This window comes from Perognathus longimembris, chromosome 5, assembly GCF_023159225.1.
Source record: "Perognathus longimembris pacificus isolate PPM17 chromosome 5, ASM2315922v1, whole genome shotgun sequence".
NCBI lineage: Eukaryota > Metazoa > Chordata > Mammalia > Rodentia > Heteromyidae > Perognathus > Perognathus longimembris.
Window position 1 is genome coordinate 1,214,579 of NC_063165.1, and position 60,310 is coordinate 1,274,888.

Genomic DNA, 60,310 nt, shown 5'->3' on the forward strand with positions numbered 1-60,310 from the left:
GGCAGGGAAAGGGCGGAGGAAATGGCTTGGAGAGGCAGGGGAAGGGCGGGGGGGGGTGGTAAGTAGCCTGCCAAGACGAGTTCACCTGGGTGGTCAATGCCAGCAAGCGCTGCCCTCTGTTGCTGAGCTGTTGTCACGAGTTCTAAGAAGCACATGTTAATTCTGCAATGAAATGCGAAGCGGCCCTGTGAATACAGATGTCAGAGAGTGCCCAGCACGGCAGGGACCAATGTCCTCCTAACCAGACGCCCAGCCTGCGGGACACAGCCAGCCAGGGCACAGGCCGCTGCCCCCAAGGGCCTCCTGGGGGGCTGGGTGTCGTACCCCACCACTAGAGGGACTTCCCCGAGACCCCCAAAGGCCGCACACGCACCAGGAGCTTCCCGACAGGCTCACAACCCCAAGCCCCACCCGTGGTCTCCAAACTCAGGCCTACAAACTCCAGACACCCACAGTCCCCAAGCCCAGACCCCCACCCCCGCCGCCTCCCTGACTCGAGGGCCGCTGCTCCGCACCCCCTTCCCCGCTGCCTCCTCACCCCTGGCCCCACCCCAAAGTGTGGCGTCTGTCATCAGAAAGCGCGGCATGCACTCCTCCCCACCCACGTCCTCACAAACCAGGGGGGTCGCCCCACCCCTGGCAGGCTCAGGTTCCCACCGACTGCCGGTCAGGGGTCCCCCGAGAAAACCAAAGCTCTGAAGAGGAGGATCGACTGTAGGCTGGAAGCTCACGTCTGAGTTCCTTGAGCCTAACACCCACCAAGCAAATGGAGAGACATCTTTAACTTGATGCAGAACACGTGCTGCTCCGCGTCCAGACCCAGAGCGGGGGGGGGGGGGTGCGGCCTCCCAGGAGATGTGGGGCTCTGCGGCCAGCCGCGTCTGCGAGGATGCCTCCCGGCCCCCTCTCCCGGCGTCAGAGCCCACGGCCACGCTCCCCTCCCCTCCCGGCCCCCTCTCCCGGCGTCAGAGCCCACGGCCACGCTCCCCTCCCCTCCCGCCCACTCTCCCGGCATCAGAGCCCACGGCCACGCTCCCCTCCCCTCCCGCCCACTCTCCCGGCATCAGAGCCCACGGCCACGCACGCACGCGCACCAAATACCAGGGGGAATTCCTGCAGGCTGGCAGCCAGCCAGCCAGCGACCCCACGCCCCGCCCCACCCCACGGCACAGACCAGAGCTGTCCACAGGCATCCTGCCCGCCTGGGCACCACAAGGCCAGCCCACCCGAGGGCCCTCACGCCCAGCTCTTCCGTACCACCACTGCCACGGATTCTCCTCGCTCCGGTCCTCTCTCAGTCTCTGTTTCTGTCTCTGACACACACACCCCACAGCTTTGCCAGCATGGACAGAATTTGAAGCCCTTCCCTCAAGTCTCTAATCCAGGCCAAGGGGCTCTGGCTTGGGCAGCTGGGCTGCGGCCCTGCAAACAGGTCCCTAGGTCCGGAGGCACCCAGGGGGTCTTTGGCACCCTTTCCGTGAGAACAGGGCCCTGGGCACAGAGCCGCAGCAGGAGCTGTGGGCTGAGTGACCCCTTTGTGGTGGTCCCTTTCCCTCCTGTCCCTTCCCCCCAGAATTTCTTTTTTCTTCCTGCCTTTGGTGCTGTCCGGCCCCACCCCATCCCCAGTAAGCCCCAGGTGCCTCCAACATGCGCCCCAGGCCTCCACCAGCCAGCCAGGACTCTCAGATGGCCCCAGCTGGAAGGCTGGGGCAGAGGGGGCTTCAGGCACGGCTGACCCAGGAATTCCAGAAGCAAGAGGCCAGCTGGCCACTTCCAGCCCTCTGCCCAAGAGGCCCTCTGCATCCCGGGTCCCAGGCAGCCCAGGGGGCTCCATGTGGGCCGGGCTGCACAGATCTAGCCCTGGAGGCTGCAGAAGTCCTGCTCTGGCCAGCTTAGCCCCCCAGTGTTGGGGTCAGCTGTGCCTTTAAGAGGCCACAGCTGGCTTGGCCCGTCCCCTCTTGTGCCCTTAACAGGAAGAGAAGCCCCTGCTCCTGGGGCAAGCACATGTGCAATGGCGGGGGAACCCTAGGAACCCAATCCTTGGGGGGCTGGGCCTCCGCCCACAAGGGAAGTCCCCTGACATCACTTGATGGACAGCCCTCGTGGCCAACCTGTTCTCCCTCTCCTGTGCCTGCCTCTGGGGTATATCTATGCCTCCTCATTTGAATAAAATTAGAATCGTCCCAGAGACGGTCTCCAAGACCCCACGCGCCTGTGGCTTCCTTGGGCTGGCGGGCAAGGGGTTCTCGCGACCACACGTGAACCGAGGCTCACCCGGGGCCCCGCTCCCGCATCTAAACCCTACCGGCTGGGGGGACATGAGAGAGTGAGTATGGATCCCACACGGAAGAGATAGATAAGCCCAGGACCCCTCCCCACGCGGATGGGGAGGGACAGAACGGAGCCCGGCACCCCGCCACTTCTGCAGTGCGGGAGCTGTGGAGGAGCAGGCTCCCTGCCCATGGCACTGCGGGTGTCGCGTGTGGCGGTGGGCATGCTGTCCCCACGCTCGGGCTCCGCACTGCAGGCGTGTTCTTCCCCAGGTAGCTGAAGCAGGAACGCAGGCAGCCCCGTCCCCGTCCCCGGGTGGCCAGCCCGTCCGAAGACATTAACCCAAACTCTGGAAATGCACGACCAACAACGCGCATTTTCTGAATCACGAGACAGCGCCAGGGCGCCCTGCTCTGTCCCGCTGACCGCCGGTCGCCCCGGTCCCTCCTGTGCCCCCGGCCCCCGAGCGGCATCACGGCTAGGCAGCGCGTGGGACTCCGCGGAGAGCAGTCACGCGGCAAACGCTCGTCGCTCGTTCCACGCTGTGTCTAGTGACTGCTCTGGCTCTCCCTGCGCCCCGCTCAGCACGCAAGGGGAGGGGACTCCCAGCGCTGTGCCAGGTCTCCTCGCATTCCCACGCGTTGCGTTGCGTGCTCTCCTCAGGCCTCTGCTTCCCGTGGGCCTCCCCCACAGCCCCCGACTCCTCCACCCTGCGGTAGGGCTGCCAGGTGCAGTCAGGGGGGCCTCAGACCCTGCCCCAGCTTCTCACACTCCTCCTCGCTAACAGGACACAGTGAGGCCTGCTGGGTTCCCGTCATCATCACCGTCATGGTGGAAAAGGCCCTCCTGAGACACCGCAGGGGAGCACCCCCCCCCCCACAGGAGAGCTCACAGGAGATGCTGGGGACCGGGGGGGGGCAGGGGAGGGGGACGGACGGGGAGGTTGCTTTCCATTTTAAACTGAAACTTGAGCCAGGGATGGTGGCACAAACCTGTCATCCCAGCTCATCAGGAAGTGGCTGTCAGTAACATCACGATTTGATGCCAACTCAATCAAGTAGTTCACGAGAGCCCTCCCTGTGGCGGTCTGTCTGTCCGGCTCCCATGTGACCCCTTTCGCCCTCACGCGCGAGCTGCCTGACCAGCAGGTAGCAAGGCTGGAATGAGGGTCACGTGAAAGCCTCAAACCTGTGTGTGAACGGGAAGACACTCTTCCTCCCCTTTGACTCACTGAGAACAAAGGCGCGAGACACGTGGGCTCCTTCGGGGAGCTTCTTCCAAAGTTCTTCAACCAGGGGAGGGGTTTATATAACAGTAATGGTGGCAGGAAGGGGAGGGCCTAACTGGGTATTAGTGATTGGCTAATGAACTGTCCATCACGGTGATGTCACGGAATTCCCCGCAGAGGCCCGGCCACGGCCCCCCAAGAACTGGCTTCCCGGCACCATGGTGGCACACATGCCTGCAGCCAAGAGGCGGGGGCTGGTTTGGCTTCTCTTCCGGCAGAACCTGGAAGGAGGTGGGACGGGCCAGCAGCCAGCTGCCCCAGTTCTTAAAGGTATAGCCATTCCCTACACTTCCCAACTCAGCAAACAAGTCAGGTATGGGGGTTCACACCTATATTACCAGCAGCAAAATCCATGAGGACCCTCCCTGAAAAATGGCTAAAGCCAAAAGGGCTGGTGATGTGGCTCAAGTGGGAGTGAATCTACCTAGTGAGCACAATGCCCCACGTTCAAACCCAAGTACTGCCCAAAACAATGATATAAAAATGAATAAACTGAGACTGGAAAGGTGAGCGTGCTCAGGACTGAGGCCACCAGCCCCAGGGGGACAGCAGCACCGCACCTGCTGGTGGCTCAGGGCCTGCTGGGCCTCTGTGTCCTTGCTGTAGGACAGTGGTGTGGTCAGTGTGGCTGTCCTGAGGGGGCCTGCAGGCTGCCCGGGGCCCGAGGGGCCTGGGACGTCCACTTTCAGGCACACACCACACGCGCAGGTGGGAAGGGTGAAATGGGGCGGGGGGGGGGGGTTGGTGGAGGCAGGCCTTCCCAGCATCTGGGCAGCAGAGAGAAGGTGGGTGAGGAGAGAGGGAGAGGGAGCCAGGGCACTATGGAGAGAGGGAGGCGTGAGCATGCAGCAGAAATACAGCCCTAAACTCCCCCAGGAACAATCAGCTGGTCTTCCCCCACCCAGGAGGAACAATCGGCCGGTCGCCCCCCCCCCCCCCAGCTCCTGCGGCCCCCAGCCTGGATGGCGAGTGAACCTGTCTACAAAACTGCAGAAGGAACTGTTTCCCAGGTCATCCCGTGAGGCCAACACACCCGGACACAAAAGTCCGACAGAAGAAAGGAAACAGGCGAGCCAGGCGCGGGGCTCACGCGCGTAATCCCTGCTCCTCCAGGGGCTGAGGTCTGAGGCTCGCGGCTCAAAGCCAGCCAGGGCAGGAAAGTCATGAGACTCTCATCGCCAGCAAACTACTCAGAAAAAGCCGGAAGTGGCGCTGTGGCTCAAGTGGTAGAGCCCTAGCCATGGACACAGAGAGGTTCAGGAACAGAGCCCAGGCCCTGAGTTCAAGCCCTAGGATCAGTCAAGAAAAAAAAATAGTGTAACTGCACCATGACGTACAAGGAAAGATAATGTGTCAGTATCACTTCCTGGTTTTCCCCACTCCAGGGGCGACTGACAGAGCAAAAAGGAAAACAAGCCTCTGTGTCACCAGTCGTGGGAAGCGCACTTGACAAAAGACAGTGTCCATTCCGACAGACTCTCAGCAAGGGCGGGGGAAGGGAACCGTTCCTCTGACAGAGGCCGGGCCGCAGTGGGCCCACCAGGGAGGCCGGGGCCTGCCCCCAGCCAGCCAGGACAGGGCGCCTGCCCTCCCGCCCTTCCCCCCACTGCCCCCCCGCCTCCCTCCCCCCCCCCCGCCTGAGCTGCAGGCTCAGGCCAGGGCAGCCACAGAGGAGGAAGGAATGGAAAGCCCTTCTGCACTTGCAGCAGACCAGTCGTCCCCCGTGGAAATGCCGATGGAACTTCTGAGGAAAAACAAGCCAGCGGCCTGCTGCAGCTAGTGAGGACCCAGATCAGCACACGCAAGCGAGCGGGTCCAAGGCAGCCTGCCTGGCATGTGTGAGGCCTGGCTCTGCCCCTGCTGGAATGAGCTGCCCCGAGGGTGAGCAGCTGGGCTCCGAGCGCCCCGAGGGTGAGCAGCTGGGCTCCGAGCGCCCCGAGGGTGAGCAGCTCCGCTCCGAGCGCCCCGAGGGTGAGCAGCTGGGCTCCGAGCGCCCCGAGGGTGAGCAGCTGGGCTCCGAGCGCCCCGAGGGTGAGCAGCTGGGCTCCGAGCGCCCCGAGGGTGAGCAGCTGGGCTCCGAGCGCCCCGAGGGTGAGCAGCTGGGCTCCGAGCGCCCCGAGGGTGAGCAGCTGGGCTCCGAGCGCCCCGAGGGTGAGCAGCTGGGCTCCGAGCGCCCCGAGGGTGAGCAGCTCAGCTCCGAGCGCCCCGAGGGTGAGCAGCTGGACTCCGAGCGCCCCGAGGGTGAGCAGCTGGGCTCCGAGCGCCCCGAGGGTGAGCAGCTCAGCTCAGCTCCGAGCGCCCCGAGGGTGAGCAGCTCAGCTCCGAGCGCCCCGAGGGTGAGCAGCTGGACTCCGCGCGCCCCAGGGTGAGCAGCTGGGCTCCGAGCGCCCCGAGGGTGAGCAGCTGGACTCCGAGCGCCCCGAGGGTGAGCAGCTCGGCTCCGAGCGCCCCGAGGGTGAGCAGCTGGACTCCGAGCGCCCCGAGGGTGAGCAGCTCTGCTCCGAGCGCCCCGAGGGTGAGCAGCTGGGCTCCGAGCGCCCCGAGGGTGAGCAGCTCAGCTCTGCTCCGAGCGCCCCGAGGGTGAGCAGCTGGACTCCGAGCGCCCCGAGGGTGAGCAGCTGGACTCCGAGCGCCCCGAGGGTGAGCAGCTGGACTCCGCGCGCCCCAGGGTGAGCAGCTGGGCTCCGAGCGCCCCGAGGGTGAGCAGCTGGACTCCGAGCGCCCCGAGGGTGAGCAGCTCAGCTCGGCTCCGAGCGCCCCGAGGGTGAGCAGCTCTGCTCCGAGCGCCCCGAGGGTGAGCAGCTGGACTCCGAGCGCCCCGAGGGTGAGCAGCTGGACTCCGAGCGCCCCGAGGGTGAGCAGCTCAGCTCTGCTCCGAGCGCCCCGAGGGTGAGCAGCTGGACTCCGAGCGCCCTGAGGGTGAGCAGCTCAGCTCTGCTCCGAGCGCCCCGAGGGTGAGCAGCTCAGCTCTGCTCCGAGCGCCCCGAGGGTGAGCAGCTGGACTCCGAGCGCCCCGAGGGTGAGCAGCTCAGCTCAGCTCCGAGCGCCCCGAGGGTGAGCAGCTGGGCTCCGAGCGCCCCGAGGGTGAGCAGCTCAGCTCTGCTCCGAGCGCCCCGAGGGTGAGCAGCTGGACTCCGAGCGCCCCGAGGGTGAGCAGCTGGACTCCGAGCGCCCCGAGGGTGAGCAGCTGGACTCCGCGCGCCCCAGGGTGAGCAGCTGGGCTCCGAGCGCCCCGAGGGTGAGCAGCTGGACTCCGAGCGCCCCGAGGGTGAGCAGCTCAGCTCGGCTCCGAGCGCCCCGAGGGTGAGCAGCTCTGCTCCGAGCGCCCCGAGGGTGAGCAGCTGGACTCCGAGCGCCCCGAGGGTGAGCAGCTGGACTCCGAGCGCCCCGAGGGTGAGCAGCTCAGCTCTGCTCCGAGCGCCCCGAGGGTGAGCAGCTGGACTCCGAGCGCCCTGAGGGTGAGCAGCTCAGCTCTGCTCCGAGCGCCCCGAGGGTGAGCAGCTCAGCTCTGCTCCGAGCGCCCCGAGGGTGAGCAGCTCTGCTCCGAGCGCCCCGAGGGTGAGCAGCTCTGCTCCGAGCGCCCCGAGGGTGAGCAGCTGGACTCCGCGCGCCCCGAGGGTGAGCAGCTGGGCTCTGTGCGCCCCGAGGGTGAGCAGCTCCGCTCCGAGCGCCTGCAGGCTGACTCGCACTGTGGGAGACGGGCCGGCATGGCGGCCGCTGGACTGGGCAAGCGTGGGAGCCTGAGACGCAGCGCTGGGCACGGAGTGGGAGGGCCCTGGGGCCGACCGGCGCCCTGCCCCCACTCTGGTATGACATTGTGCCAACCGGCGGCCAGCCCCCTCTGACTGACATGCCCCCGGATAGAAGCCTCTGGGCCAAAGACCTGTGGTCCCGGGTTCCAGTTCACACAGAACGGGGCTGAGAGCCACACGGAAACCAAAAGAACTCACCGAGTCACCACCCCACCCCATCAGCTCAGGACCACCCCCATGGACGCAGACTTGCCTTCTCTAGAACATTATATAAAGAGGATAGGTTTATACAGACATGGCCTGGCGAGCCTGGCTTCCTTCACCTAGAAAAATGCAGTACGTTGCTGGGCATGCTAGTGCATGCCTGTAATCCCCGTTCTAAGGAGGCTGAGGCACAAGGCTGTATGGGCTACGTAGGTCAGCCTGGGCTACGGAGTGAGACCCACGCTCAAAATGAGAGAAGTCATGCGGCCTGCTGCAGCTTCTCTCCTCCAGTGCCCTCCGGCCAGAGGGCAGGCAGCCTCAGTGTCCCGGGGCCGTGACAAGAAACCACACACCTTGGCTACAAACAACCAGAGCATGTGCTCCCACAGACCGGGGGCCGCAGGTCTCCATCCACATCCGTGGATGTGACCGGAGGCGAGGGCAGGGTTTGGACACCGGTGCCTGGCGCTGAATCTCCCAGGCTGGGCCAGAGCTCCCGGTCACGCCTGGCCTGGGTGGGGGCCATCTTTCTCTGCCTCTCCCAAAGGGACACTGTGGCAGGAGCTCAGTCCCTTTGCCCCCAGTAGCCCAGAACAGACGCCTAATTTTAGGATCTTGAACATATCAGCATCTGCGTTCATAGAAGGCGGATTCACACTTTGCCTTGCTGTGAATAGCTTTGGGGACTTGGAGCCGTGCGTGTGCGTGTGTGTGTGTGCGTGTGTTTCAGCATGGTACCAGGCAGAGCTTCTGTACTTCTAGGTAGATTACATCTGCTAAGCAGGGAGACGCTGGCTGTTAAGCCTGGCGGTGGGACGCCCTCCCTGCCTTCTCAGCGGTCCGTGGAGCGCCCTGGGGGCGATGACCTCACGGAGCAGTGACTCATCGTGGCTTCCCCAGCTCTGGCCGTGCTGCTCCCTGGCTTCGTGACTGCCATCCGGGGTGTGTGTGCTCACAGCTCCGTGGGCTTCCACAGTGCCGTTAGGCCTGGGTTATGAACATTTCTACTTGGTATCATGGCTGTGTCTGGGGAAGACTGTGGGGCCAGGCTGTCTGGATCACAAGCGTGGACGTGACTCCCCACAAGTTTCTGGGGGAAAATCGCAGTGAGCATGGGCCTGGACCCCCGGTGTGGCTCACAGTTGAGGACCCACGCGCTAAGAGGAGGCCGGTGAGGGTCACGAGGGTCACCAGGGTCCCCTCCGCAGGCCAGGGGGGCACAGGGCATGAAGTCTGCTGAGGTAGAAGGGCCGTGTGGCCGCCTGGGGCCGGGGGAGGGGGCCATGAGAAGGGCCTCACCGAGAGCCCTCTGGACTCCCCAGGTGGGCAGAGAGGACCCTGCCCGAGCTCGGGCTCTGACCGTCACTACAGGCCTCCTGGGGACGCAGGGCCAGTGCAGGGCCCTGGCAGAGTCCTGGGGGCCTCCCGCCCTGCTGGGCAGCATGGCACTGCGCTGACCTCTCCTCCATGGGGTTTTGCCAGCTCACTCACCCAGATGCCACAGAGGCAGGGCCCAAGGGGAGGGAAGGGTCCCCCTGGCCACGCCCACACCGGCCACCCAAGCCCACCACAGGGCCCTCAGCCTCCGGTTCCAGACCACGGAGAGCAAGATATGCTGACCCTGGGGGCGGGAAACGGCACCCCGGCCCCAGGTCCCCAGGACTTCACTGTGGGCAGAGTCCCAGGACGCAGCTCCACCTACACCTGCTCAGAGCACAGCTTTACCGTTAGTGTAGCAAAACCCTAGTGGCTGGGGGGGTTATGGAGCTAAGAGGTTTACTACGGCTCATTCCAGGTCAAAGGGCAGTGTCCTGTGACCCTGGCAGGGTCCAGGGGGGACCGAGGAACCCGGAGGTGTGTCCAGGGCCTTGGGAGTGACGTCTCGGCGCCCTGCAGACGGGCGCGGGGCTGCACAGCGCCCTGCAGGGAGGGCACAGGCAGCTGGCAGCCCACAGCCAGCCCACGTCACCGCGCACCTCCGTGGCTGTGGCTCTGGGTGGCAGCCGGCTCGTGGCAGGCAGGCCAGCCCTCCAGCTCCTCTGTCCCCAAGGCCATGTGGACACTTGAACGGGACCGGAAGTGCACCGGGGATGTACAAGGAGCCCTGAGCCTGGTGCGGGGGGGGGGGGGTGCTGAGCCCCCACGGGCACGGGCCACGGCTGTCAGGGCGCGGGGTGCGGGGTGCACCGTGGACACGCAGAGGCCCCCTGCGGAGTGCAGACAGTGCCGGCCCAGCCTCCTGGGATGTGACACACCCCAGTGGAGACACACGCACATTCCTCCAGGTGTGGACCGCAGAGACAGAACCAGGATGCTACCACAGGCTAAGTGTGTTTTACAGCGCCTGTGATTTGTGATGGCGCTGGCTTGGCTTCCCCCGCCCCAGTGACTGCCTCTCCATCTCGGGCCCCGGGGGCAGCCAAGGCTCCCAGCAGCCGCTCGGGGGCCCCTCGACCGGCCGATTCCAGGAGAGATGGGTTCCGCCCGCAGCAGGACCACCCCAGCAGTGGGCCCTGCCCTGAGGACACCCCAGGGCTTCTGGTAAGTGGCCTTGTCATTTTCATTTCATTCTAGGAATGCGTTTTCTCCAGTGTCTTCAACGACTACTGATCATTCAACCCTGTTTTGTTCCACCTCCACGGGTGTCCAGGAACCATTTCGGTGTTCTCCTATCTGTTAAGCTTTGCTTTGTGGTCTGAAGTGTGGTCTGATTTGGAGACACTTCGAGTCTGTCAGGCGGTGCAGGAGAGAGCAACCGCTGGCCTCGGGCAGAGCTCCGTCTCCAGGAAATCCTCCCGTGACTTGGTACAGGCCGCTGGCCTCCACGCTGCCCTCCACAGCCCCGGCTCCTGGCTGCTTCCATTGCCAGCGTGTCCACACCCAGCCCCGTCCCCCCACAGGGCCAACACGGGGCAGGTGTCTCCAGACCCGGAGTTGTGATTATTTGCCATTTTCAAGCAACAGGCCCCATCTCAAGACGGTGCCTGGCTGCGGCACCCTGAGCTCTTCTTACACGGTGGACTTCCCTAAAGCTGCCACCAGAAAGGAGGCTCTGGACTGGACGCTTGGGGGCCCCGGGGTGTCCTCAGCAGCCACGGCAGCGTCAATAGCTCCGTGCGTGTCTGGGTCTCTCCTAGGGAGACGGCCCACGGCCCACTCTTCCTGACTGACTCCCTCTGGTCCCACGGGGAAGGTTCTCGCCGCCGCCACCCCGTCCCCCAGCCGCGCGGGTCGGTGTCTGGACACGCAGCGTCCCTCGCTTGTCCTTCTACAGCCTGTGGCTGGCGGCCGGTGTACTCCGCCTCCCCTCGATCACAGTGAGGTCATCCGGTGACCCGCGTTCCGGCTCTCCCGGAAGCGTCTGGGCTGGCGTCCCGTCTGGGGCTGGCCCAGTCCTCAGGGTGCTGTAGTCAGAGTCCCCGGGGCGCTGCTCATTTCCAGTGTTCCTCCCACTGCTGCGTAACCAACTGTCCATTTATAGCACAAGCATGGCTAGAGAGCTCCTCACCACCTCACCGCACCGGAAAAGCGCCTACTGCGCGCCCACCGCCCACTCCACCACACCAGCTGAGCACCTACTGCGTGCCCACCGCCCACTCCACCGCACCGGCCGAGCGCCTACTGCGCGCCCACCGCCCACTCCACTGCACCGGCCGAGCGCCTACTGCGCGCCCACCACCCACTCCACCGCACCGGCCGAGCGCCTACTGCGCGCCCACCGCCCACTCCACCACACAGGCCAAGTGCCTACTGCGTGCCCACCACCCACTCCACCGCACCAGCTGAGCGCCTACTGCGTGCCCACCGCCCACTCCACCGCACCGGCCGAGCGCCTACTGCGCGCCCACCACCCACTCCACCGCACCGGCCGAGCGCCTACTGTGCGCCCACCGCCCACTCCACCACACCAGCCGAGCGCCTACTGCGTGCCCACCACCCACTCCACCACACCAGCTGAGCGCCTACTGCGTGCCCACCGCCCACTCCACCACACCAGCTGAGCGCCTACTGCGCGCCCACCGCCCACTCCACTGCACCGGCCGAGCGCCTACTGCGCGCCCACCACCCACTCCACCGCACCAGCCGAGCGCCTACTGCGCGCCCACCGCCCACTCCACCGCACCAGCTGAGCGCCTACTGCGCGCCCACCGCCCACTCCACCGCACCAGCTGAGCGCCTACTGCGCGCCCACCGCCCACTCCACCGCACCGGCCGAGCGCCTACTGCGCGCCCACCGCCCACTCCACCGCACCAGCTGAGCGCCTACTGCGTGCCCACCGCCCACTCCACCACACAGGCCAAGTGCCTACTGTGCGCCCACCGCCCACTCCACCGCACCGGCCGAGCGCCTACTGCGCGCCCACCGCCCACTCCACCGCACCAGCTGAGCGCCTACTGTGCGCCCACCACCCACTCCACCACACCGGCCGAGCACCTACTGCGCGCCCACCGCCCACTCCACCGCACCAGCTGAGCGCCTACTGCGCGCCCACCACCCACTCCACCGCACCAGCTGAGCGCCTACTGCGCGCCCACTGCCCACTCCACCACACTGGCTGAGCACCTACTGCGCGCCCACCGCCCACTCCACCGCACCAGCTGAGCGCCTACTGCGTGCCCACCACCCACTCCACCACACCAGACAAGCACCTACTGCGCACCCACCACCCACTCCACTGCTCCAGCTGAGCGCCTACTGTGCGCCCACCGCCCACTCCACCGGCCGAGTGCCTACTGTGCGCACACCACAGCTCATGGCTATGAAAACCCAGAGCCTGTACCCTAGCTACCGCTGAGCTGGCAAAGAAGGAATCGCGGCCAGTGGCCCCAGGGGCTGAGCCTGGCGTGCCGTCTCACAGAGATGGAGTTCTCACACTGCCGGCCTCATGTGCTGATGGCACCTTCTCCTGGCAGGGGTGGGGGGGCCGTCTCAGGGAACCCCGGCTAGGGCTGGGCAGAGCATGGCTGGGGAGGATTGCTGCACCTGCCCGGTGGCGCGCTGACTGAAGGGGGGTTGAGAAGCGAGGATTTCCCCATGTACAGTAAAGCAGGGCCCTGAGCAGCGCTGAAAGGCATCACTGCCCCCTGGAGACAGGGACGGGGCCTCCCCTCTCCCCCTCCCCCCCTCCCCCCATCGTCCCAACCGCAGGAGGAGCCTCAGCTTGACAGCAGTGCCCCAGGTGGTTCACGGGGCGCAGGGAAAACACTCTCGCGTGAAGCCCAGCAAAAGGAGAAAGAATGCACGGTGCAGCCGAGGAGCCCCGTGCCTTGGGGGGACCCCAGAAACCCACAGCCCTGCCCCGCAGCGTGCAGAAGGGGGGTGCCACCCTCGCGGCCAGCGGGGACCCCAGAAATCCACAGCCCTGCCCCGCAGCGTGCAGAAGGGGAGTGCCACCCTTCATGCACAGCCAGCGGGGACCCCAGAAACCCACAGCCTTGCCCCGCAGCGTGCAGAAGGGGGGTGCCACCCCTCATGCATGGCCAGCGGGGACCCCAGAAACCCACAGCCCTGCCCCGCGGCGTGCAGAAGGGGGGTGCCACCCTCGCGGCCAGCGGGGAAGACCACGGGACGCGTGACTTTCTCCACAGGTGCCACAAGGAGCTCAGTAGCATTTAACATCTCTCGTTCATAGAAACGGCGTGCCACAGTGCGTCTCAGTCCCGTTCTGACGGGGCGCGCCTGAGAGCACGGGCCTACGCCGCGTCTGGCAGGGAGCTTGGGTTCTGTGAAGCGCTCACCCGCACACTCGCGTGCTCACGTGCACGTGCACGCACACACAGGCACACGTGCACGCCCCATGCCGGCCTGAGGTTAGTGCCCGGGGTGTTTACCCTCGCTGCTCAGCCTGGGCACTTTAGGGCAGCCTTTGTAGAGGTTTCTCTGAGGTCTGGAAATCCTGCCCCTGCACCCCAAGCAAGGCTCACTGCGCTGGGCAAGTCCTCGCACCCAGGACCGGCAGCCCGCACGCAGTCCTCACTTCTGGCAGACTGGGGGGGGGGGCCTCGAGGACCATGGGCTGCGTTTCTCCTCAGCAGCAGCTGCAGTGACAACGGTGACCCTGAGCCTGGCGGGCTGATGTAGCCCCTCGCAGGCGGCTCTACCAGGCCCCGGCGGGTCTGCCCAGCTGTCTGGCTGCTGCCTGCCCCTCCTGCCAGGTCTTCTGCCCTGAACGTAATCCCACGCAGCACAGCCCAGGGACGGAGGACCGAATTTCCTGGAAAAGCCCTCCATTCCACGCAGGGTGGGGGCCGGGCCCGCAGGTCCTACGGGCATCAGAGGCGAGCCCTCTGTGGTCCCTGGAGCTTGTGCACAGGTCTCCCGTGGCATCGGCAGCTGGGACCCGGGGGGCAGCGGGGCAGAGCCTGCCCCACAGCTCAGCCCACAGGAGAGCGGGCACAAGGTGGCCACAGTATCTCCCCCGCTGTGGCTCCTGCCCCAGGCCAGAAAGACGATGGCAGGGCCCAGGGCCGGGAGGTCAGCCAGCCTCCCGCGGGTGGGTCCTAAGTGTGGTCCACTCAAGACTGGCTCAGGGACGGAGACTTCTCCCTACTCCAGGGGCTCCGGGAGCCACACCACAGAGCTGGCCACGGGAGGCAAGGGGCAATGGGCAGAGGGAGGTTTCTGTCCGGCCTAAGTGTGCCCAGGAGGCCACCGCTGCCCCCCAGCGGCAGGCCGCCTCCCCAGGAGAGCTGTCGTGGAAACAGGCGAGTGTCTGATCCGTGTCGGCTGTGTCCTCGCTCCTGCAGGCAGCAGGGCAGGCGCCCCTGGCAGGCCTGGAAGTCATGGACAGGCCAGCTGCCTGCTGCCCCAAGCCCTTGGGCCCCTTCCCCTTCCCTTTCCCCTGGGAAACTCAACCCAGGCCCCAGCCCTCCACAGCTCTGAGGCCCTTGATCGACCCGCTGGTCTCTTGCCTTGGGACCTGTGCCTGTGGCCTCCTTGTATCTGAGGACCACGACCCCTGCCCTGGCCAAGGAGGCGTAGGCGGACATGGCTGGGGGTTTCCTGTCCCCCTCGACATTAGCCCTCTGCCCGTTTTCTGCCGGGAGTGTGGACGTGCGGGCTGGAGTCCAGCAGGGGCATTTCAGCACACAGCGAGTGCACGACGCACAATGCCCCCCAGACCTTGCCTCGAGGGGAGGCCCCCGCACCCTGAACCCGAGCCTCGCGGCACGGGATCCGCAGCAAGCGGCTCGCAGCAGCCTCCGTCGCCTCCTCAGGGTTGTGGGTGGACGGTGCGCAGGCTGATGTGCCGTTCCTAACAGACGGAGACCCCGGAGGGAAGGGCCCAGGCCCCAGCTCCCCTGCCACCGGCCCTCTTGCCCTCCCCCAGCCCCCCTCCCCCCAGGGCCCAGAGTCCTGCCAACTCAGCGGGCTGGGCTTCCTCCGTCTGCACGCGGCAGGACTGACACTGAGTACGCGGACGGAGCGGGGGTTGGGCGGGAGAAGGCATACTTGCGGGAATGGGGAAAGCGTTGGGCAGGCTGGCAGGATCCAATCAGCCACAGCGTCTGTAGACTGGGAAGAAACACCGGGGTTCAGAAAGCAAATGCTCACTTTCTGAGTAACGTTCTATCAAAACACTTAAAATTCTCTTTCCATCTTTTAGGCTTTAAGATCTTTAATCTTAAACTGTAGATAAGTCTATATCAGTACCAGAAGCGTAATTATCACTTCAGCTAATACAGCCTTAGCATCTTTGGGAGAAAAGATGCAATGAGTTCTACAGTAAGGTACAGATAGGGTCTTGGTCAGGAGCCAGGGTCTCAGGCCTTGGGGCCCGGGAACACGGCTTCAAAGGAGATGGCGGGGGTCCAGCCCCCACTATCTCCAGCAGCCAGCCGGCTCCCCGACATCCTGAAGTACAGGCCGATAGCGGCTCTGGAACCCGGACACAGGGCGGTGGCCCAGAACCCTCCAGGGGCTGAGCCTTCCTTGCCCACAGCGGCTGGGCTGCTCCTAAAGCCCCGGGAAGACAAGGCCTGAAAGGCGGCCAGCACCTCCCTTCAGAGCGATGCTATCACCGCATGAGAAGCATTCCAGAAGCAACACGCCTGGTGTTTGCTCAACACTTGGCTCCCGAGCAGCACAGAAGCCCGTGGGCGCCTCTGCCTGGGCCTGACCCCAGCCTGGAAGCCCGGCCCGCCCCACCTCCTCCCACAGCCGAGGGAGAGTCTCGTGCTCTAACTCAGCCTGGACGGGACACGCATGGCGATGCGTGACGCCAGCACCAACCCTCCCGGCATGGCCCGCCCGGGCAGCGGGCAGCCAGTCCACTCCGCACCGACACCCAGGGGTGCGGGTCCTGCCTGCACACCTCCCACTCCTGCCAAGGGAGCGCCTGGGCAGACGGAGGCTGGGACAGAGCCCGCAGGCCAGCCTCATTCATTCATAGCACCGCTGTCCCTCTGGTGGGAGAGAAGCAACGGTGGCACACACCATCGGCACTGAAAATGCCAGTGAGGGCGGAGCAGAACGCCGAGAGTGACCCCGAGGCCAGCCCCGAGAGGGCTGCCCTGGCCTGTCCATGGCTGAGCCCCGCCTCCCAGCCTCAGTTCCTTCCGGCTCCACGGAGGACGCTTCCTCAGCCTCCCTCCCCAGGCCTCCGGCTGCCTGTGACAGTTCCTCAGCCTCCCTGTCATCTCTCCGGCCACCCTCCCCCACACCAACGGAGCTCAACAGACCATACACCCACCCTCTATTCACCAGGAGGGGATAAGTCCTTCTACACCCGTCCCAAATGTTCCTGACCAGGTGTCTACTGAGGAGTAAGAGCAACCCTGGAAGGGAGACAATGAAGACACACTTAGCTATCATACAAAGCCAGGCACAGTAGCACCTGGATCTAATCCCAGCATTGAGAAGGCAGCCTAAGGTACAGCAAGGCTGTCTCACAAAACAAAACAAAAATTAAACCATTAGGTCACCTGGAGCAGGGTACCCCAAACCAGCGAAGGGTGTCCTCTAGGAGACACAGGGAGATCACGTGACAAGAGCCAGGGGGAGAAGGGGCTGGGCCACATCCAGGCCCAGGCCCTGGAGGGAAGGCCGACCTCTGGGGAAGCAGCTGTACCCACATTCCCCCCCGACCTCCCCGCCAGGTGCTCTTCTGGCCTGCATTTCTGGCAAATGAGCAGGGCTGATGCCGCCCAGGGGCCAGGCCCATCAGTAATTGGCCACACAGCTCCACTAAACTGCTGCACAGGCCAGGGACGCCGCCCCGGCAGGCCAATGCCTCGCTCAGGGCCGGGCACCGTGGTTCGTGCATCTGCGATCAAACGTCCGTGCGGACAAGCTCAGGAGAACAAGGAAGCGAGGCTTCCGAGCGTGTCTGCTCTGGGCTGGCGGCAGCGTGGGGCACTCTGGCAGGCGCCTGTGGGGAGCGAAGCTCACTTCATCCCACCGCACCCCTTCCAGGGCCCCTGCTCAGCGGGGCAGTGAGTGGCTCAGGCCTCTCACCCTAGCTACACTCCAGGCTGAAAGAGGATTGCAGCTCGAAGCCACCTGGGCCAGAAAGTTCATGAGGCTCTTATCTCCAACGAGCCACCCGAAAACGAGAAGGGGCGTTATGGCTCAAAGAGGCAGAGTGCTAACCTTGAGAAAAGAGCTCAGGAACAGGGCCCAGACCCGAGTTCAAGCCGCAGGGGAGGTGCAGCACCCACCGCACAGGGCACCCACCCCACCACGCCCTCCCGGGCTGGGCACTTGGGCCGGGAGGTGCTGCACCCATAGCACAGGACATCCACCCCACCACGCCAGGCACACTGCAAGTGCTCGTGCATTCGCTCCCCCGAATCACACGCATGTGGACTTGTGTGTGCAGGGCTGGGTGTGCCCAGCCGACACAGCCTCCACCCCCACGTGGGCGAGCTGGCCCTGCTGCGCCCCAGGGGGCTTTTATCTGCTGTTTACCCTTCCAATCAGGACCCAGGCGTGGGGCTCCAGGGCCCGCGCAGCATGAGAAACCAGTCAACGGCAGAACTGTTCCACTTGTTTATTGCCAAGTCACTCGCGTCGTTCTACAAAGACCAGAAACCAACCAACAAAACCCGCGTAGCGGTCCACGTGGAGCAGGGCCCTCGAACCCCAGCCCTGGGCGGCCTGTGCAGTTCCCCCAGCCCCCTCCTCCACCCCTAGAACTGCAGCCTTGGGCGGCCTGTGCAGTTCTCCCGGCTCCCCTCCTCCAGCCTCTAGAACCCCAGCCCTGGGTGGCCTGTGCAGTTCCCCCGGCCCCCTCCTCCACCCCTAGAACCCCAGCCCTGGGTGGCCTGTGCAGTTCCCCCGGCCCCCTCCTCCACCCCTAGAACCCCAGCCCTGGGCAGCCTGTGCATACAGCTGCTCTATCACCAGCACAGCCCTTGGGCTCTACAGAGAAGGATGAAGATGAAGTGCGCACCACCACTGCCTCCAGCCATGCTGGACTGCGCACCCCTAGAGAACTGCTTCTCTGTCCACAAGGGGCAAACTGTGCTCTTGCCTGGGCTGTATGTCCTGCGTGAGGTGAATCTGCACATGGAGGACATGGAGATGGGTGGCTGGCCCTTTTCTTGGGGGAGGGGTACAGCACAGCACATGGACGGGTGGCTGAGGACAGGAAACCCTGAGTGAGCCCCAGGGGCTGGGGGCACGGCCCCTCACCTCCACATCTGGATCATGGAGCTGAATGGCCAACCTCCCATCTCCCAACCCAAGTGCCTGCTAATAACTGGACAAGCCACGAGGCTCCCGGGCAGGCGTGCTCTGTGCGTCAGTGCAGGGCTGGCTGCTCTCCAGCCACAGGACCTCAAGGGGGTAGCAGCTGCGCCGAGGCTGGAGCTTTGAGAGAGGAGGCTGGTGGAGAGGGGACAAGGAGACGGGAGCGGCAGGGGTCACGCGGGTGCCCCGGTGGGACAGCCGCTGCTGGATGGAAGCAATTCCTGCAGGCAGGGCTGCAGGTGGTGGCACACTTCCTTCCCAAACAGGCTGGGAACCTCACTGAGGTCCTGGGAGGGTGTGGTTGCCCGCTCGAGGCCGGTGGCCCTTGATGGGCACCCGTTTTGTGGGGGAGCTGCCAAGATCTAACATGTCGACCGCCATCTCAGCTCTCTCCACCGTGGGTGTCAGGCCTAGGGGAATGAGCAACCATCCCAGCTCAGGTCAGGATGGAAAACCTAAGGGTGGCTCTGAAGCATAGGGGAAAACGTCCGTAAGGCACTTTATTACCGAGAGGCCCCGTGCTGGGCAAGGGGTGTCCACCAGGCTCAGAGAACAGTCAAGAGGAGCTGGCCTCTCTCCGGAGCTCGTGGCACACACACCACCTGGTCAGAGCTGGCTACCACCTTCCAGATGCATCTGCCGAGCTAGCTGCTGCCCAATGGCCAGCAGGGGGCTGGCTCTATAGGCCGGACTGGCCAGCAGCTCCCGAAACCGGATCCTTTCTTCTTCGCTGAAAGAGTGGGGACCAGAGGTGAGCAGATGGGAAGGACTGGGCACCCTAGAACAGTCAGTCAGCAACCCCATGCCCAGGAAGCTTCCACCAGAGGAGACCACCTGGTCTGGTGTCCCATGGGACTCGGCCGGGGGCCTTGGCGCTTGCAGCAGGAAGTGGGCCTAAGGCCACACCACCGCGCAGTCTGCATGGAGGAGCCTTGTGCCCCAGGCTGCAGCGGGGCCTGATGGGTTGCTGCGGAGGCAGGAGCAGAGAAACAAACGGGGACTGGCGACTGCCTGGTGCCTGCAGGTGGCTCAGCCTTACGTAAGAGGCACTTTCTCCCGGTGAGGACGAACAGATGCAGACAGGGGAGTGTGAGCAGCAGGGCTGTGGTGAAGGGAGACGCGGCCAGTGCCTGCTCTCAGAGAGGCTCACGGCCACAGGAGGGCCCTGCAGACAAAGAGATTCCGAGGGCGCTGAAAGTGGCCCAGGCGGGCGGGTGGGCAACCATGGCTGGCAAGGCCCAGGGGGTGAGCCTTGGCCCCGAGTGACCTTGGGAAGTCCTGACCACCCTGGCGGGCCGGGATATCCCTTCGTAACCTTGCTGGTCACCTCCTCAGGGGGCGCTGCCCTGGCCGGGCAGATCACAGGGGCTCTACTCTCAAAGGCAGTGGGAGAAAAACCTGTCCAAGCCACAATCCCGGAAGCTCTGGGCCTGACTCCGTACGCCAATCCTAACTTCTCTCCTGAAAAGAGGGCTGTGAGAACTGTGCCACCTCTGCAGTCCAAATGTAAGACGAGGGCCTAAGTACAGAGCCTCAGGAAGCCCTGGTGTCCGGGCAGGAGGTGGAGCCAGGGGCTCAGGAGGCTGGGGCTCAGGAGGGTGCAGCCCCGGGGCACAGGAGGTTGGGGCTCAGGAGGCTGGGGCTCAGGAGGGTGCAGCCCCGGGGCTCAGGAGGCTGGGGCTCAGGAGGCTGGGGCTCAGGAGGGTACAGCCCCGGGGCACAGGAGGCTGGGGCTCAGGAGGGTGCAGCCCCGGGGCTCAGGAGGCTGGGGCTCAGGAGGCTGGGGCTCAGGAGGGTGCAGCCCCGGGGCTCAGGAGGCTGGGGCTCAGGAGGGTGCAGCCCCGGGGCACAGGAGGTTGGGGCACAGGAGGCTGGGGCTCAGGAGGGTGCAGCCCCGGGGCTCAGGAGGCTGGGGCTCAGGAGGCTGGGGCTCAGGAGGCTGGGGCTCAGGAGGGTGCAGCCCCGGGGCTCAGGAGGCTGGGGCTCAGGAGGGTGCAGCCCCGGGGCTCAGGAGGCTGGGGCTCAGGAGGGTGCAGCCCAGGGGCACAGGAGGCTGGGGCTCAGGAGGCTGGGGCTCGGGAGGGTGCAGCCCCGGGGCACAGGAGGCTGGGGCTCAGGAGGCTGGGGCTCAGGAGGCTGGGGCTCGGGAGGGTGCAGCCCCGGGGCACAGGAGGTTGGGGCTCAGGAGGCTGGCAGCCCCGGGGCACAGGAGGCTGGGGCTCAGGAGGCTGGCAGCCCCGGGGCACAGGAGGCTGGGGCTCAGGAGGCTGGCAGCCCCGGGGCACAGGAGGCTGGGGCTCAGGAGGGTGCAGCCCCGGGGCTCAGGAGGCTGGGGCTCAGGAGGGTGCAGCCCAGGGGCACAGGAGGCTGGGGCTCAGGAGGCTGGGGCTCGGGAGGGTGCAGCCCCGGGGCACAGGAGGCTGGGGCTCAGGAGGCTGGGGCTCAGGAGGCTGGGGCTCGGGAGGGTGCAGCCCCGGGGCACAGGAGGTTGGGGCTCAGGAGGCTGGCAGCCCCGGGGCACAGGAGGCTGGGGCTCAGGAGGCTGGCAGCCCCGGGGCACAGGAGGCTGGGGCTCAGGAGGGTGCAGCCCCGGGGCACAGGAGGCTGGGGCTCGGGAGGGTGCAGCCCCGGGGCACAGGAGGCTGGGGCTCGGGAGGCTGGCAGCCCTGGGGCACAGGAGGCTGGGGCTCAGGAGGCTGGCAGCCCCGGGGCACAGGAGGCTGGGGCTCAGGAGGCTGGGGCACAGGAGGCTGGGGCTCAGGAGGGTGCAGCCCAGGGGCACAGGAGGCTGGGGCTCAGGAGGCTGGGGCTCGGGAGGGTGCAGCCCCGGGGCACAGGAGGCTGGGGCTCAGGAGGCTGGCAGCCCTGGGGCACAGGAGGCTGGGGCTCAGGAGGCTGGCAGCCCCGGGGCACAGGAGGCTGGGGCTCGGGAGGGTGCAGCCCCGGGGCACAGGAGGCTGGGGCTCAGGAGGCTGGCAGCCCTGGGGCACAGGAGGCTGGGGCTCAGGAGGCTGGGGCTCGGGAGGGTGCAGCCCCGGGGCACAGGAGGCTGGGGCTCGGGAGGGTGCAGCCCCGGGGCTCAGGAGGCTGGGGCTCAGGAGGGTGCAGCCCAGGGGCACAGGAGGCTGGGGCTCAGGAGGCTGGGGCTCGGGAGGGTGCAGCCCCGGGGCACAGGAGGCTGGGGCTCAGGAGGCTGGCAGCCCTGGGGCACAGGAGGCTGGGGCTCAGGAGGCTGGCAGCCCCGGGGCACAGGAGGCTGGGGCTCAGGAGGCTGGCAGCCCTGGGGCACAGGAGGCTGGGGCTCAGGAGGGTGCAGCCCAGGGGCACAGGAGGCTGGGGCTCAGGAGGCTGGGGCTCGGGAGGGTGCAGCCCCGGGGCACAGGAGGCTGGGGCTCAGGAGGCTGGCAGCCCTGGGGCACAGGAGGCTGGGGCTCAGGAGGCTGGCAGCCCCGGGGCACAGGAGGCTGGGGCTCGGGAGGGTGCAGCCCCGGGGCACAGGAGGCTGGGGCTCAGGAGGCTGGCAGCCCCGGGGCACAGGAGGCTGGGGCTCGGGAGGGTGCAGCCCCGGGGCACAGGAGGCTGGGGCTCAGGAGGCTGGGGCTCAGGAGGGTGCAGCCCCGGGGCACAGGAGGCTGGGGCTCAGGAGGCTGGCAGCCCCGGGGCACAGGAGGCTGGGGCTCAGGAGGCTGGCAGCCCTGGGGCACAGGAGGCTGGGGCTCGGGAGGGTGCAGCCCCGGGGCACAGGAGGCTGGGGCTCAGGAGGCTGGGGCTCAGGAGGGTGCAGCCCCGGGGCACAGGAGGCTGGGGCTCAGGAGGCTGGCAGCCCCGGGGCACAGGAGGCTGGGGCTCAGGAGGCTGGCAGCCCTGGGGCACAGGAGGCTGGGGCTCGGGAGGGTGCAGCCCAGGGGCACAGGAGGCTGGGGCTCAGGAGGCTGGGGCTCGGGAGGGTGCAGCCCCGGGGCACAGGAGGCTGGGGCTCAGGAGGCTGGCAGCCCAGGGAGGTGGAGCCTGGGGCTCAGCAGACAGAACACGGGGTGGCTAGGGTGACACTCACAGCAGTTTCTGTCTCTGTGCGGCACTCATGCGGCTGAGCTCGGCTGGCCTCGGCTTGCTGGGCACCCTGCTGAGAACGAGAAGGCCGAGTTAGCTGGACGCACACTTCACCCGAAAACCACGCCGTAGATGTGGCTCTCCCCTCCTCAGCAGCCTGTGGGGCTCCAGCACCACCAAGTCGGGCGCCCTGTGTGGCGTCTGCCCACCATGGCCTCTGGAGCTAACGAGTGGGGCACTCGCTCGCCCTGGGACTCATGTGTGGGAAGGGCCCACTTCCCACTCGCCCCCCACTGGAGTGGAGAATGGGCCAGCAGCTGGACAACCTGTTCAGGCCCCAGAGGCCCAGCTGCTGGGGCAGCGTCCATGCTGCAAGCACACAGTGCCACCTGCCCTGACGGCCACTGGCAGGGCCTGCCATCCTTGCGTCCCCGAGACATCAGGGTATGACCCTGCATGAGCAGCACACCTGCTGCCACGTGACCTTGAGGGCCCGGGAGCCCCACCTCACCCAGAGGACGCCTGTGCGCTGAGGGGCCCTCTAGGCTGGGGCGCTGCCTGACCACAGGGCCAGGGCATAGGTCTCCATGACTTGCTGGGGCCTCCAAACCCCTCGCCGGACCTGCCTGGGACAAGCAGACCTGGACCAAGTGCCAGGCAGTGTGGGTCGGGCCAGGGGCACCACAGCCAGCTGTCAGGAGAGATGGAAATGCGGGACTGGCTTTGCAGGCTCCTGTCCCGGGGAACAGCCGGCCTGACAAGACAGCCTTCCACCGTCCCACCAAGTCCGGGCAACACCTCTGTGAGACCGAGAGGCCTCGTCTCTGTCCTGTGTCCTCTACAGGCAGCTGTCTTCTCCAGTAGTGCTAAGGTGGCACGCTCTCCACATGGCCCCTTCGGAGACCCAGGACCCACCAGGGCGTGAGAACCACCGAGCGAGGTGGAGGGGCCACGTCCTTTAGGAGGATCCTGTGGGGGTGGGGGTCGCCCCTCTTGGCGGAACCACACTGGTTGTAGAATCAGGGACCACCAACTTCCCCCCCGCCCAGGGCTGCTCTCTGGCCCCAGGCCCCTCCACCTGTGTGGGTGAAGGTGCATGGGCTCAGCGGAGCTTCAGATCCCACGCACTGGAAACAGACACAGCCCACCCTGCGCGGGGAGCGGCCCACTTCCCGGAGAACCAAACCTTCTCCTGACTCCACCTCGGCCTGGGTGTGGTGTTGGGGGACTGCCTGTGGGACAGGGCAGGAAGGACAGCCACCTGCCACCTTAGGTGGCCCTTGGAGGGCTCAGATCCTGGACTTGCTATTGCTGGCCACTCCTCCGATCTGGAAGGGAGCAGGCTGCAGCGGTGGGAGCCAGGCAGAGAAATACATTGTAAGCGAGTGTAAAGTTAATAATGAACCGCCTAAGCTAGAAACAAACACGAAGAACCCTGGTAAGCGGAGCCTCAAGTGCCCCTCGGGCACGGCCCCTTCTGCCTCGCCACAAGGAGCCCTGCTCTGGAGAAGCGGGGAAGAGGCCGAGGTGAAGGGCCAGCGCCAGGTGAGAGGCACCTGGGCTTGCGCACCCAGGGGACTGACGTGGGAATGGGCAGTGTGGAGTGAGAGGGTCAAGGCAGAGCCGCCCACCCGGGAGCGACCCCAGCTGCAGCCCTCAGCTCTGCCAGGGGACCCGGTGCGTCTGCCTGTCTCCTCCCTCCCCTGGTTTTCACAGCGCCCTCTGCTGTACAAACCACCACCCTGGCTGTCCAGGAGGCGAGTCCTTCTAGAGAACTGTTAGAGACAGGCAGGAGCGACTGACTATGGGCCACACTCCCCAGTGTCGCCCTGTGCGACACTGGCAGCCCCAGACCTCGGTGTCCAAATAAGAAGTCTGGGCTCCTCTGAGAACCGGTGGGTTCCAGGACTGGCCAGGAGGGTCCCAAGGTAAGCCCAGAGCACCCACCGGCCTGGAAAGTGAGGAAGGAAGTGGCTCTTCAGAGCCATCTTGGAGCAACGGAAGGAGCTGCCAGGGGCCCATGCTGGAACAACTTCACCAGCAAAATAAAGCAGTGCTGGCGGACAGCCCAAAGCATCTTTAAATAAACATCACGACTCCACGCTGCATAAATGAACCACCGTAAATAAACAGAGCTCCCGCTCCAGCACGTCCCACACCACCTCTGCAGATGCGGTGGGTGGGCTGGAGGAAAGGTGGCCTCGCTCCCTCCCCGAGGTGGGGGCCTGCAGGGCCCTTTCCTTCCAGACAGCATGGGGGGGGGCATGGATGCTCCCGGGAGCCAGTGACGGGGCCTCCACTCGGTGTAGGGCAGCCTCCTCCGGAGGGCAAGGTGGCTGGCGCAATGTCGTGGAAATGGAACTTGGTCCCTGTGACATTACTCTTGCAACCCCTGCGTCCTCCAAGGAACACACTGGACACCCTTCCGTGAGGGAAGGCTGGGGCGGCACCTGACTGGGGTGGGCACCGTGGCTGGTGAACATAATCCCAGGAGAGTTAGCAAAACACCATCTCAAAGGCAAGTGGGGGGATCAACCTAACTAAAGATGTGAAGGACCTATTTAATGAAAACTATAAAAATCTAAAAAGGGAAATCAAAGAGGATACAAGGAGATGGAAAGACCTCCCATGCTCATGGGTAGGCAGATTCAATATAGTAAAAATGGCCATATTGCCCAAATTGTTATACAAATTCAATGCAATCCCCTTCAAAATCCTAGCTACATTCTTCACTGAAATAGAGAAAACAACCCATAAATTCATATTAACAGCAAAAGACCTACAATAGCCAAAGCAATTCTAGGCAAAAAAAGCAGTGCAGGAGGTATCACAATACCAGACTTCAAGCTCTATTATAGAGCCATCATAACAAAAACAGCCTGGTATTGGTATAAAAACAGATCGGAAGACCAATGGATTAGAATCGAAGACCCAGAAATAAAACCGCACTCTTATAGTCAGCTGATATTCGACAAAGGAGCTAAAGACATACAATGGAAAAAACATAGCCTCTTCAACTACTGGTGCTGGGAGAACTGGGCAGCCATATGTAGAAAACTCAAAGTAGACCCAAGCCTATCACCATGCACCAAGATCAACTCAAAATGGATCAAGGACCTCAACATCAGACCTGAATCCTTGAAACTACTGAAGGACAGAGTAGGAAAGGCGCTAGAACTTATAGGCACAGGAAGGAACTTCCTGAATAGAGTCCCAGGGGCACAACAGATAGGTGAGAGACTCGATAAATGGGACTACTACAAAATGACAAGTTTCTGCACAGCTAAAGACATAGCCACTAAGCTAGAAAGACAGCCAACCATATGGGAAAGGATCTTTACCAGCACAGCAACAGACAAAGGCCTAATATCTGTCATCTACCGAGAAATAAAAAAACTAAGCCCCTCCAAGCCCAGTAAACCAATTAGGAAATGGGCAAAGGAGCTAAAGAGAGACTTCACAAGAGAAGAGATGGCAAATGGCAAAGAAACATATGAGGAAATGTTCAACATCCCTGGCAGTAAAGGAAATGCAAATAAAAACAACCCTGAGATACCACCTCACCCCAGTTAGAATGGCCTCTACTCTGAACTCAGGCAAAAACAAATGCTGGAGGGGGTGCGGGGAAAGAGGAACCCTTCTCCATTGTTGGTGGGAGTGCAAATCAGTACAACCACTTTTGAGAACAGTATGGAGGTTCCTCAAAAAGCTCAACATAGACCTACCCTATAACCCAGCCATACCACTCCTAGGCATCTATCCTGAACAGCAAGTCCCAAGATATCAAAAAGACATCTGCACTTCCATGTTTATCGTTGCACAATTCACAATAGCCAAAATATGGAAACAACCCAGATGCCCCTCTACAGATGAATGGATCCAAAAAATATGGTACCTATACACAATGGAATACTACATAGTGATTAGAAATGGTAAAATATTGGTATTCGCAGGGAAATGGTCAGAACTTGAACAAATAATGTTGAGCGAGACAAGCCTAGAACACAGAGAACAAAGGGGCATGATCTCCTTGATATAAGACTGTTAAAGTGGGGGAGGGTGGGGGAGGGGCACAGACAGTAGAGACCAGGTCTGTGAAACCAAAAACTTCTTGTCAAATGGTATTTCCCACAGGATTGGGTCAGCGACCCAACACTATGTAACTAAAACCAAACAACTACTCAACTTATATATAAAGGTCAAAAATAGACCTCTCAGTGGATCACAATAGCTCAAAAGCTATGTATGTACGTTCATATAAGACAAGGATAAGCAAACTCTATTGTTGACGTTACATTTAAAGTCCTAGGTGGGGCTGGGGATATAGCCTAGTGGCAAGAGTGCCTGCCTCGGATACACGAGGCCCTAGGTTCGATTCCCCAGCACCACATATACAGAAAACGGCCAGAAGTGGCGCTGTGGCTCAAGTGGCAGAGTGCTAGCCTTGAGCGGGAAGAAGCCAGGGACAGTGCTCAGGCCCTGAGTCCAAGGCCCAGGACTGGCAAAAAAAAAAAAAAAAGTCCTAGGTGAATTTTCTTTGGCATAGGCCACGTGGCTACTGTATATGTTTTTGGTACACTGTGTAGTGTATATATGTCTACCTGATCTAGGGAAGGGAAAGAAAAACAGGGTGTAAGATACCACAAGAAATGTACACACTGCCCTACTATGTAACTGAACCCCTTTTGCACAACACTGTGTCAAAAAATTTTTTTAACTTGACAATTTTATTAAAAAAAAAAAAAGGCCAGCAGGGCGTGGCGGCACGTGTCTGCGGCCCCACCCCCTCCGTACAGAAGGGGACTGCTGTCGAAGCCAGCCTGCGAAAGCATGGGGCCTACCTGGAACCTAACTGTGCAAGCACGATGGTCTCGAGATGGGCCTAAGGTGGCAGAGCGCCAGTCTAGCCACCAACGGACCCCGAGTTCAAATACCAAGACTGTCAAAAAGAAAAAGCAGCAGCAGCAGCTACATTCAGAGAGGTACTGGGAGGATGGTGGTTCAAGGCCAGCCTGGGCAAAAAACTCTTCAAGATCCGCCCCCTCAACAAAAGCTGGGCACTGGGAACTGGGGTCCGCACCTGCCACCTCAGCTAGGAGGGAAGTGTGGGTAGGGGATCACCACCCGGCACGTCCTGAGCACACGCAGCACCTCCCCCAAGACAGGAAGGCCTGGAGGCGAGGCTCAGGTGGTACAGCACCTGCTAGCAAGCACGAGTCTGGGTTCAACCCCAAAACTAGCCAAAGTCAAACTCAACTAAAAGAAAACAAAAAGCCAAGGAGTCTAAGCAACTCTAAGTAGAAGGAGCCTGAGACGCGAGGACTGCTACATGCCTGAGGGGGCTCCTCACAGAGGTCCTGGGTGGGGTCCTGCTGGGTGGGGTCCTGAGGGGATTCGTGGGGGGGGGTCTAGGATGGGAGGGAACTGGAGAAGCGTGAGGTGCGGGCTTCATTAAGTACGATTTTAAGTCTGTGATTACTCATGGCTGGCGCTGTCCCCTAACGATGACAGATGTACCACTCTAATCATCTACCACCATTTCTGCCACGTCAGCAAATCTAACACTGCTGCAAGGTGAAGTCTACCCAGCCAGCTGTCCAGAGATGCCACACTGAGGCTCGGGCGCCCGTGAGGCTGGGGGGGCAGGTGAGGCTGGGGGGCACTGAGGCTCGGGGGCAGGTGAGGCTGGGGGGACAGGTGAGGCTGGGGGGCACTGAGGCTCGGGGGCAGGTGAGGCTGGGGGGACAGGTGAGGCTGGGGGGCACGGAGGCTGGGGGGCATGTGAGGCTGGGAGGACAGGTGAGGCTGGGGGCACTGAGGCTCGGGGGCAGGTGAGGCTGGGGGGGCAGGTGAGGCTGGGGGGCAGGTGAGGCTGGGGGGACAGGTGAGGCTGGGGGCACTGAGGCTCGGGGGCAGGTGAGGCGGGGGGGCAGGTGAGGCTGGGGGGGCAGGTGAGGCTGGGGGCAGGTGAGGCTGGGGGGACAGGTGAGGCTGGGGGCACTGAGGCTCGGGGGCAGGTGAGGCGGGGGGGCAGGTGAGGCTGGGGGGCACGGAGGCTGGGGGGTCAGGTGAGGCGGGGGGGCAGGTGAGGCTGGGGGGCACTGAGGCTGGAGGGGCAGGTGAGGCTGGGGGGCACTGAGGCTCGAGGGGCAGGTGAGGCTGGGGGGCACTGAGGCTCGGGGGCAGGTGAGGCTGGGGGGCACTGAGGCTGGAGGGGCAGGTGAGGCTGGGGGCACTGAGGCTCGAGGGGCAGGTGAGGCTGGGGGGCACTGAGGCTCGGGGGGCAGGTGAGGCTGGGGGGCACTGAGGCTCGAGGGGCAGGTGAGGCTGGGGGGCACTGAGGCTCGGGGGCAGGTGAGGCTGGGGGGCACTGAGGCTCGGGGGGACTGAGGCTCGGGGGGCACTGAGGCTCGGGGGCACAGGCTCAGGGGCACTGAGGCTCGGGGGCAGGTGAGGCGGGGGGCACTGAGGCTCGGGGGCAGGTGAGGCTCGGGGGCAGGTGAAGCTGGGGGGGGCACTGAGGCTCAGGGGCACTGAGGCTCGGGGGCAGGTGAGGCGGGGGGCACTGAGGCTCGAGGGGCAGGTGAGGCTGGGGGGCACTGAGGCTCGGGGGGCAGGTGAGGCTGGGGGGGCACTGAGGCTCGGGGGCAGGTGAGGCTCGGGGGCAGGTGAAGCTGGGGGGGGCACTGAGGCTCGGGGGCACTGAGGCTCGGGGGCAGGTGAGGCGGGGGGCACTGAGGCTAGGGGGCAGGTGAGGCTGGGGGGGCACTGAGGCTCGGGGGCACTGAGGCTAGGGGGCACTGAGGCTTGGGGGCAGGTGAGGCTGGGGGGGCACTGAGGCTCGGGGGTCACTGAGGCTAGGGGGCAGGTGAGGCGGGGGGGCACTGAGGCTCGGGCATACGTGAGGCTCTGGTTACAGAGATTTGGGGCATACTAAAGCTTTGGGGGCCGATGGCACCTTCCCACACTGGAACCAGAACACCAGCATGGCCCTTGTAGCCTGGCCCCGGCACATTCTTCCTGGGTGTTTACACAGCCCCCTCCCTCCTGGGAGCCCAGAGCACATTTTTCAGATGAGAAAACTGAAAAGAGGGAAAGGACCCTTGACCAGGGTCACATTTTTCTTCAAGAACCAGAAATGGAATCTGCACGGCTGGCCCTTCTCCGCCAGAGTCTCACCCGGTGGCCGCCCCTTGTCTGGACGGCAAGTCCCTGCCACTCCGGACGCGGGAGCCGCTCCCGCCATCTGCTCTACAGCATGTGAGCCCACGAAAGCAGGGGCGACTCAGCCCCCGCTTTCTTCTCAGATGGAGAGGCCGTAGGAGCATAAGCTATTTTTAAAATGGCAAAGTTGGAAATAACAGGGACACATGGGGCAAGTCCAGCACTTTCCAAGTGCTTTCCTGGCAGCAGAGGCCGGGCCCGGCCCCGTGTGCAAACCTGCACCCACGGGCCCTACACTCCCGACCCCTCAAGACCCACCTCTGCTGGGAGCCAGGGAAGCAGGCACAGGGGCAGGAAGGGACGCGACAGCTGCCACCCAAACGGGCTGAAAGAGCCGGGTGCACACACTGCAAAGGCCCACACTGAGGCCCAGATCAGAGTCCTCGCGAGGGCACGGCAGTGGGCCATGCAGGCGGCGGACAATGAGAGCCAGCACGGCCGCCTGCAGGGCTCCACGCAGGGTGAGGGCTGCTGGGCCAACACGGCCACCGTGCCGGCATGCCAACGTCCGCCAGCCCCTGGCCCCTGCTCCTGCGCCTGGCCCCTGCCCCCCCCCCCCCCAGCGAGGGACCCAGGTGTGAGGACCCCGGCTCCGGAAGAGCTGGCCCACGCCGGACACTCACTCACCTTCTGGCTTGTCGCTGGCCGCCAGCCTCCAGTTCCTGCAGCTCAGGCAGGGCGTCCCTCAGGGGGTGCAGGTCCCCCACTATCACCGTGGCCCTGCGTTTCCGCTCCTCTCTCATCTTCTTCTCAGCCAGCTTTATGGCTTCGATTTCTGAGGCAGATGAGGCAGGTCAGAGACAGAAGCAAAGGCCAGGTTCCTAATGCATGACCCTGAAGCCCCAGGCCAGCAGTGACAGGTGCTTAAGAAGCCTTGGTCCTGGTGTCACAGCCCCCTCCCCACCCCCACCCCCCCCAGGGCACGGCAGGCCGTGTTCTTATCTCCCGCTGTCACCAGCATTCCGCCCCTGGAGACCTGGGGGTGGGTGGCTGGCTCCAGTTGTTTTTGTCCTTAATCACAGAGGCACATGTTAATTACAGGCTGACGATGAGCTGGGAGGACTGCTTCCTCTGTAGGGGACCCGGCTCAGGAGGCCAGCCCGGCAGCAGAAGGTGGTCCCAGGCTCCAATGGCACAGTCTCTGTCCCCCGTGATTCAGACCACCGAGCGCCCCCACGGGACTACCTCCACACGGGAGGGGGGACAGTCACAGGGCCAGTGGGTGGCCGAGTCACACAGGTGGAGGGGAGAGGGCCAGGCATTCAGAGGGGGAGCCACGGTTCACAGTGGAGAAGGGTCTGGAGGGTGTGGGTACAGCCCTGGGATCTGATTTCCATCCAAGAAAGTACTGACGCAGAACTGCTAACATAACAAGCGTCAGACACGCTCTTCACCCGTGTGAGGCTCCCCCAGTGCCCACAGCAGGGCAACGCCATGGGCTCTGTCACCAGGAGCCCTGGGCAGAGGCACCACGGCCCCAACAGGGCAGAGGTGCCCTCACAGGCGCCCGCTTGGCCCCCCAGGTAGGCCAGGCCACGGAGAGGGCAAAGAGCCAGGTCTGCAAGGGCCAGGCTGCCACCCCTGGGAAGGCCCCTGGGAGGGCAAAGAGCACGCTTCTGTCCACCTCAGACCGGCCCAGGGACTACTGGACTCATTCGGTGGCAGTGCTCTCCCCGTCCTGCCTGGATCCTGATGCTCGACTAGCACTTCATCCTCTCCCTGAAGAGAAGATCACCCCGATGGGCAGGTAGGGGCTAGAGGCCCAAGGCCTCATGCTCACAGCCTAGAGGCAGGACATGAGGAAGCAAGAGGGAAGGAAGCCTGCTCTCCAGACTCAACACAAGCTTGATAAGATTCCCTGACCACCCGAGACACACGTTAAAGCCCTTCAGAGTGAACACTGCACTTCCTAGCAATCCGAGACCCTCGGTTATGAACTCAACCACCATCTCAGGACACTCCATCTGGCCACGCGGTGCTGAGAAAGACACAGAAAAGAAACGGACATTGGGGTGGGGAGCTCAGTGGGTGGGCCGCTGTCATGTCTGAGCGGCTCAGAGAAGAAGCAGGGGTTTAGCCATGCCCAGTGGATCCAGGATTTCAACAGAACTATAAACCGAAGCCGTGAGACTAATTCATATTCTCTCTCATTCTCTCTCTCTCATATGTGTGTGAGTGTATATACACACACACACTCACACACACAAATATATAATTTTTTTAAGTCAATGCATAAGAATGGCTAAAAACAAGCAGGGTGCTGGTGGCTCATACCTGTAATCTACCTGTAAGCTACTCAGGATCTGAGGATCAGCAGGTAAGTCTACGAGACTCTTATCTTCAATAAGCCAATAAAAAGCCAGAAGTGGAGCTGTGGCTCATGTGGTAGAGTGCCAACCTTGGAAGAAAAACTAAGAAAGTGCCCAGGCCCAGGTCCTGAGTTCAAGTCCCAGTACCAGCACAGAAAGTCCAAATATCCAGGTGCAGTGGTACAAACCTGTAATGCCAGGTAAGAGGGAGGAAGAGATGGAAGGACTGAGGCTATGGGGCATCCAGGGGCAACTCGTCAAGTCTGGTGCCATGGCTCATGCCTGCTATCACAGCTACAGGAGGCAGAAGAACCCGAGGATCACAGTTCAAGCACTGCCCCAGCAAAAAGTCAGCAAGACCCCATCTCAACAAACAAGCCTGTAATCCCAGTTAAGTGGGGGTCATAAACAGAATGACCACAGGCCCCGGCTATACTAAGGAAAAAGCAAGAGAGCCTACTGGAAAAATGAAAGAGCTGGGGACATGGTAGAGTGACAGAGCCGACCCAGCAAGTGCCAGGCTCAGAGCTGAAACCCCAATACGACAGCCAACAAGAAAAAAAGTCAATATTCCCTGGCCCACAAGCCAGGTGGCTCACACCTTTAACCTCAGGTACTCAGGAAGCCAGCCTGGGCTGAGAAGTCCCTGTGAGACTCTTATCTCCAATTAAACACCAGAAAACCAGAAGTGGTGCTGTGGCTCTAAGTGGTAGAATGCCAGCCTTGAGCAAAAGAGCTCAAGGATACTGGCCAAGCCCCGAGTTCAAGCCCCATGAATGACCAAAAATAAACAGAGCTCTCAGCGAGACCAATGAATCACAAAGAAAATTATGAAGAACCAAAATAAGACAGCAGAGAAAGCAAGCGAAAGTGGCAGCAGACCATGGCTGTTCCCCTTACCCACCCCACTCCTGAGGAACACTACGAACCAGCCAAGCAGTGTCCAAGCCTGCCCAACACGGCTCTTTAGGAACCAGGGGAAAAGAGAATCCTACCTGAAATACAAGCTCTCGGTGCTATGCCACACCAACAGCATCCAGGTGGACTGAGGCCGACTGAGGGACTGGGAGAGGCAGGGGTACACGCACCCCGCAATTCTGGAGGAACTCAGGTGGGAAAGCAATGAGTCTGTGTGCATTTCCAGGGCCAGCATCCTGGGGCACACGGGCCCAGGAGTGGAGGAAGGGCTTGCTTCAGTGGCAGGAAGGACCATGGTGCGGCCGGGACACAGCAGAGCAGGGCCACAGAACACAGCAACACTGAGGTCCTAAGAATCCACAAGGAAACAGTCAAATCTGTGTAAGATGGAGCAGCAATATCACAAGGTGCAAGAGAACTATTTAAAAGATCAGCTACACTGAATGTACTATGAGAGGTGAGAAAACAGTTAGACCAGAATACCAACACACCTTTCCAGAAGAAACACAGAAAAACCCGCTACACAACACCAATGCTGGAAATGAAAACTCAATACCACTGGTGCCAATGACTCACACCTGTAATACCACACAGGAGGCTGAGATTAGAGAATCTAGCTCAAAGCTATCTCAGGCAGGAAAGTCTGCGAGGCTCTCATCTCCAATTAACCACCAAAAGGCAGAAATGGAGCTGCTGAACACTAGTGAGAGCGCGAAGGGACAACGCCCAGGCCCTGAGTTCAAGCCCCAATTCTAGAGCAACAGCTACGATATGCCATTTTCATAGACTTGTTGTTGTGGTAATTCTCCTGAAGTTGATCTATAGCTTCAACACAACCCCATTCCTGAGCCAAATAAGACACTGGCAAGGTGGAGGTAACACTGAATGGAAACACCAAGAACTAAAAATGCTCAGGGCAGAGGGGCCACGGTGGGGGACCTACACTGCCCACGTCTACACTCGCATCAGACGAAGCCTTATCATATGCAAGACATGGGCTGGCGAGACAGAAGAGAGTCAGGAAGCAGACCCGTACTGGCAGGCCTTTCCCACTGGCACCCCAAATATCACCGGATGAAGAACAAACAGTGCTAGAACAAAGGTGTCGCATGCTACAAAGGACCTCCATCACCACAGTGGCAAGCAGGCAGACAGGACGGGCCACGGCCGGAAGATAAAAGCAAAACTACTTCCAGAAGGAAACGAGAAGTTATCTCCATGATTAGGTTTAGGCAAATTTTCTTAAACAGTACATATACCATAACCAATGAAGAAATAAAACTTCTCAAAATTAAGCTCTTGTGATTAAAAAAGATAAAGTCATGTTCTGCAGGGAAATAACCTACACAGCACAGGGCTGGCCAAGGACTGCTCTTCAAGATGCAGAAAGGAGTCTCTGAAATGAGAGATAAAGAAGCAAAAAAGCCTTGCTAAGTGACCCCCACTGAAGAGGCGGCCAAGTGGGCAGGAAGCACCACGGCACACCCCCCTGGTAGTGCCCCCCTGACTGTAGGGCTGCAGAGCGCCTCAGCTAGAACACGGGCCCCAAGAACTCTCACGCCCCTTGTGGGGGCGCAGATGCACAACTGCTTTAGAAATGTCTGGCAGTTGCTTATAAGACTAAACACACACCTACCCTACGACCCAGTGTTCCATCAAGTATTTACACAAGAGGAACAAAAACACATCTACAGGAAGGGGAAGAAGTATTCACGCAGCCTTGTTCACTAGAGCCGAAATGGACAGGCCGGGTGCCTCGAGAGGAGAGGGAGGGAGGTGCTGCCCCAGTGCGCAGCCGGGCAGGGCAGATCTTTCCCCGCATGACTCGGCCATCCACTCCGCCGAGAGGGCTCGGTGGTGATGTGAAGGTCACTGGCTCCAAGGGACATCACTACTCACTGTACACAAACATAATCTTAAAAAGGAAAAGGGAAACGAGGGCCCATAAACAAACTAGCCTGTAGCCAAATTATTTGGGGGGAAGTGTGCTGATATCTGAAATCTACTTTGGAATGCACAAACAAGTGTGACGGATGGACAGGAGGGGAGAGAAGACCCTCTGTGGTAAGGAAACAGTGTTAAATGCACACATAGCTAAAGCCGTATGAGGACAACTGACAGCATTCAATGCTAAAGAAAACATGAAAACACAAGGGCTTCATGGCCAAACAAACCTAAAGAGAGACACAGAGAGAGCCAGAAAGACAGAAACACCTAATTTAGGATGGAAGAGTAGGACTGAGCATTAAAATAAAGAGAACTAGGACCAGAAAAGGTAAAACTTAACTCATCCAGCAAGACCCAAGGGACCCTTGTGAGAAAGCAGCAAGGAAGCACGGCTAGCCAAGGTGGAGATGGAGTTCATCAGCGCTCTCGAAGGAGACCAGGAGAGGTACCACCAGCTGGTGGAACTAATACATTCCAAAGAGTTACACCTCCGAACGTGTCCAGGCCTGGCCAGCGTGACCCATTCAGTGCTCAGATCTAGCTCACCATGCTAGGAATGGTGAAAAGGGAAATGAAGGAATGAACCATTTCTTAGGAAACATCCAAGAAATGACAGAAAACAGGAAACTAATAACCATGGAGAAGCTGGTGTGTTTCTCTGGAGAAGCTGGTGTGTTTCTGAGTGCTACCTACAAAACACATCCTATGGTGCTGGCCACAGTGCTCAGTCTTCCATCTCCTTGAAAGGAAGATCTGGGATGATCACTGCTTGAGGCCAGCCAATGCATAAACTGAAGATCTATCCGAAAAACAAACTAAAGCAAAAAGAGCTAGGTGCGTGGCTCAAGTGGTAAAGAATTTATTTTAGCAAGCCCAAGGCCCTGAGTTCAAACTCAGCACCATAAAAACAAAAACAAGGGCTGGGAATGCAGCTTAGTGGTAGAGTGCTTGCCTCATATACATGAAGCCCTGGGTTCAATTCCTCAGCACCACATATATAGAAAAAGGCAGAAGTGGCGCTGTGGCTTAAGTGGTAGAGTGCTAGCCTTGAGCAGAAAGAAGCCAGGGACAGTGCTCAGGCCGAGTTCAAGCCCCAGCACTGGCAATAAATAAATAAAAACACATACCATGTATAGTCATCAAAGCAAAGAATAATGCAAATCACATTTTAACATGTGAGAAGATTAAGATGAAAATATTACAAACTAGGGCTGGGAATATGGCCTAGTGGCAAGAGTGCTCGCCTCTTACACATGAAGCTCTCAGTTCGATTCCCCAGCACCACATATATGGAAAACGGCCAGAAGGGGCGCTGTGGCTCAGGTGGCAGAGTGCTAGCCTTGAGCAAAAAGAAGCCAGGGACAGTGCTCAGGCCCTGAGTCCAAGGCCCAGGACTGGCCAAAAAAAAAAAAGAAAAGAAAATATTACAAACTAATTTCAGAGTCAGCAGAAGCACCCTACAAGAAAAGATCAAGAACAAAATTGTAACACTCGATGTAAACACAAAATCTTTTTTTTTAAATCAGCAAATACTTAGCACTATAAAAAAGAACCACATATTCCAAAATAAAAGGGGTGAGAGGAGAAGCATTCAACCTGTTGAAACATGTCTGGCTGTGAGCCTGGGACAACACTGCTGCAGGCAGGAAAACAAGAACCATGGCCCTTGCCAGACACACAGCTGACCCGAGAGGGATCTGTGTCTGTCTGCTCCAGGCGTCTCTGTTCAAGACTCACCAGGTCTACACCACCTTCACCATTAAAAACCCTCCCATGGGAAGGTGGGAACCATGGCTCTCATCTGTAATCCTAGCGACGTAGCAGGCTGAGATCTAAAGATAATGGTTTGAAGATAACTCGGGCAGAAAAGTCCTTAAGACTCCATCGCCAACTAACTGGCAAAAAAAAAAAAAAGCTGACTCACGGGGGCTGGGAGTGTGGCTTAGTGGTAGAGTGCTTGCCTAGCATGCATGAAGCCCTGGGTTCAATTCCTTAGCACCACATACACAGAAAAGGCTGGAAGTGGCACTTCGGCTCAAGAGGCAGCACGCTAGCTAGCCCTGAGCAAAAACAAGCCAGAGACAGTGCTCAGGCCTTGAGTCCAAGCGCCAAGACTGGCAAAAAAACAAAGCTGACCTGAAGGTGTGGCTCAAGTGGTATATAGTACAGGCCATGAGCTAAAAAAAAAAAAAAAAAGGAGAGAATGCAAGACCCTGAGGTTCAACCCCAGCACAGGTACACAAAAAAAATCCTTACCATGGGAGCAAAAACCAGGCCCTTTTAATCCAAAGGGACGGAGAAGCCAGCTTCCTTGGTGGGCCAGGCGATGCTACTCACTCTGGGGACAGGCCACCCGGTACGGCGTCCCCCCCAGCTGAGAGCCTGAGCGGCCTGCTCCGTGGTTTCTGTCAGGGTGCCGTGAGCTAGGGCCAGGACCAGTGACCCCAGGAGGGAACCCCAGCCTGTGTGGTCTGGGCACAGGCAGGGGCCTGTCGGATGAAGGCCCTGGCACGGCTGCCCTGGAGATGAGGGCACAACTTACTCTGTAGCCATTGTTCACGCCGCAGCCTCAGTTTCTCCTTCTTAGGCAGAACGGCCTTTGCCTCCGAACCTGAGGAGAGAGCATATGAGCAACAAGTGAGCGTCCAGGTAGCCCTTCTGCTCTCACAGGACAACGGCCCACAGCCACAGCCCCCACCCTGTGTCCTGGGACCTGTGGGCAAGGCGGGGCGATTCTGACTGTGCTGGCTGCTCCAGACACAGCGGCTCGGTGAAGTGCCAGCACGCGTCAGGAGAACAAGCAGAGCCAGACATCCGCACTTGTCCCCACCAAGGTGTGTGCTGGGCTACTGGACACCACGGGCTAGCCTCAGGTCCACAGCCAAGGGACAGCAAGGCTGGAGAGACCCCTCTACGGAAGCAACACAACTGAAGCATTAAGAGGACAAAAGCTGGACAAGTGCACAGCTACAGGAGCAGCCTAGCCCGTCACCACAGGCCTGTACCCCGAGGGGGTAGCATGCTGCAGTTGCCTGGCATGTGTGGGCACCGACCAGTGGGCGAGGTGCTCCCAACCAGCCCCAGACTAGATTCCAGGCAGCCATCTCCGGGAAGCTACCACTCTGCAGAGCAGACAGGCCTTGGTAGGGAGGACTTCTCTCCCCAGACCTCACCCAGACTCGGGAAGGGGCTGCCAGGACGGCCGGTACAGGAGCAGGGCTGGAGGAGGAAGCGCAGTGGTCCGGGGTCCGCCCCGTGCTGCGGGGTGGCAGGGAGCAGCCTCCGCTCCTCCCCCTGGGGAGGACCACGCCACCTCTGCGCTGCAGCACCTCCAGGCCCAGGGCCCAGCGTGGCTGCACAGCAGTGCCCGGGGTGTGGCCAAAATCGCGGAGGGCCCTCAGCTCAAGGTGAGCTGTTGGGAGCAGAGCCCCCCACCCGCCCACAGCCTGAAGGCCGACAGCCCCCCTCCCCCACCAGCCTGGCAGTGGGATCTAGTAAAGCAAGCTGTCCGGGGAGTCACAAGACATACACAAGAAGTAACTTTTACTACTATCAAGTTTAACCCCTCTACAAGGTACAAAATTACACGAACAAACTCAAAGGGACCCACCAGTTGAGAGGTCATCTGCAGATCACCTAAATAGCTTTTTCAGGTCAGTAAGAAACATGCTGAGAGCAGGAGTGGAAGCTAATGGGAGGGGGCGGGTGAAGGGTGGGCAAACGGTATACTACCCAAGGTTACCGAGGAAGGGAAGAGGGGAGGGCAAGGATGATGGAAGGCTGACTCTGGTCTAGATACACATATCAATCGTGAAACTGAAACAAACCCCTTGTACAACAACCGAATAGGGAAAAACAAGGAAAAAGGAGCACAAAGCTCCAAGAGAAATGAACCTGGTCATAAAGGACAGTACACTTGTATATGCTAGCTACTATTATCCTCTGTCCTGAGGATACAGGCCCAGGACTGTACCCCTGGCCCGCCCGGGTCTGGTGACAGGCAGGCTCTTGGTACCAATGCCCGGCACTCCCTCCAGGCAGCATCTGCGGGTGTCTTAGATGGGTGTATCTGTGATTCATAATCCCACAGCCATAGTTTTACCACCAATGCACCAGTGCTCCAGTTCACAAAGGTGATCTCAGCAGCCCCCAAACTCAAGTGCTGATGTGGCACCTCGCTTCCCGGGAACCTGAGAGGCAAGGGATGGGGCACACCTGTGTGAGGAGGGGAGGGGAAGAGGCAGGAGTCACCAAATGGGAGGCCTCACCCGAGGAGCTCTGTGAGGTCCGTTGCTGGCACGCCCGGGGGACAGGAGGGCAGTTACCTTGGAGGGCACAGCAAGAGTCCACGCCCTTCTTTCTTACAAGTTCTTTACCATCTAAACAGCACCACGTAATTAAAGGCCTGCTTTAAAGACAAACCCAAAATACGTTTATAAACTGAGGCCAAGTAACCGAAATGAGAATCGCTACCTTGAAAAATTAACCACCCAGCCCCATCCATGTATTTTCTCAAACACGCTACCACACTTTCCCGCTCTGTTTCTATCTCCAGTGCATCCTGACTGCACGTCCTACCAATCCTCTTTCCATCCATCCACCCCTCCATTAGCTTCCACTCCTGCTCTTGTGTCCTTGGTCAGGTTTTGAATTTGCTTTAGTGATGGGTGGAATCCAGGCCTTGCAAATGCAAACCCTCATTTTTCTGTAAAATAAGTAAACACATACAGTATCCTATCTGTATTAACAGTTCATCATTTTAGCAAAATTCTGGCTTCCGAAATGGTTGCTTTCATCTTCGCTCAGTTTTACGTATCTCTGAAGTAAGCATGCACTGAACCAGCTCTGACCCGGCCCCGTGGATGAAAATCGCCTCTCGTGATGAACTGTTAAGCACCCCAAACCATTCTGCACATCAGAAGGGCAGATGCCAAACTCTGCAACTGACTGTGACAGGAGACACCGTGTGGTCTGGCCCCACAGGCATTTTCCAGGGCTGGCAAGGCCATGTCCCCACAGCTGCTGCGTCCACCAGGAGCCCCTCCCGGCCCTCCTGCAGGAGCCCCGCCGGCTTCCCCTCCCCCGCCGTGCTGCAGCCCATCATCACTCGCTGTGATCCAGAGAAGGGACATGGCCAGGCAGAGGCCCAGACCCTCCCCCTCCCCACCCCGTGCCGGCTGCAATGGAGGCGAGTCACAGCGAGACACTCAGTACTCAGAAGAGCACCCAGGCTCTCTGTGGGTGAAACTGCTGACTGGCCCCCACCGCCAGTGTCACCCCACCCATCCATGGGGTGAACTTTTCCCAGCCCTGACAGGCTGTCCCACTCCTCCTGAAGTCTACATGAGACACAAGAGCCCAGAGGACGGGCACTCTGCAAGACCACGAGCCAACACCAAGAAAGGAAGGCTGACTCAAACCCATGGCACTCTCCGTGGACAGCAGGCAGAGTCCTGCTATCTGTGTGGCTGCCCCTAGGGAGCTCAGCACGTGGGAACCCACCAGGACTCCTCAGTAGCACAGCCAAGCGGCCAAGACCAGGAGCCTGGCTTCTCTCCCTCTGAAGAAGCCAGGACCATGAACAAAGCACAAAAGCTGACTTAGGACATGCGATCAGGCTGGGGATGTGGCTTCGTGGTAGAGTGCTTGCCTGTGCATGCAGCCCTGGGTTCCATTCCTCAGCACCACATAAAAAGAAAAAGTCAGAGGGCTGGGGATATGGCCTAGTGGCAAGAGTGCTTGCCTCGTATACATGAAGCCCTGGGTTCGATTCCCCAGCACCACATATATAGAAAACAGCCAGAAGGGGCGGTGTGGCTCAAGTGGCAGAGTGCTAGCGTTGAGCAAAAAGAAGCCAGGGACAGTGCTCAGGCCCTGAGTCCAAGGCCCAGGACTGGGGGGGGGGGGGGGGGGGGCGGGGGGAAGAAAAAGAAAAGAAAGAAAAAAGAAAAGGCCAGAAGGGGCACTGTGGCTCCAGTGGTGATAGGGTGCCAGCCTTGAGCAAAATGAAGTTCAGGGATAGTGCTCAGGCCCTGAGTTCAAGCCCCAGGACCGGCAAAAAAAGGACATGAGATGGCTTACACAGGCGCCACACATGTATGCAGGAAACCCAGAGGCTACGAGGACGAAGCAGATTGGCAAGGCCTGCCTCTAAGCTAGGCAGGCACAGCGACTCAGACCACAGCAGCTGGCACCTCCAGGGTCAGCTGTGCCCACTCCAGAAAGGGAATGAGGTGCTGGAACACAAGCGTCCCCCTCACCTCTCGAGCAAGCACAGGCCTGCCTCTGCAGCCACAGCTGGATTCCGTACAGCGCAAACTGCCCTGGCTTGCTGGAGGAGGAGCAAGGGAGCAAGGGAGCAAGGGCACGCGGAGCTGCACTCCACTCCGCAGCGTTCTACTGTGACGGAAACCGGAGGTGCAGCTCAGACCTTGGGGCTCAGCCCTTCAAGGGCTGCCTGCCTGCCTGCCCTCACCAGCCCTGCAGGATGGGTAAAAATCACACCACGTCCCACCTACCCTGGGGTCGTTCACTGTGGCCCAGCCACGGGCCTGAGGGAAAGGAACCCACAGGGCCAGGTGCACTGGGGGCCGACCACTCAGAACACTCCAGGACGGCCCGGCGTCACAGGCTCTGCTGGGGCACCTCCATGTCATGAGGGCCTTGGGAATGCAAGATCAAGCTGCTCCTGTCAGGCTCAGGGCAGTGCCAGAAAGCAGGATGGGTGGCACAGCTGCACAGGGCATCCCATGCAAGCCTCCTTCCCCACCCCACCTCCAAGGTCCCGTTTAGAAACCCGCTGCCGCCTCTGGCCCAGGCCAGCTGCCAGCAAGGAGCGGGAGCCACAAACAGCTAAGAACCCAAACAATCCCAGCCCCCAGATCATGAGTGTCAGGCTTAGGAACAGCAACACACACGTTCAGACGACACCTTCTTGCCAGTCTTCCCCCAAGTGGGTGGGTGGCCACAACACACTCACTCAAACAAGGGAGGTAACCTCCAAGTTCACCAAGGCCCCAAACCACCGTGGTAGGCTGAGCTTCCATCCCTTGGGAGGGCAGCGCCAAAGAGCAGAGGACAGACCCACAGGGCAAGGAAGTTCCTGGACAGTCTTCTGGTCCCCAAGGAGAACCTCCAGGCCCACTTCCTGAACAGAGTTCTAGAAAGGCGTTCTGAGGGCCCAGTGTCCAGGCACGAGGCCTCCAGAGTGAGGCACACCAGGCTCAGGGGCAGGGGGCAGCATGCGGGAAGCTCCGAGCAAACAGGTGCGGAGAGCGGATAGCACGGCGCTGCAGGGGAGAAGGACCGGGAAGGGCATGCTTTCTGCTTTCTCCCCCGTGATACGTTTACTCCTTACACTAGTAATTATAAGGAGATGTTTCAACTCTGCCATGGGCTGGCTCCACTCCTAGGGAGCCAGGCGTTGGCAGAATGGGCTGAGGGGCCATATCAGTCCTTTCCCCTGCTCTCCCAGACTCAGGGCGCCTGGCCCCTGGCCCATCCACGGTTCTCTCACTGCCTGGAGAGGCTGAGCCGGGGAGGTGCTGGCCCTGCCAGGTCCCGCCTGGGCCTCCGCAGTGCCGGAGGGCAGGCACCGCCTCCGCGTCCACCTCCTTCCCAAGCACGGGGAGCGGAGGGCAGCTTGCAGGGGGGCAGCCCTCTTGCATGACCTTCCTTCCATTGCTGGATACTCGGACTGCGTTAAGGCCGTCAGCTCCAACAGGCAACTTGGATCCAATGAAAGCCTGCCCCCCCTCCTTGTGCTCTCAGACGCAGTGCTCTGGGATGGGGAGGGGTCACCTTCACACGTGCACCCCCACCAGCCTCTGCGCTCACAGCACTACAGGAGAAACCCCTGAGGTCCCTGCTGGAGGGAGTGCTAGGCCGCCAGTAAGAGGCAGTGAGGAGGACAGAGCCCAGCCTCCGCTGGCTCCATGCTGGCTTCGGATCCCATCTGTCTGCTCTCAGCTGCACCACAGAGGACCCAGAAGAGGTGTGGAGGAGCACAGGGGAGCCTCTGGGCCACACTGGCTCACCCGCTCAGCTCCAGCGCCTCCACAGGGTTTCCTCACAAGGACGCTGGGCCTAAACCACAACTTCCCACCCGACCGGGAGGGGGCAGCCGAGGACACACACAGGGAGCACGGAGGGACCCAGCCGCTGCACAGACAAGGACGTGGGCGTCCGTGCCCCACACAGGGTCTGCCTAACACTGGGTTGCATGCGTTATGTTTGGGTGCAGAACTCACACTAGGGAAGAACTTGCTCAACAAGGTTTACATCTTAAAAATTTCCCTAAGGACAACTTGCTCACATCCCTGAGCTCACTTTCCAACACCAGCCCCTGAGCGCCTCTCTCTGGCCATGGCACGGCATGGGCCTGACGCTGGGCTGACCTAGAAAGGAACGTGGCTCTGCTGCCCTCTGCGGGTCACGAGGCGAGTGCGGCTGGATGGGGCCTCACGGTGTCCTGCCCTTGAGTGCGTCCACAGATGGAGATGCCACCCGGAGGTCACTGTGAGTCGGGGCCTGGACAGGCGCCAGAGAGTGCTGCAGCCGGGGCAGCACGGGGTGCCGGGCCCGGCCGCGGCACACCAGCTCTGCTGCTGGCCTCCAGGCAGTCTCAAGCGTAGGGCGAGGGCCCAGGAGGAAGGAGTCCCCCAGTCACTACCCAAAGAATGGACAGAGTACATAGGAGCTGCTAGATAGGAGGGTCCAGGAACTTACAGCAACTCCCCTTTAGGCCATGGAGCAAAGGTGAGCTTGCTGGGGCCTGGGGCCTCAGAGAGGACACTGGACTCCAGCCTCAGATCTATACCCCATCCTCCTCTTGGGCCAGCCAAGCCATGCACTACACGAGTCCTGCTCTGCAGGTGCAGCGTCCAGCACAACCCCACAGGGGGCAGCTGGGGGGCACAGAGGATGGGAGGAGACCTGGGGCAGATGGCACACCCCAGCCAGATGGTCTCCAAGACTGCAGCAGAAACACATAAGATACAGACTACCAATGAAGCGCCCAGGGGACTCAGGCCCCACCGCCTCAGAGGTACACGCTCGCCCAGGAAGGGCGGCACGGCAGGTGTCTGCCCACAAATCCTGGACACACAGGCAGGCAGCGCTAGCCGCTGCAGAGCCACAGCAGCTGCATCCTCCTCAGCCCCAGGTCAGGGACGTGGAGTTATTTTTGGCTCAGTGCAAGGCGGGGATGAGACACATGCTAACAAAGGCAGACAGGCACCGCAGGCCACTGCTGCCTTTGAAACCAGACAGGTCACTGGGCATGAGCAGCCAGGGAGACGTGGGCTGCACGCCAGCCCGGCCTGTATCCCTGCCCGGCCTGCATCCCTGCCCAGACTCCATCCCCTCCCAGCCTGCATCCCCTCCCGGCCTGCATCCCCTCCCGGCCTGCATCCCCTCCCGGCCTGCATCCCAGCCTGCATCCCGGCCTGGCCTGTATCCTGTCCCAGACTCCATCCCCTCCCAGCCTGCATCATCTCCCGCCTGCATCCCGGCCCAGACTCCATCCCAGCCTGCATCCCTGCCCGGCCTGCATCCCTGCCCAGCCTGCATCCCAGCCTGCATCCCGGCCTGGCCTGTATCCTGTCCCAGACTCCATCCCCTCCCAGCCTGCATCACCTCCCGGCCTGCATCCCGGCCCAGACTCCATCCCAGCCTGCATCCCGGCCTGGCCTGTATCCTGTCCCAGACTCCATCCCCTCCCAGCCTGCATCCCGGCCCAGACTCCATCCCAGCCTGCATCCCCTCCCAGCCTGCATCCCCTCCCGGCCTGCATCCCGGCCTGGCATGTATCCCCACCCGGCCTGCATCCCAGCCCGCATCCCGGCCCAGCCTGCATCCCGGCCTGCATCCCCTGCAGTGGCAGCCCAGAGAAGCCACCAGCCAGGCGCAGGGTCAGCATCCAGGATAGAAGTGATTACGCCCAAACCAGTACAGGCACTAGGAGAGTGGAGGTGTGGTAAAGAGAGGCTGCCACACACTCAGTGCCCACAGGGGGCCCTTGGAACCCCTGGATGTGAGGGCTGAGGGGTGGAGGAGTCAGCCCTTCTCCCCAGCCATGCCCTCTGGGGGTCCAACGGCCACCCAGGTCCAGCCCAAGGGGAGCGAGTGGGGAAGACACACCGGAACTCTGGAGTCGAGAGTCCCGGCCCAGGACACTGGGAGTCGGGGCTGTGAAGAGGGCAAGGAAGCACAGGAGAGCCCAGGAAAAGCCTCTCAAGACCCAAGGCCAGCTGAGGAGCAGGTGAACTGTGCATTTAGGAGCATCTCTTCCCCATTCCCACTGGGGTGCTGAGCAGGCTCACAGAACGGAACAGGGAGCCCTCACCTGGCCACTGTCATCTGGGATAACCAGGCTGCTGGCTCCTCACATGCCAGAAAACCAGCTCCTTTAGCGTCCCTCAGCCTCCTTCCACCTGCTTGCAACGAGAGCACTGAGGAGGTCTGGGGACACCTCAGAAGCCAGGGTGCCAGTGACCTTTGAACTCCGCCCTGGAAGAATGGGCTTTCCTGCATCCCTCCCAAAAGCAGCTCCCCAGAGATGTGGAACACAGACCTTCAGGAATGGACGGAATAGGGAGAATGTAGGAAGACCTCAACACTGAAGTGGGCCACCCCAATTCCAGGAGAGACCTCAGTTCATTTTCCCTCACAAACAACAGCAATGTCCTTCCAGAACCGGAGAATGATGAAAGCCATACAAGTAAACTCAGCTTCTGACTTCATCTTAGTCCATTCTCTCCAGGATGTCAAGGGCTCCAGAGATGCCATGAACACAAGTAGCCGGTGTGAGCCACCTGGCGGATCCCCTGGGAGAGCAAAGCAGTGTGTGCTGAGCCGGGACCTTTCTGCCCAAAGTCAGTCTCAGGACCTGCAAGGAGGGGCTGGCGCCACCTGTGGATGGGGGACAGAGAGTCCCTGGCCCATGGCCACAGGACTTGTGAGAAGCTACGAGGCCTGCTCCACCTGGCAGTCACAGGGCTCCATGCCAAACTAGCGCTTGCTGCTGCCCAATGCTGTCCTCAACACCCCAGGAGACCCAAATGCTACCATCTCCTTCCACAAATGTGCAGCCAGGGCCGACAAGCACCTGGCTGGAAGTCACAGTGAGAAGAGCCTCAAGCCCTCAACCAACCGGAAACCAGGGCCTCTGTCCTGTGCTCCACCCTGACCTCCTCTGACACTCAGCTCTGCGGACAGCAGGCCATCGTGCTCAGCAATCCCACACAGGCCAAGGCTCCAGCCTCCAAAACCGGCCTCCAGCCCCATGACTCCCCCATACCAACTTCATGGGTAGAAGAAGGATTTCCTCCTGGGTTTATGCCCAGGAAGTGACCTTGCCACAGTCCATCCTAGACAGCCAATGCAGCTTGTCCTCATGTGACTGTCTTCCCTGTCTGAAACATCTGGACAATCACAAAGGCACGGGGACATCTGTAAGTGACCCTCGCTGACCAGCCCCAAGGGGATGCGCCTTCACAGGCGCCCAGTGAGCCCCTTCAGCTGAACAGCCCCACCAAGAGGCCAGGGAAGGCCCGTGCCAACAGCTCACAGAGACGGCTTTGGGCTTCAAGAACCCTCCCAATGGTAAGGCACACGGAGAGGCTGCGCTGCTGGAGCTCAGGGCAGGCCCCAGCCTCGGGGTCCTTGGATAGTGTGACCAGTGCCAGCAGCTAGTAGAGGGCCCAGCGCACTGCATCCAAGGTGCCCTCAGGGTGCTGGGTGGGGCAGGGGTAGCCTCAGTTCCATTCTGTGGGTCTAGCAGAGCAGAGGGGGGCTGGGAAGCCACACAGTGAAGCCTCCACATGAGTGTCATGACTCCCAAGTCAGGCAGGGAGGCCCCTGGGGGCTGAGCATGGTGGGAACCTAGCCCATACAGCTGCTTCATGCATCTGCGTAGAGGCCCCCGCCCAGGCCACCCCACAGAAGCCGCTCTGGAAAGGTCCTGGGAAAGGACCTCAGACACCTTGAGGAGAGACAAGACTCCCTGAACTCAGCACCAACAGAAAGTGCCGCCCGTCTCCACACACCACCATCAGCCGGTGCCAGCCGCAGGCCCACTCGGCGTGGCACAACCCAGCCTGCCGCCCGTCTCCACACACCACCATCAGCCGGTGTCAGCCGCAGGCCCACTCGGCGTGGCACAACCCAGCCTGCCGCCCGTCTCCACACACCACCATCAGCCGGTGTCAGCCGCAGGCCCACTCGGCGTGGCACAACCCAGCCTGCCGCCCGTCTCCACACACCACCATCAGCCGGTGTCAGCCGCAGGCCCACTCGGCGTGGCACAACCCAGCCTGCCGCCCGTCTCCACACACCACCATCAGCCGGTGTCAGCCGCAGGCCCACTCGGCGTGGCACAACCCAGCCTGCCGCCCGTCTCCACACACCACCATCAGCCGGTGTCAGCTGCAGGCCCACTCGGCGTGGCACAACCCAGCCTGCCGCCCGTCTCCACACACCACCATCAGCCGGTGTCAGCCGCAGGCCCACTTGGCGTGGCACAACCCAGCCTGCCGCCCGTCTCCACACACCACCATCAGCCGGTGTCAGCCGCAGGCCTGTTCCCTCAACACACAGCTGGGCACCCAGGTCCTCAAGTGGGCTTTTCCTGGATCCTGACTGAGACAGCACAGACCAATGGGACAGGAGCCTGGAAACCACAAGCCAGGCAGCACTGCCACTCACCCTTCTAGCTGCTTGGCCCTGGCTAGAAGCAACAATTTTAAGGGCCACTACTACTGGCTAAGAGCCAGCGCTTGCCACCAACAAGAGCGCTAACCCAGTCAGCCAGCTGCACGAACCCGGGGAGCTGGGCTGCACATGTTCGTGCTCAGCTGCCAATCCGGAACCCCGGGAGGAAACCTGCGGACAAATGAGGAGGGAAGTGTTCTCTGAGCTGCCGCCTCCACGCACAGACATGGAGAGGCACTATAAGAGGCAGCCCTGCTAACTAAAAGCCCCTCAACTCTGTATCTGGGCCCTGTAATCTGAGCTAGTCCCTGCTGCAGTCACCGTTACCATCGCCTTGGGCCACAACAAGGAGGAGGTTCACTGGAAGCTTCTGTGCGGCAGGACCTCCACCAGGTCAGGCCTTATCATCCTAAAGGGAACACCCAAGAGGTGGCTGGGAAGATGACAGTGTAGCAACAGGGAATCACCCTAGCTCTCTCTGAGCCAACAGAGATTCGGGGTCCTAATGCGCACTTCACCTCAAGAAGACAACAGGAAAAGGTAAAGAAAGAATCATAAGGATGAAGAACTTGTACCTAACACACACAAGGATGGAAAACTGGGAAGTGCTTTCCCCCCACCTCCCACCCCTGCGGCATGACTACGCCGCAACAGTGACTGGAGCCACCAATCGGTAACGGAGGACCACCTCACCCAGGCAGCAAACTTTCAACACTGCTGCTCATCAGCTCAAAACAAACACTAAGAACTGTGAGTACTGGGCCAGGGACCCCTCCCGTGGGGATCAGCGCTGGTGGTGACCCAGAACGCCTGGCCCGACCCCTCCCTGGCACCTGAGAAGGGACACCATACACCAAGAGGGCAAGAAGGCCAGAGCCCTTACTCCTGCCCCTTCCGCTTCCTGCGCAAGACCACTGGGACACAACCCGGATTCTGAGCCAGAAAATGACAACTAACTGGGACTGATATTGGTTGGGCACTGGGACTCTGCATTCCCAGCAACCACAGCTGATGGCCCAGAAAGAAACCTGACCTGCTAAAAGGCAGCAGAGACAATCTCCCTGCCCAGCCCTCCGGGAACCTTGCCCCTCCGAACCCCTGTCCCAGAGGTTCAAACACAGCCCTTCCCTCCATGGGAAGTGGCCACCAGTCCAGGACTCAAGTGAGGACTATTTACCCACATCACCCTGCGGGAACCTACCCTTCTGAGGCTCACACCTGTCCCAGAAGTTCAAACACTGCTCCCTACCCCATAGGAAGTAGATGACAGTCCAGGACTCAAGTGGACAAACCTCCCTGTACCCCAGAGTGAGGATCTGCCCCATCCAGGATTCAAATGAGGTCCAGGTACCGGAACGCTGCTCCCTTCCCTTCTGGAAATAAGACATCAATCCAGGATTCAGGCCAGGATGACCTATCTACTACAAATAGCAAGAATCCACCTACCTCAGACACAGATCCGGAACAGGACACTAGACTGCTGTGCACCACAGAACCGGAGCCTGCCACTGGACCTAAACCCAGGCCAGGACACCAGACTGCCCCCACATCACTGGCCTGAGTTGAAAGCCGCAAACACAAGTCCCACGGAGGTCCACCCAGTGAGTCACACACTACCACCACGGAACCTAATACACAATCTGAACGCCCTGACAATCCCTGAACTCAAATGCCAATCACAATGGAAGATTACAAAATTCATGATGAAGACAAGCCGCATCCAAAAGCCAACAGCAATCCAGGGAAGAACCCTAGTGAGAGTGAAGAAGAGATGGAGGACAAAAGGTAATAATGGGAGAACTGGCCTATGAAATAAAAGGGGATATCAAAAAACAAATGGAATACAAAGGAGGAAATGACCAAGAATATACAGGTCACCTAGAAAGATACAGAGAAAATGAAGAAACGCTACACATCTCATTAAAAGAAGAAATTAACACCTTGAGAAGAGACTTGAACAAAGAGCCTGAAAGCATGAAAGGCTAAGTTTCCCTATTGCAAATGACAGTTGAAAGCATAAGCTAAAGAATAAGTGAAATAAGTAATATAGTATCAAAAGTTGAGGATAAAACACAAGAATTAGAACAAAAAAATAAAACGCATGGAAAAAAACACACTCAAGATACCAAAGGGAAATTGGAGAATTAGCATTTCAGCCAAAATACCTAATCTATGCATATTCGAAATATATGAGGGAAAAGAATAAAAAAATAAAGGCACTGAAAAATCTATTCAACAAAAATACCAACAAAACTTCCCCAATCTCAAGAGAGAAAAATCTCACCTGCCAGAGTTATACACAGCTCCTAGCAGACAGGATCCAAGAAGAAATACTTCTAGACACATCATAGTGAAAACTCTGACCTTAAGAAATGGCAAATGGGGCTGGGAATATGGCCTAGGGTAAAGTGCTTGTCCCGTATACATGAAGCCCTGGGTTCGATTCCTCAGCACCACATACATTGAAAAAGCCGGAAGTGGTGCTATGGCTCAAGTGGCAGAGTGCTAGCCTTGAGCAAAAAGAAGCCAGGGACAGTGCTCAGGCCCTGAGTTCAAGCCCCAGGACTGGCCAAAAAAAAAAGAAATAGCAAATGCAAAGAAGGAGCTATACTATAATGAAAACAAGGTCAGAATCACTGCAGATGTCTCCACACAAACTGAATGCAAGGAGAACATGGAAAAGGATAATTCAAGCTCTGAAAGTCAACAACTGCCAACCCAAACCAGTGTACCCAGTAAATCTGCCATTTACAATTGAAGGTGAAACTAAAACCTTCTGTGACAAAAGTTAAAGGAATTCATGAACTCTAAACCAGATTACAAAGAATACTAAAGAGAAGCATACAATCTGAAGAAAACAAAGTCAAGGAAACACAACAAAAATCACTAGAAAACTATGCTAGTAAACACAAGAAAAGGGAAGTAAATTATAGGAAACCAAGAAAATGGCAGAAAACATAACATCCCTCTCCAGAATAACCTTAAACACTAACGGACTCAATTACCCAACAAAACAAGTAGAGAAGCAGAGCAGCAGATTGGATCACAACCAAGATCCAACCACTTGTTGTCTCACAAAGGATGGAAAAAGATCTTTCATGTAAATACATATTGCAAGAAGGCAGGAGTAGCTATATTGGTAACTGATAAAATAGACTTTTCATTAAAAGCAGTAGGAAGACACAAAGAAGGTCATTACATATTAATAAAGGGAATGATCTATGAAGAGAAAATCACAGTGGTCAATATTTATGCACCAAATAATGGAGCACCTAAATACAATAAACAAACATTTTTGGACTTCAGAACATAATAGTCCCCAACACAATCATAGTGGGAGATTTTAACATTCCATCGTGCCAAAGGATAAGTCAACCAAACAAAAGATAAAATTAAATTACACCATCACCCAAATGGACTTAGTATTCCACCCAACAACCCATTCACATTCTTCTCAGTAGCCCACGGAACATTCTCCAAAATTGGTCATACCACAGGACACACAAAGAACCTAAGCAAATACAGGAGAATTGAGATAACTCTTTGTCTCCTATCTGATTTGTATCTTATGTGAAATCAAATTAGTTCTCAACAACAAAACATTGCAGAAAACACTCACCCACATGAAGACTAAATAACACATTACTGAATGGCATATGTCACAGAAGAAATAAAGGAAGAAATTAGGAAGTTTTTGTAATTCAATGAAAATGAAAACACATCACAATGGAACCTCTGGGATACACAAAAGCAGTGCTAAGAGTAAAGTTCATAGCTCTAAGTGCAAACATAAAGAAAACAGAAACAGCTCAAGTAAATAACCTCAACTAAAATACAACTAAAATTCATAGAAAGACAACCACAAACCAAACCCAAAACTACTAGCTGGAGAGAGATGGCAAAGATTAGGGCAGAAATTAACTAAATAGACACACACAAAAAACTATACATAAAATCAATGAAACAAAATGCTGGTTCTTTGAGGGAAAAAACAACAACAAAATGGAGAGACTACTACTACGGCAAAGGAAACACTACAACAAACATACAAGAAATCCAAGCTTATAAAGGACTACTTAAAAAAAAACAACCTATACTCAAGTAAGATGGAAAACCTAGAAGAAATGGACAAAGTTCTAGAGACATAGAAACTGCCTAAGCTGAACCAAGAAGATATAAACTAATTAAACAGGCCCATAACATGGAATGAGATTGAGGAAGTAATCAGCTGTAGCTGAAGTGGTAGAGCACACCCTTGAGCTGAAGAGCTTAGGGACAGTGCCCAGGCCCAGAGTTCAAGCCCCACCACCGACAAAAACCAAAACCAAAACCAAAAAACAAAAAGATAGATAACTAACACTGGTACTCCTCAAACTTTTATGTAAAATAGAAACAGAATGATCAATTCCAAACTCATTCTATGAAGCCAATATCACACTTATCCCCAAATCAGGTAAGGATCCAACAAAAGAAAAAAAAAAAAGAGAACTACAGACCAATTTCTCTGATAAACATAGATACAAAGCTCTTCAATAAAATATTATCCATCAGAATCTAGAAACTAATAAAAAAAATCATGCATTATGACCAAGTAAGCTTCACCCACCGATGCAAGTCTGGTTTAATATACACAAACCAATAAACGTAACATAGCACATCAACCGAGCCAAAGACAAAACCCATATGATCGTCCAGCATGCATGAAGCCCTGGGTTCGATTCCTCAGCACCACATACAAAGAAAAAGCTGAAAGTGGTGCTGTGGCTCAAGTAGTAGAGTGCTAGCCTGGAGCAAAAAGAAGCCAGGGACAGTGCTCAGACCCTGAGTTCAAGCCCCAGCACTGTCAAAAAAAAAAAAGAAAGAAAAATCAGTAGCCTTTCTGTGTGCCAACAATGTATAAGCAGAAAGGGGAACCAGGAAAACAACTCTATTTTCAACAGTCTCAAAAACAACAATGACAAAAAAACAAACCTAGGTCTAAACCTAACCAAAGACTTCGATCTTTACAGTGAAAACTATAAAAATTTGAAGAAATCAAAGACAACACCAGGAAATGCAAAGATGTTCATGGACAGGTAGAATCAATATTGGCCATCCTGCCAAAAATTATGTACAAATTCAATGCAATCCCCATCAAAAGCCCAATGATGTTGTTTACCAAGATAGAGAAAACAATCCAAAAATACATATGGAACAAAAATGGCCTAGAACAGCCAAAGCAATTCTGGGGGGAAAAAAAGTAATGCAAGTGGTATCACAATACCAGACCTCAAGCTCTACTACAGAGCTCTAATAATAAAAACAGCTTGGTATTAGCAAAAACATATACCTGAAGATCAATGGAAGAGATTTGAAGACCCAGAAATAAATCCATACACTTACAGTTATCTGATAAGGGAGCCAAAGATATACAGAAAAAATAGCCTCTTCCTTAATTGGTGTTGGGAAAACTGGGCGTCCATAAGCAGAAAAGCAAAAGAGGATCCCTGTTTGTCACCATGCATATCAATTCAACGTGGATGAAAGACATCAATGTCAGACCGGAAACGTTGAAATAATTGCAAGACAGAGTAGGAGAAACACTAGATTGTACAGGTATAGGTAGAAGCTTCTTGAAGAGGGGCACAACAGATAGGAGACTTGACAAGTAGGACCACATCAAAATAAAAAGGTTTTGCACAGCTAACAACATAGTTACTAAACTAGAAAGATAGCCAACAAACTGGGAAAAGATCTTTACAGTAATATATTAGATAAAGGCCTAATATTGAATATATGAAAGGAATCAAGAAACTAACCCCTCCCAAACGTAATAAACCATAATAGAGGGAGCTAAGGAGAGACTTCTCAGAAGAAAAAATGGCAAAGGGACACATGAAGTTCTCATCATCCCTGGCCATAAAGGAAATACAGATCAAAACAACTCTGAGGGCTGGGGATATAGCCTAGTGGCAAGAGTGCCTGCCTCGGATACACGAGGTCCTAGGTTCGATTCCCCAGCACCACATATACAGAAAACGGCCAGAAGCGGTGCTGTAGCTCAAGTGGCAGAGTGCTAGCCTTGAGCAGGAAGAAGCCAGGGACAGTGCTCAGGCCCTGAGTCCAAGGCCCAGGACTGGCCAAAAAAAAAAAAAAAAAAAAACAACTCTGAGATTCCATCTCACCCCAGTTAGATTGGCCAACATCAGGAATTTGAACAATATTGATGGGGATGTGGGGGAAAGGGAACCCTATTACACTGTTGGTGAGAATGTAAAGTAGTACAACCCCTCTGGACAGCAGTCTGGAGGTTCCTCAGAAAACTAAACAGATCCTCCCTATGACCGAGCCATACCACTCCTGGGCATCTACCCTGAACACCACGAACCAGGATATGATAAAGACGCCTGCACATCCACATTCATTGCTGTACTATTCACAATAGCCAAAATATGAAACAGATCAGATGAGTGAGTTCCAAAAATGTGGTACCTATACACGATGGAATTTTACATAGCCACTAGAAAGAATAAATGACTCTATTTGCAGGGAAATTGGATGAACTAGAACAAATCATGCTAAGTGAGGTAAACCAAGCTCTGAGAGACAAGTGGAGCATGGTCTCTCTGATATGTGGAAATTAGAGCTAATGTGCACTATGATATGACAAATTATACAGGGTTCTAGATACTCTAGACACTCCTAGGAAAATATTCATAGGAGAGAAACACAAAGGTGCAATGCTTATGTGACTCTTCATATAAAATAATACATATAAATACATTGAAACTAACTCTAAGATGGGGGGAAACAAGAGATATCTCCTTTTTTATCTTTTATGACTACCTTCATTATGTATTGTGCATTCACATATATATCTTTGGGAGGGTGGAGGGAGAGCACAGAACTTAAGGGGGAAAGGGGGAAAAATGCAGCAGTGGAGCTCACTGGACACTGATGAAAGTGAACTCCACCACTCGTGGGTGGAGATGGGAGGGAGGGACTGGGAGAGAGCGAGGGAACAGATGACACTGTACAAAAGGAAATGCACTCATTACCTGACTCTTGTAACTGTAATCCTTCAGTACATCACCTTTAAAATAACAATACAGTAAGTAAACATTTTTAAAAGGGCAAGAAGTGTTACTATCAGTAGAGTGTCTACCTACTAAGCACAAGGTCCTGAGTTCAAACCCCAGTACTGCCAAAGAAAAAAAGAGAAGAAAAATTACGTATAATACAAAATATCTGGAGCATTTAAATATTACGTGGCGTTGAGATTAACTTTTCCTACATGCCTTTCGGTTTTCTAGTTTTCCTTCAGTAATCATAGTTTTTAAAGACAAAAAAAAAAGCCTTGTGTAATTTTTAAAAAAGAAAAAGTAAACAACCAAAAATGTAGGGACCACCTTGTTCTAGTAATAAAATGGTAAGAATTCTCTACAACTCCTCCAAAGCCAAAAACTGTGATAAAGGCCAGTCACAGGTCTCACCTGTGATCCGTGACTGTCTACACTGCATGCCTTTCTCACTGTGGCCCCAGTTCTCCCTGTTTAACCTGAAGCCAGGGGGTCTGCACCTGTGAAGATCCCTGGAAAGGGAGGTACTGAATGCTGTCCTCCCATGCTGCCATGCAATAAATCTCCTTCTCTTCTTCTGCCCCACCGCCAAGGCTCCACCACGAAGAGCAGGTTCACCACCTTAGGCAGGGACGCTCATCTGCTTAGGCACAGTCCAACATACGGCAGGGACAGCGGGAGGGAGGGCGAGAAGAGGAAGAAAGAGGTCCCCACTTTCAGTGCTGTGTCTACATTTACAGCACTGCTGCCGCGGCAGAAAAAATGAAAGAAACGGGCAAAGGAAAGTCTCATTGTATGCTCCAAAGACAGACATGGCCTGGGATGTTGAGAAAGGACCATGGAGGTGAGGCAAGCAGTTTGGGAAGGACACATTTTCTCCCTCCCCTATTTATCTTTGTTTGGACCGGTTGTTTGGTCACAGGGTAGGAAAATCTGTTGGCCTGAACTGCTGAAATAAAAATCTGTTGTCCCTTAGCTCCACCTGAAGGCCAACAGGGGCAGCAGCTCTGGGGAGAAGCTTAGCTGCACAAAATGACAAAGAGCAAAGCATAAAACTCAAGTCTAAGAAATGCCACAAATGCTGCAATTCAGACCAACCTTGAGAATGAGTAAACACACAAAAATCAGTCTTATACCACTGGTAACCAGAGACCCCCAGCCTGGTGCTCCGGGATAGACTCAGCTCACACTGCTGGGGGTGGGGAGAGGGGGGAAGGACTTGAGGAAGACCGGCCCACACCACTAAGGAGGCTGCAGAGCCCACACGAATGGACGGCCACTGGCAGGCTGCAGGGGAACCCCAGCCCATGACCTCGGGCAGCAGCGGGCCCCCACAGAAAAATCAGCAAAGCACCTGGGCAGGGAAGCACAAGCTCACAGTCAAGGCCAACTGCTACCACCCATTCTGGGGCTCATCCCAGGCACCATCTGTGGAGGCCAACGCTTAGAGGACAGATCCGGAGGTGCATAGTGCTCAGCAAACCCTAAGATACAAAGCAATGATGCCAATGAGATCCACAGAAAACACTTCATACAAAACCATGGCACAATTATAACTTACAAGAGCTATTCACAAGCTGTAGATGGAAACCTGGAAGAACTACAGGAAACCCTTCAACAACAGTGAAGCACAAAAAGCAGCCACTCAAACTCTGAAGAGTACAATGCACAGCAGGATAAGATTGTGTGCAGGAAAATACAGAAAGATTTGGTTAGCCAGTACCAATGAGATGGAGCTACTCAGCCTCTGATGTCATCTGCTACTGTTTTTAAATGTTCAGCTGCTACTGAAACAAAAAAGACCATCAAATGTATCTACAATGTATCTACAAAGGGCTTCTCCACAATGTGGTGTAAGAGGAGCCAAGCCCAGGCCCCTACCTCCCAGAGGTGTGCCTGAGGAAGAGCAAACTCCACCCCACACACCACACCTCAAAGACAGAAGCTTAGGCCAGAATGTTGGCTCCATGTGAGATACTAAAAAGTCACTAGGAGAATGCAATTAGCAAAATCCACAAGGGGAAGGGCAACCAATAGGCAAGCAACCTGCTTCCACAGTAAACAAAACATGAAGGCAAGAAGTTAGGGTAGGCTGGAGACATTGAGAAGCCCTGCTCCGGAGAGGAAGCAGGTTAGCTAGGGGATTGAAGCTTAATTCTTTAGGTGTGACTACTGTTTGATGGGTAAGTGTATCTTTGTTAAGAGTCCTCAGGAACATATAGTCAAGTATTTATTGATGAAGGAAATACCATGGAGTTTGGTATTTGCTTCAAAATAATTCAGGACGTGTGTGTACTGCTGGGGTGATGGGCACGTGGAATTTCCCCATACTGTTTTTTTCTTTTTAGTGAATCTTTAAATAAATCTTCCTATAAAAATGATTTTTTTTTTCTTTTTTGGTCAGTCCTGAGGCTTGAACTCATGATCTTGTTTTGCTCAAGGCTAGCACTCTACCACTAGAGCCACAGTGCCACTTCTGGCTTTTTCTGTTTATGTGGTGCTTGAGGAATGGAACCCAAGGCTTCATGCATGCTAGGCAAGCACTCCCCAAACCACAATGCCAGCCCCCAAATGATACATTTTTAACTGCATGAACTAACTTGAACTAGACTGCCCGCGAGCAGATGTGCAGACTGCACCAAGATGCAGCAGCCCCTCGTCTGACTTAGGCAGTGACTTACCTCTCTTCAGGGAGACCACACTCTTCTGGTCCAGGTCCAGCTTCTGCACCAAGGCCCTGGGGTCTATCTGGGTCTTGGCAAAGAGGTCGGTGTGGACGTATGCCCAGTCCTAAGGTCCCCAACAAAGCAAAGACATTAGGACGGCCGGGGTTCCCAAGCAATACACGAGGCTACCGGCTCAGCAGGGAGGGGAGGTCCAGCTAGAGACACTCCAGTTCTGACAGGGAGGACCTGGAGGGGCAGGCTGCCAACCTCCTGCCTCAGGGAGCAGCATGCTCCCCCAAAGGACGCGGGGCCCGCCCTGACCGCTACGCTCCTCCACGGCAATCTGCCTCCTTACACCCTGTTCCTCTCGGCTTTCTAGACCTCCCCGCCCACATTCATCTGTCCATCAAGATCTACACCACCAAGTCACTGCGGCCGCTCAGATCCACGGGGGTCCCTCACCCCTTACCCCTCCTGCCGGGCTCGGTCGAGGCGGAGTGCCGTGACCTCGGCAGCACCGACGCCCAGAATGGGGCTTCGTGTCTGACCACCTCAAAGCACACCACTCGGGCCGAATCACTTGGGGACAAAAGCACCCCAGAGGCCGAGGGCAAGAAGGGTGCGCGAAACAGCCCTTCCCTGAAGGAGGAGCCCGGCCTGGACGCGGTGCTCCTCGCCCCTCAGCCGCCAGAGCACACCTGACAGGGGGCCGGGTCCTCTCCACACCGCCCCGCTCCAGTCTGGCTCGGGCCCGGGGAGGGGGCCGGAGACGGAGCGCCGCGGCCGAGCAGGGGCTAAGGGCTCCGGCGCCAGCACGGCCTTGGGTCTGGTCTTCCCGCCCCCTCCCGCCCGCTCGGAGGCGCGCGGCGAGGCCCGCGGGGGCGGCGGCCGAGGACGCGGAGCGGAGCCGGGACCCCGCCGCCCCGCCGCCCCGCCGCCCGGCCCTCACCTGTGCTCCGGCTGCGCCCGCCGAGGCCTGCGGGAGGGCCGGCTCCGGGGCGGGCGGCGCGGGGCCGGGCGCGGGCTGCCCGCGGAGCCGCACGGCGGCCTGGTGCACGCGGGCGCGCAGCCCCCGCACCTTCCCCATCTCCTCAGGAGCCACGCAGAGCCGGCGCCGCCGCGCTCCCGGAAGCGCCTCCCGGAAGCCGGTCCTCCGCGCCTCCGGCACGGCGGAAACAGAGTCCGGGCCGCAGGGTTCCGCCGCCGCCGCCGGAAGTGCCCCCGTCCGGCGCGAGAGGCGCGGCGCACGCGCGTCGCCCGGCCTTGGGCGGGAACTCGGGCCTCATGGCCGAGCGCGAGGCCCGGCGCGCACGTCCGGGAGCCGCCGCGGCCCGACGGCCGGCTCCCAGGCCGCCCCGCCCCGCCCCGGGCCGCTCAGGGCGCGCCGAGTCCGCGCTCCCCTAGGTGGTCGCCGTGGCTCCGGGGCTTGGCTTCAGTGCCTCGGGTCCATGGGTGTGCTTGTCTCATGGGTAACGCTGGTGGGGTTTGCCTCCGGGGGGCCTCCGTGCAAATGCCCCGTCCCCAGGCACGGCTCCGTCCAGTACTCCACGGGGGGGGCGGTTCCCGCCCCGCACCGGGCCGAGGCCACGGCCGCCCTCATGCAGAGGGCCGGGTGCCCATCTCCGCAGAGAGACGCAGAGGAAGGGAGGCGCCTCATGGAGCGGGGCAGGACCCGGGCTCGCCTCTGGCAGGAGAGGCCCCAGCCCAGGGCCTGCAGACGGGAGAGGCCCCAGCCCAGGGCCTGCAGGCGGGAGAGGCCCCAGCCCAGGGCCTGCAGACGGGAGAGGCCCCAGCCCAGGGCCTGCAGACGGGAGAGGCCCCAGCCCAGGGCCTGCAGACGGGAGAGGCCCCAGCCCAGGGCCTGCAGACGGGAGAGGCCCCAGCCCAGGGCCTGCAGACGGGAGAGGCCCCAGCCCAGGGCCTGCAGACGGGAGAGGCCCCAGCCCAGGGCCTGCAGACGGGAGAGACCCCAGCCCAGGGCCTGCAGGCGGGAGAGGCCCCAGCCCAGGGCCTGCAGACGGGAGAGGCCCCAGCCCAGGACTGCAGGCGGGAGAGGCCCCAGCCCAGGACTGCAGGCGGGAGAGGCCCCGGCCCAGGGCCTGCAGACGGGAGAGGCCCCAGCCCAGGACTGCAGGCGGGAGAGGCCCCAGCCCAGGGCCTGCAGGCGGGAGAGGCCCCAGCCCAGGGCCTGCAGACGGGAGAGGCCCCAGCCCAGGACTGCAGGCGGGAGAGGCCCCAGCCCAGGGCCTGCAGAGAGGCCCTTGGAATGGAAGAAGGGAGAACCTCGCCCCCTAGGAGGCCGCAGCTGCTCCTAGTTCCGGGGTAGCCTGGGGCAAGGCAGTTGCAGACGGACTAAGTAAAACTCATTTGTCACCTTTAACTGTGCCTCGGTGGATTTTCTCACTCCTAGGTCAGTACACGTGACGTAGGTAACTGGCACGCCCGCAGGCAACCGGTTACCTCCCCCTTCTCCAAGGTCACATCCGAGGCCACAGCTCCCTGCCCCTGCCCTAGAGAAGGCAGGGCCCGGTGGTGCTTCAGCCCTTCTCTCCCGCCAAGCATCCTCTCAGCCACAGGCCAGCAGTTTGGGAATGAACTTTTCTCTCCTGCCTGAATACCTCATGGTGTTCTCCTTCATGGGCTACCTACTTTAATCAACCTTCCACACACCTTGTGTGGTTCAGGCCTGTATAAGCTTTGTGCCAGCTGCGTTCGGGGCTGCTCCTCTTTGAGATGTGAGTCCACCAGCAGCCCCTTAAGTGGTGGCTTCTCTGTGTCTCACCACCGATTACCACACCCTCTCCAGGTCAGAGGAGGCCCACCGTGCCTTTCCCCAGGGAACCCCCTCAGCCCCAGTTGGCCGGGCTTCCCAAGGCTGCTGACTGTTGAAGCAGCACAGACCTTAAACAACAACAACACAAAAAGTCATTTTATCCCCAGCCTCCCCTGCGCCAAGCCAAAGACTGCAGGTCACTGGGGCATAGGTGACCCTAAGGCGGTCAGTCCTCTGCCCCTCACACCAGCTAACTTAGGCAAGGCCTTGAGTGATCTCTCCCAGCCTTAGTTTCCCCATCTTTGCAGTGGGGCTACGCGGAGGGTAGGACTGACCGGTAAAGCACTAGGAAGCGTCTGTGGCCTGGGCAGAGTCCTGAGTCCGACCCAAGCCCTGCCTGCTTCTCCCCATGGAGGTACCAGGAGGTGCTTCCTCTCCCTCACACA

At 58.9% G+C, this 60,310-nt stretch overlaps 1 protein-coding gene across 2 annotated transcripts; it reads right to left on the bottom strand.

Moving 5' to 3' along the window:
• Positions 1–18,683: 18,683 nt before the first annotated feature.
• On the bottom strand, positions 18,684–58,247 carry Slx9 (SLX9 ribosome biogenesis factor). Of its 2 annotated transcripts, none has more exons than XM_048346093.1 (6): positions 58,041–58,247; positions 57,107–57,215; positions 37,199–37,267; positions 30,110–30,257; positions 22,263–22,328; positions 18,684–18,938 (listed from the first exon to the last, which is right to left on the bottom strand). In XM_048346093.1, exons 1-6 carry the CDS (start codon positions 58,176–58,178, stop codon positions 18,815–18,817), a joined length of 654 nt encoding a protein of 217 aa, XP_048202050.1. In that variant the 5' UTR covers positions 58,179–58,247; the 3' UTR covers positions 18,684–18,814. The 2 variants fall into 2 exon arrangements, with proteins under 2 accessions (XP_048202050.1, XP_048202049.1); XM_048346092.1 differs by having other exon boundaries at positions 22,263–22,331; positions 58,041–58,246.
• Between the last annotated feature and the right edge of the window lie 2,063 nt (positions 58,248–60,310).

Excerpts from the sequence above, each read along its gene's own strand:
- Slx9 (XM_048346092.1), bottom strand. The coding sequence starts at position 58,178 with ATGGGGAAGGTGCGGGGGCTGCGCGCCCGCGTGCACCAGGCCGCCGTG. Across the intron at positions 37,268-57,106 it reads TGTGGTCTCCCTGAAGAGAG|GTTCGGAGGCAAAGGCCGTT; the intron begins GTAAGTCACTGC and ends CTCTCTCCTCAG. Across the intron at positions 22,332-30,109 it reads GGCCAGCGACAAGCCAGAAG|CAGGGTGCCCAGCAAGCCGA; the intron begins GTGAGTGAGTGT and ends TCTCGTTCTCAG.